Source organism: Trachypithecus francoisi, unplaced genomic scaffold (genome assembly GCF_009764315.1).
Source record: "Trachypithecus francoisi isolate TF-2019V2 unplaced genomic scaffold, Tfra_2.0 Lachesis_group5, whole genome shotgun sequence".
NCBI classification, from domain to species: domain Eukaryota; kingdom Metazoa; phylum Chordata; class Mammalia; order Primates; family Cercopithecidae; genus Trachypithecus; species Trachypithecus francoisi.
The window spans coordinates 128,119,343-128,180,290 of record NW_022681470.1 but is presented as its reverse complement, the minus strand read 5'-3'; the positions used below and the strand labels follow the sequence as shown (position 1 = coordinate 128,180,290).

Genomic DNA, 60,948 nt, shown 5'->3' with positions numbered 1-60,948 from the left:
GACGGGCGGATCACGAGGTCAGGAGATCGAGACCATCCTGGCTAACACGGTGAAACCCCGTCTCTACTAAAATATACAAAAAAAAAAAAAAAAACTAGCCGGGCGAGGTGGCGGGCGCCTGTAGTCCCAGCTACTCGGAGGCTGAGGCAGGAGAATGGCGTAAACCCGGGAGGCGGAGCTTGCAGTGAGCTGAGAACCGGCCACTGCACTCCAGCCCCGGCAACAGAGCGAGACTCCGTCTCAAAAAAAAAAAAAAAAAAAAAGATGAAATATAGGTAGAATTGTTAGATAAAATATAGGATGCTCAGTCAAATTTGAATTTCAAATAAATAATGTATAATCTATTAATTACTATAAATATGTCCCATACAATCTGGAAATTATGAAAGTTCAGAGCAGGAGCTTCAAAGCTAGTCCAAGAAGATAATAAAAGGCTTCCTGGAGGAAGGGACATTTAAACTGAAAGCTAAATTTTACCTTATGTGCCAAGTTCTTATCAATGGCATTTCTAACTAGAATTTATTTCTGCAAAATGCCTTCTGCTCATTACTGGGGTATGGCCTTTGTCTCTCTCTCTCCAAAGTGTTCTTCCCATAATGTGAAGAGGAGAAAGATCTTTTAAATCTTTTTATATAAAAGAATAATTTACAAATTACAGATGCTCCTCAACTTGTGAAAGGGAGAAGTCCCAATAAACCCAAAATAAGTTGAAAATGTCCTTAAGTCGAAAGTGTATTTAATACAACTAACCTACCAAACATCACAGCTTAGCCTAGACTACCTTAGACATGCTCAGAACACTTACATTGCCTACATTTGGGCAAAATCATCTAACACAAAGCCTATTTTATAATAAAGTTTTGAATATCTCATGTAATTTATTTAATTTTACACTAAAAGTGAAAAACAAAATGATTGTATGGTTACTAGAAGCATGGCTTCTACTGATTGCATTTTGCTTTTGCAACATTGTAAATCCAAAAACTCCTCAATCAAACCATTTTAAATCGAGGACTGTCTATAGAATCTAAGCTGAAAACTCCTTCTCCCCATTGGACAGAAAATAGTTGCCACATAACTTCCTGTGTAACATTATTAAGTATCCTTCCAGATTACAGTAGCTCAAGGTTTTAAGATTGTATTACTTTACGTCATACTAGTTGAGGCCACACAAGCTATTAATTGTTAGTGTAATTTTCCAAATGAATTATTTTTGTATATTCTCCAAATAGAGTACTTTTGAGATTTAATAAAAAGAACTGGCCTTATTTTGATATACTGGAAATGCTATCCCAGCTTTGTCCCTGCCTGAGTCTTTTCCATCCTTCTCTGCCTTTCTTCCAGTGCAATCTATGGCTAATGTGCATTACAAGCAAGCCAGATGTTTCTGGGGAAAACAACAAACAAACAAACCCTTGCTACTTGTCAATAAGCAGTACTACAAATATCAGAATATACATCTATATTTTTTAGTGATAGATTATTTGAATCAGTCCATTTATTAGCATTTAAATTTGTTACCATCAAATCAGTTGAGCAAGATGTTAAGGGGGTGAAATAAATTCTTTTGGACAAACTTCGTCATTGTTACTTGTAGAGAAAGATAATTGCTTATTTTTGTAGCAACAATTGTCACAGACAAAAACAAAAAATAATACTTCTCTCAATTCCCTTTTAGTCTGAGTTTCAAGGTCAAGAGATACATCAAGAAAGTGTAACTGCAGAAAATCACATCCCTGACTGGCCCAGCACAAGGCCCAGGCCGTTTCAGGCAGTTCCTCTCTAATGACAGTGCATTCCCAGCGCATTTTAAAATTATTCTTGAGAACTACAATCAAGAAATGGTGGTGGAGGGGAGAACTAGGTCAATCCAGAGTCACATGGAGAAGTGTCTTCAAGACACTTTTTGGAATATCTTGATGGCTCAAAAAGAACCCATTAACTGGTCCCCTCAGCTATGGCACAGCCGTGTACAATGTCCCCCATCCTCCCTCTGGCCAGTGACTGGACTGGAAATAGGCTGCTGACTCAAGCTGAGAAGAGTCCCTTCCCAAGGAATCTGGAAGTGGGGATAGGAGCAGCGAGAGAATGTATCTTTCCATGTGGTTGGAACTGTAAAAAGTAAATATGAAAGCTGTTGCTGCCATCTGCCAGCTGCCATATGGCTTAAATAACTGAGAAACCCAGATGCTGCAGAAAAAAATGAAGTGAGAAACAAAGTAAGCTCTCTCTCTGAGTTCCTGCTGATATTTCCATTTCAGTGTCAGCTCTTTTGATGCCTGACTGCTTGCATTCCTGCCTTAGCTTTGTGAGATGCTCCTATTTTCTTATGTGTCCCATTTTCTACCTAAAATAGTTCAAAGTTGGTTTCTACTCTTGATAAACACCCTGATGAATCCTGAGGGCTAAGCATTGTCCCCACCAATCTCTCTGGTGAGGCAGTTGTTTATCAAGAGTCACCTGTGATGTGCACACTGCTCTCTCCTTAGCAACGTGTTCCACTCTGCATAAAGCAGAGTGGGAAGAACTGGACACAACTGAGTTGAAAGCTAACCATATTACTTATTTGCTGTTTGACCTTAAACAAGTTCCTTAAGCTCACTGAGCCTCTGCTTATTTACATATTCACATCCGCCTTGCAGGATTGATTAAATGAAATAATTTATGTCAAAATTCTAGAACAGGATAAGGCACATAGTAGGTACTCAACATCTGATGGCTGTAGATACAGCATGGAATGGTCACCTATAAACAAACACTCAGAGATTATGGTTCTTGGAGTAGTAACTGTAATGATACTGCCACTTGGTATCCATGGACACATTTAAGGCTGTCTTCCACAGGAAGCAATGAGATAAATATTTAGACAGTTTTCAGTTTTTCTGCTAGTAACATAATTCTGCAGTGAACAACCTTGTAACTAAATCTTCATGCACATTTGTGTGTGTGTGTGTGTGTGTGTGTGTGTGTGTTTTTTTTTTAGCCGGAGTCTCACTCTGTCACCCAGGTTGGAGTGCAGTGGCACAATCTCGGCTCACTGCAACCTCTGCCTCCCAGGTTCAAGTGATTCTCTTGCCTCAGCCTCCCAAGTAGCTGGGACTAGAGGGGCCCACCACCACGCCTGGCTATATTTTTTTTTTTTGTATTTTTGTAGAGATGCGGTTTCACCATGTTGGCCAGGCTGGTCTTGAACTCCTGACCTCACATGATCCACCCATCTTGGCCTCCCAAAGTGCTGGGATTACAGGCATGAGCCACCGCACCTAGTCACATATTTTATTTTCTTAGGATAAACTTCTCTTAAGTCAAAGGTCAGGTACATTATTCTGGCTTTTGATGCCTATTGACAAAATTCCTTCCAAAAAATTGAACCTAGTTACCTCCACAAGCAGTGTATGCCTAACATCAGTGTAGCGGATGGCCAGTTGTCCCGCAAATCCATTCTCCCTTTGTTCCATAACAGCTGAGTTTTAGACGGATACGTAGTTGCCCAGGCTGACATTTCCCAGCTTCCCTTGCCACTAAGTGTAATCACAAAACTTAAGTTCTTACCATTGAACTATGAGATGTGCACACCACTTTCTTAAACTAAATGATGTTTATTTACTTTTTTTTTTTTTTTTTGAGACAGGGTCTCACTCTGTCATCCAGGCTGGAGTGCAGCGGCATGATCATAGCTCACTGCAGCCTCCACCCCCTGGGCTCAAGCAATCATTCTGCCTCAGCCTCCTGAGTAGCTGGAACTATAGGCACACACCATCACACCTGGCTAATTTTTGTATTTTTCATAGTGACAGGGTCTTGCTATGTTGCCCAGGCTGGTGTCAAACTCCTGGCCTCAAGAGATCCTCCAGCCTCAACCTCCCAAAGTGCTGGGATTACAGGCATAAGCCACTATGCCCAGCTGTGATGTTTTTTTTTTTTTTTTTTTGAGACGGAGTCTCGCTCTGTTGCCCGGGCTGGAGTGCAGTGGCCGGATCTCAGCCCACTGCAAGCTCCTCCTCCCGGGTTTACTCCATTCTCCTGGCTCAGCCTCCGGAGTAGCTGGGACTACAGGCGCCCGCCACCTCGCCCGGCTAGTTCTTTTGTATTTTTTAGTAGAGACGGGGTTTCACCGTGTTAGCCAGGATGGTCTCGATCTCCTGACCTTGTGATCCGCCCGTCTCGGCCTCCCAAAGTGCTGCGATTACAGGCTTAAGCCACCGCGCCCGGCCGATGTTTCTTTTTAAAAGGAAATTGCCAGCCCTTCAGGGCCTCTCTTTCTTCCTTCCCACAGATTGGAACTCAAACCCAACTGAGACCATGTAAATGAGGATGACACCTTAGGGAATGGCAAAACGAAAAGACTTAAGGACCTTAGGAACCTGAATGACTGCATGGAACAGAACCCTGCTGAAGCCGGAAGCACTGACCTCTGACCTCTCACCTCTGACATAAGATGTCTCTTTGCTACAGAGTCTGTATCTTAATAGCACAGGGAGGGTCAATACATCTTTTATTAGTTACAGTAAGGCACTTTGGAGTACTAATTAGTTTTATACAATAAGCAGGTTAGGTATGACTTGACATCATCCGTAACAGCCAAAATGATGTATCCTCCACCTACATGTTCCAGTATTTCATGTTAGTATTATTCATACCTGCACAAAGAAAATTTTCCTTCCTTATAAAAGTTCAGTGGTTTCAGTGCTAATCATTCCCTGCTTCCTCTCCACAACAGTTCCTTCAGTGTTAATGCACAGCATCTTCCTGACAGCAAGCTACTGAATTTCAGGTATATCACTGACCTAAGTGGATTTAAGCAAACACTGGGTAGTTCTTTTATTTCTAAGTCTGAACTTGCAGTTGATTATCTGCAAATATTTTGTAGGATTATAGGTAGATTTCCAGAGAGTTAAATTAGTTGTATAATACATCATGGAGACTATAGCCTAATTTTTTTATAGCCTAATTTTTACAAAAGTAACTCCCTTAGTATTACAGCAAGCTTGATGTTAACCGCTTCTCCTGTATGGTCACTTGTGGATGCTTATATTACACTGATGCGCTTTCATTATAATGTTGGCTTACATGTGACAGCCTCTATGTAACCCAGATTACACATGGATGACTCTAGAAATAAAGTGAATATTGAACATTCATGCAAATGATTTCTAAATAGATGTCCAATATATTCCTTGTTATATAAATTAAGTTGCTTTGTGATTAACACCTTCTTTGTTCCCCTTCTGTCAAGGATCATAGAGTTCTCTGCTTTCTATTGTCCAATGTCTGAAAACAGTTGGTTCTATTTACTTTATTTAATTTTATGGCTATTTATTGAGGGAAGGTAAATTCATTATTCTGTTATGGATGAAACAGAAGTCTCTTGGAAACTTTGAATCCTTTTTTTTTTCCCTTGCCCTAATGCAATATAAGAATTATCTTATATTAAATAAATATTCAGGAATAGAGACAGCCCTAAGAACTGGGTCATGACACTAGCCCTCTTCAGTTGCAGTTCATGGATCCTCCACCATGACAGTAACCATGATTCTATCCATTCTCCTCTCTTGTCTGCTGCTACCACCAACTCCTCAGCACTTCCTCTATATATGCATTGCAAGCTTTCTCCTTTCTCATAACTTTGGTACACTGAAGATTTATAGTGGTCTTTCTCTTTTTTTTTTTTTTTTTTTTTGAGATGGAGTCTCGCTCTCTCGCCCAGGCTGGAGTGCAGTGGCGCGAACTCAGTCCACTGCAAGCTCTGCCTCCCAGGTTCATGCCATTCTCCTGCCTCAGCCTCCCGAGTAGCTGGGACTACAGGCGCCCACCACCATGCCTGGTTAATTTTTTTTTGTATTTTTAGTAGAGACAGGGTTTCACTGTGTTAGCCAGGATGGTCTCGATCTCCTGACCTCATGATCCGCCCACCTCAGCCTCCCATAGTGCTGGGATTACAGGCGTGAGCCGCCACGCCCAGCCTATACTGGTCTTTCTCTATGAATCCTTTCAGCTTCAACTTCAGCTCTGTATTGCACATGGGAACTCCTGAAGAGACAATCTGATCCTGTTCCTCTCAGGAGAGAAACTTTTGGATCACGACTTTTTTCTCAGCTATAGCAAGGAAAACAGATAGGGAAAAGAGGTGAGTTGGTCACTATGTGAAGAGTATGGCCAATCAGAGTTCTGCTAGAGGGAGCAAGCAGGTGTGGCAGTTGCTGAGATTTGCCTATAGCAGTTATTTACTTACATGTCTATGTCTCCTAATTTTAAGCTTTTTGAGGTCAGGTGCCATGTTTCAGGTATTCTTTAATGCTTAGTGCCCCGCACATTGCTTGGTACATAGTAGGTTCTCAATACATTTTACTGAATGAATGAATGAATTGATGAATGGCCCCAACTAGACTGTTAGTCCCTTGATTGGCCTCAGAGTAACAGAGATCCTTAAAATGAACAAATTACAAGACTACTTTGGGGATTGTTTTAAGAAATGCTGTTTAAAAAATAATTGAAATGCTAGCCAGTGTTTTTTGATTTTTCTTTAATGATTTTAATTAGTATCCACATCAATTCTTAATCTGTATACAGCAGTTCTGGAGTGACCTGGATAACAATTTGTTTGCTCATACACTCTAAGTACTCCCCAAATAGAATGTATAAAAGTACTAATTTAGATTGGTTTTGTGTAATTTGTGAAGAAATAATATTTTACAGCAGTTCTCTGGGTAACGAAAGTCACTCTGTACAGATAGTAGGTATGTACCTAAATATTTATTCATTTCCCTCTGAGCTAGTGAGTCACTGACCCTGAAGCTGGAATGAGGTTGGTTTGCACCATGGAAAAGTTAATCGTTCCCATGGTAACACAGAGCCTCTTGCCTACCACTTCTTCCCACACCTTTGTTATATTTAAAGCAAGAAATTGTTATTTACTTCATATTTGATATGTTGATATGATTTTCAGGGCACAAATTCCTAATCTCAGCCATTCTTGTGTATAAAATATTGCCATAGTAACAATAAAAAAACTGATTATAAGTAATAACTTATGAACTGAAAAATGATCTGTCAATTCTATAGCATTTTAGAGTTCAAAAAATGTTCCCTCAATTTTGCGACAATTATCAAGATGCTGGGATTAAAAACATATTTAACCAACTAGTGAACTAATGATTCTTACATATTTTGAAAAGACAACTATTAAGTTACTTTATATGTTTAAATTTAAAATATTTTTTGCTTATCAAAAAATAATTTGTTCATTATAGTAAAGTTAGAGAATAAAGACAGGCGAAAAGAACATTTAACAATCCAGTAATCTCCATTTCCCATGATCATTATGTCTTTTCAGTATCTTTTCAGTGTGTGTATACGTGAAGGTGATGTGGCGGTGATATTGGAGAAAGAAAGAAGCCCATCTCCCAATAAATTTTCTTCTGTATTCTGATTTTTTAAAACTTCATATATGCCAGGCGCAGTGGCTCACGCCTATAATCCCAGCACTTTGGGAGGGATTACAGATAATGAGGTCAAGAGATAGAGACTATCCTGGCCAACATGGTGAAACCCTGTCTCTAATGAAAATACAAAAATTAGCTGGGTGTGATGGCATGCGCCTGTAGGTCCAGCTACTTGAGAGGCTGAGGCAGGAGAATCGCTTGAACCTGGGAGGTGGAGGTTGCAGTGCGCTGAGATCACGCCACTGCACTCCAGCCTGGCGACAGAGCAAGACTCCGTCTAAGAAAACAAAACAAAACAACATTCATATATTATGAACATCTTTTCAAATACATTAACTGTAGTGTCATTTTTATTGCTTGTATAGTGTGGATGTTTGGTTGAAGGAATTTACCATACTTTAGTTAACCAGTCCTCTTTTTGTTGGTCATTTTCATTTTTTCAATTTTTCACCAATATCAAACATGTACCAAAAAAAGATAAAGAAAAAAGAGAGAGCAAAGAAGGGAAAGAGGGAGAGAGAAAAGAAAGGAGGGAGGAAGGAAGGACACTGCAACGAACATCTTGTGGCACACATCATTAATTGTTTCCTTAGCATATATCTCCTTAGCTTTATTTTGAAGTGGAATTGCTAGTTAAAAGGTATGTACTTGTCAGACATTTTATCAAAAAGTTCTCCAGAACAGATGTAGTACCTTCTCTAATACTATTATCTTTAAAAATAATCCTTACCGGGAGGCCAAGGTGGGCAGATCACGAGGTCAAGAGATCGAGACCGTGCTGGCCAACATGGTGAAACCCCGTCTCTATTAAAAATATAAAAATTAGCTGAGCATGGTGGTGGGCGCCTGCAGTCCCAGCTACTCGGGAGGCTGAGGCAGGAGAATCGCTTGAATCTGGGAGGCAGAGGTTGCAGTGAGCCAAGATCACACCATTGCACTCCAGCCTGGGCGACAGAGTGAGACGCCGTCTCAAAAAAATAAAAATAAAAATAAATAATAATAATAATCTTTACCAATTAGATAGGCAAAATGGTATTTTAATGTTGCTTTGATTTGCATTTTTTATTATTGATGGAAATGAAAAAAATTATCTTTGCTGACCCTTTTCATTTCTTCTTTTCTGATTTACCAGTGGAAGTCCTTTGCCCATTTTGCTGTTTGGCTATTGATCTTTTCCTTACCGATATGGAATACTTCCTAATTCTTAGTTCCTTTTTTTCCTCTTTCCATTTGGCACTTGTCCTTTTTCTTTTTTTCTTTTTTCTAAGACAGGGTCTCGTTCTCACTCTGTTATCTAGGCTAGAGTGCAATGGCGCAATCATAGTTTACTGCAGCCTCAAACTCCTGGGCTCAAGCAACCATCCCAACTCAGCCTCCTGAGCAGCTAGTACTATAGGCACATGCCATTATGCCTGGCTTTTTTTTTTTTTTTTTTTTTTTTGGAGAGATGGGGGTCTTGCTATATTGCACAGGCTGGTCTCAAACTTCTGTGCCTCAAGTGCTTCTCCCATTTCAGCCTCTCAAAGCTGGGATTACAGGTATGATCCACCATGCTCAGCCTGCCCTTTAATTTTCTGGTGACTTCTAAAGGACAGTTTTTAGTTATTTAACATTTAAAAAATAAATATTTTACTTAATGTTTCATGTCATATAATCCCCCCTCCCAAGACTATAAAAGTTTTTCTTTATATTTTCTTCTAGTAAGGCTATGGTTTCATTTTTATATTAAAATCTTTGAAATCATCCAAATTCATGAAAATCACAATAAATCACTAGAAATTTATTTTGGAACATGGTGTATTTTTTCCCTCCAACACTCGGCCAATGACCCCTTCATTTATTGCGTAGCTTATTTTTTCCTCACTGATTACAAATTTAACATTTTAAAAAAAGAGATGGGGTCTTGCTATGTTACTCAGGCTGAAGTGCAGTGGCTATTCACAGGTGCAATCACAGTGCACTAAAATCTCAAACTCCTGTGCTCAAGTGATCCTCCCATTTCAGCCTCCTGAGTAGCTGAGACTACAGGCTTGTGCTACCATTCCCAGCTTGAATGCCACTTTTATTATCTATCTACGTGGGTCTGAATAACATTGAATTTTAATGTGAAAATATAAACCCATATATCTAACCATTTCCCCTCTGTGTATGTTGCCTGGGACCTCTTCAAGAGCTGTTTTTAATCAGCTATTGTGTGGAGAGTAAATGAGGTTTCATTTCAAATGCCAAAAAGACACTGAATGAACCTCTAGCTCTTTAAAATTAAATCAGAAAGTGTTATAAATATTTTATAACAATGTCATTGCTAATGCAGACTTGTATTGTGAGATATTATAATCTAAGCTTTTTTATTGCTATACATCTGGGCTATGATGGCATATATTTTACGATATTTTGCTTATATTGTGAGATATTATAATCTAAGCTTTTTTATTGCTATACATCTGGGCTATGATGGCATATATTTTATGATCATATTTTGCTCATTAAGCCAATAAAATGTTCCTAACTATGGGTGATATATGCATAAATTATATATTTATTATTATTACTCAGGGGCTAAGTATTATTTACGAATTTAAAATGATCAAGGCCAGGCGCAGTGGCTCACACCTTAATCCCAGCCCTTTGGGAGGCCAAGGCAGGCAGATCACGAGGTCAAGTGTTTGAGAGCAGCCTTACCAACATGATGAAACCTGTCTCTACTAAAAATACAAAAATTAGCCGGGCATGGTGGCGTGCACTTGTAATCCCAGCTACTCAGGAGACTGAGGCAGGAGAATTGTCTGAACCCGGGAAGTGGAGGTTGCAGTGAGCCTAGATTGCACCACTGCACTCCAGCCTGGGGAACAGAGTGAGACTCCATCTCAAAAAAAAAAAAAACAACAACGATCAAACACATTTTGTATACATGAGTACGTGTATGTGACCAGTTTGTACCTCAATCTTAAAGCCGTATGTATTGGTTCACGTTTTTCCAATATAATCAATATAATTACACCAAAAAAATAGAAATCGATTTTGTTATCCTTTAAATTTAAGCTGCCAATACATAGAAAAGCATCTGGTTAGATTTCAGTTGTGCTTAAGTTGTTCCTTTCTCCCAAGTACATGAAAATCACAAAGATACATATTTCTGTTCTAAATATAAACACTAACCCTAATTTCAGCTTTAATAAAGATGATAGGTTTGATGGTGAATGCCATCATGGTAAACTGGTATTTATTCAGGAACAGTGACTTTCTCAATCACTTTGCCTGTAATTTAGCCACATGTCACTTGCCATTAAATGCTCCTGAAAATACTACAATTGGTCACTTAATCAATGTACTAGCTCATTGTGGTAAATGTTGGCCTTAACCCATTTATGCTGGAGGTTGCAAATTTTTTTTTGTGAAAAGTCAGACGATGACCTTGAGCATAGGATATAAATAACTCCCATAAGCTTAGCGTTCCAATAATGGAACATTAGGCATAAATGGGTTTTAACCAAAACAATGACTTAGGTCAATTTACATAACCACGCTTATAAAGGTGCATCTGCAGAATTTTATATTAGGTCATTTCAAAGATATATGTAACCCACCTTTCTTCCCATATATACATTCCAATAAGACACTTCAGGCTTTTGGTGCATTTGATAGATGTTAAAAATACTTGCTGTCAAAAAACAGCATTAAATCCTGTGTGATCCTGACTGAAAAAAGAGCTACAATGTGGTTACCAAGAAAATGGTCTGTGAGTTACTTGGGCAGAATCTCTAAAGCCGTTCTTTTCCCAGTGCTCATTTACAGTGAAGAAAACAAACCAGGTGGCAGGGAAATTTAGCTTGAAAAGAGGCTTATTTTCCCCTCCCGAGAGACAAATTTGATTTTATCTCTTGGCTCATACTGTAAAGTGTGGCTGTTCTCCAAATTAGCTCTTGAGGATGATTTTTAAAAAATGTTCCTCACTTCCTTCCCCTTAATCATGCCTTCTACAGTATATTGAGAATATCTACTCTTCATCTCTTCAAGTCTCTCACAGATCATTTCTCATTTCGCCTTCTTCTAACTTCCTGTTCTGTCACAAAAAAATTTTGATCAATTATCTCTACTTTTCTTGTAAAATCCCAACTTTATGTGCTAGGCTTCATGCCACCACTATTTTTATAAATGTGCTTATCACATGATAAGCATCATGCCACCATAAAGGGTATCTCTATTTTTCTTACTTTCTGTCTGTCTTTTTTTCTTTTGGAGTCTGGCTCTGCCGCCCAGGCTGGAGTGCAGTGGTGGATCTCGGCTCATCGCAAGCTCTGCCTCCTGGGTTCACGCCATTCTCCTGCCTCAGCCTCCCGAGTAGCTGGGACTACAGGCGCCCGCCACCACACTCGGCTAATTTTTTGTACTTTTTGTAGAGACAGGGTTTCACCGTGTTAGTCAGGATGATCTCTATCTCCTGACCTCGTGATCCGCCCACCTCAGCCTCCCGAAGTGCTGGGATTACAGGCATGAGCCACTGCGCCCGGCCCACAAAAGATATCTCTTACTTTATAAATGAAAAAGACTGAGCTTAGAAACATTCAGTAGCTTTTTCTTGCTCACCAGGCTAGTAAAAGTTGAAGAGGAATAGGAACATGTGACTTAATCCCAGGTATAGAAGGCCCAGGGCCTACACTTACTTTCGATACCAACAATGCAGGGGCAGTATAACATAAATATGAAGAAGAGTTGTTCTGGAGCCTGACCGCATGAGCTTCAATCCTGGCTTTGTCACCTAAGAGTTAATCTAAATTTTTTGTGTTTCAGTGTCATCATCTGTAAAATATAAACCATTTATTGAACAACTACTCATTGGTTCCCAATCATTCCACCTCAGAGTCGTTCTCTGATCTGCTGTCTTGCTTTTGTTTAATTTGTCACATTTTATGCTGATGATCACCAAGGGCTTAGATGTCTAAAAATGAAGTCTTAAATCACTCTATTAGGCAAAGCCCCTCAATCAGTTGGAATATTAACTGTAAGCAGGGAAACTTGGATGGGTAGTCATACATACTAGCTATGGCCTTATAAGCTGTAGTGAGAATGAGTAATCCACATATATCGTTGGAATGTCTGAAGACTGAAAAATTACCTACTCCTCCTCCCCGCCTTTTTTTCCTAAAAGGCAAGGTCTTGCTCTGATGCCCAGGCTGGAGTGCAATGACCTGATGATTGCTCACTGCAGCCTTGAACTCCTGGGCTCAATCAATCCTCCCACCTCAGCCTCCTGAGTAGCTAGGACTACAGGTGCATGCCACCATGCCTGACTAAATTTTTTTTTTTTTTAACTTTTTATTAGAGACAGGGTCTTGAAATGCTGCCTAGGCTGGTCTTAAACTCCCGGCCTTAAGAGAGCCTCCTACCTCTTTTTTTCTTTTTAAAATAAGAACTATCACTGTTTTCTTTTCCTTCCTTTTTTTTTTTTTTTTTTTTCCGTAGCATCTATTGCCACCCTGGCCCCAACAGTTATTTATAGAGTGCATTGGTAGTAATTATACTTACAATTTAGTACATGGAGTGCAGGACCATGAGGAACTATAGCTAGATAAGACTGTGCCAGAATTAGAAGAATAGACATTTTACTTTCAGATATCATGACTAAAAGAATATTAAACCCAAGATGCTCCTTCCATCAGCTGGATGTGCCTTTGGGCTTAGAAAGATGGCAAGTATAGCAGTTGTACTGGAATGGCTGGATCGAATAGGTTGAAGGCATTTTTGTCATTGTACATGTGGGGAAAGGCAACCAAGTAATAAGACACAACAGATATCTCTTAAGGCAGCCACACAGCTCACAGTGACACCTCGCCCCCCCCCCATAGCATAAGGGTGGAACAGTAGCAAAATATCTATACACATAACTTGCAGATGAGTCATGCCTGCGTAACATGGAGGTGGAAATATGACCCAAATTGGGCAAACAGACTTGTTTTCCCAAGAAACTGGAATTTTTATGTGAGATGCAGAGAGGGTGAGTTGTTTACAGCCCACCAGGAAGACAGTTTATGGATTCCTACCAGTGAGTTCCCCAGAGTTTCCCTGGTTATTCAACAGTTCCCAGGATCCCATGAGATACCCCAGTATCCTTCCACTAAAGTCAACTTAACTAGCTGGAGTTGTTGTTTGCAACCAGAACCTTAACTACTACACTCCCCAAATAGCTTTCTCTCATGTTATGCTTTTACGTATTCCTTTCTCTCCACCAAAATAGCAAAATAGAAAAAAAAAAAATTGGGCTTACCAAGAATGCTATATTTTGACTCACTGAGCTTTGGTTGCTTCCCTGCATGAAATTCCCTTCTTCTTCTTCCTGAAACCTTGTTCAAGGATACTTCCACTATGATACTTACCATTGTCAACCCATACTTACTTGCTTTGATTTGGAAGGTCTTCCACTGTGCCCTTAGGGCCTGTCATATCAAAATCATGGCACTTACCATACTGTACTGTGTAGTCTTTGGTTTACTTGCCTGTCTCCCCCATTAGATGGCAAGCTCCTTGACAGTAGGGGCAACTTCCCATCTGACTTTATTTCTCCAGTTCTTTATTACAGTACCTAGTGCCCAGGAGACTCAGTAAGTAAACAGATAAATAAGTAAACAGTTTCTGCTTCAATATGAGAGCATGATTAAGCTTACCCGCTGGAGGAATGTGAGGAAAACAGCCAATGTAAAACAGCCACACCCTTTCTAGAGCTGATGAAAGCCAAGTGGTCCCAAATGTGGAAGTCCAGCGAAAAATCAGCAGAGCCACCTACCCAACCCACAGCTGACTTAGAAGATAATTCCAGAGGAGCTGTCCAACTAATGCAGAGACTCCTAAGAAAAAAGGTACAGTTATTGTTTTAACCTACTGCCCTTTGGGTGGCTTCTTAGGCAGCATTTTTGTGGCAATGAATAACTGGTACAGTATCTGTGGGTTACATTTTACCTGAGGATCACCAACTTGAGAGCTTTGTTTGCTAAAAAAAAAAAGGTTTTAAATCCAAGGATTGCTTTTACAAATCCCACTGTGAATGTGAAGAATGGATATATTTATAAATCAGTAGAAATAATATTTCTCACTATTTACTAATGTTTTAAGATTAGTAGAAGACATTTTTAAAAAGAATAATTTAAAATTTAAAAAAATTTAAGGGAAAATCAAAAGTAAAACCACCAATAACTTCTTTATTTTAGCACACACGTTTGCATTTCTATTGAGCCTTTCTCCATGTACGTATTTTCACGTTGTTCTCATAACAATGTTGCATTTTAATATTAGAGGAAAATTACCATATTCATATATAATCTTCATAAGTCTTTTCATGCCTACGTAAGTTATTCAAATAGATTTACTGTAATTAATCATTGTTTCAATTGTTTTTAAAAGTTAAATTAATTTTTTTCTATTAGCAACAATATAGCAAAGTTTTTCTTCTTTCGGTATTACTTTTTCAGGCAATAAACACTGTCTTTCTTGTTTATTGCCATATCCCCTCATAACCCCAGTAACTAGCAAAGTATATGGTAGACACCGATAAACATTTCTTGAATGAAAGCAATGCATGAATGAGTAAATGGAATTTACAGAAGTAGGCTTTCTAGTTCCATCTGCTTCAAATGCTTTTTAAAGAAAATTAACAGGACTGAATTAGATTCAACATTCACACCATTTGAAAGAAAAACGGCATTACAATTTAAACTTATCATCTATAGATAAAGAAATTTGTTATTCACCTCAAAATCTGAGTTAGTTGCATGGGAATGTATCAGCTTTAACTGAATAGACCAAAAAAAAGAGTTCTAAGTTTTTTGTTCATGAACTGCTTGTACAAATATCACTGGATATATACCATTTATTCCCAGTTCTCATTCTCTTCTACAACACCTGACACTTTGGCCTATTTGTTACTCTTTCTCAAACTTGGTTGGTTGTGTATCTGTTTTTGTGACAGTGAATTTACACCACTTCTCTTGCTGTTTCTTTGACTCCTCCTTTGCCCTTGCCTGTGGTCATTCTCTAAAGATTTCCTTAGTCTTCTGCTCTTCTCCCTCTGCAATCACTGTTTATAATCACTCACCTAAAATTTGGCTTCAACTTGTCCTTTCTGTGAAACATGCTCAGATCTGTATATCTAATCCTGATCACTCCATCTGTGTCTTTTCAATCTCATCCTCCTCCATTTACTTGAGCTTCATTTTGTTTGTATTTTCAATTTACCTCTCTTCTCTGGCTCCTTTCCCTTGAGCTACACAGGCCTTTGCAATTCCTCCTTGACCCTGTTTCTTCCTTAAGGTGCTTTCTCATTGCTCCCTTTTCCTTTACCACGAAACTTTTTGAAAAAGTACTCTCTGCTGCCTGGTTCCAGTTCTCCCCCTCATTCCTCTTCAGTTCTTTGCATGTTGACTTCCGATCTCTCTTCCTGAACTTTTACTTCAGCAACACTATCTTTGATCCCCTTCCAACAGTGCCTCTGTGTGGCATCTCACACTCTTGCAACTCTCTCCCCACAACTTCCTTTACATAATGCTTCTTGGTTTCTATCAAATCTTTCCTCAAATACTTTCTTCTTTTTGCTTTCTGTCTTTGAACATTTTTCAAAAAATTCTACCATCCTTAAAGATCTTCATCCAGTTTCAAAGTTAACAAATATTTACTGAGTGCCAAGAACTATCCCGGCTCTGGGGATGCAGAAATAAACCAGACCCTCACTGGCTCTGTGTACTTACAGTCTGGCTTAAACAAACCCTACTATAGAGGGACTTGTTACATAGCCCTACTATCTGATCCCACATCTCCACTGTCCAGCTCTCACAGGATACATCCATTTGGATGGCTATTTCTCTCCATCCAAATCTACCTCTTCCTAGCTATCACTGTCCCCACCTCCATTATTATTTAGGCATGGTCCTCCTATCTCACGGTAGATGCAGTCAGAAGCTAAATCCTGTAAATTCTCTTTCCAAATGCCTCTAATCTGTCTCTTCTATGTTATTATCACCAAACTTTCTTTGTTCAGGTCTACATCATTACTGTGTTTTTACAATAGCTTAATAATTAATGTTCTTGTCTCTGTGCATTCCAGACCATCTTCTATGTGAACTCAAACTAATCTTTTTAAACATTATTGTTTATGCCATCCCCTTCTCAAAAATGTTCACTAACTCTTTCCACTGCTTACAAAATGATCTCCAGACTTCTTAAAAGGATGTTGGAAAGGCTTGAGACTTTGCAGTCAGAAAGCTTGGGTTGCATTTCCAGTCTGCCACTTATTCATTCTGTGACCTTGAATAATCTCCCTGGGCTTCAATTTTCCCATCCATCAACTGGGATTAATGACTAGTTATAAAGACCAAATACGTGTGAAAGTACTTTATATTTTTAAAGTCCTATAATGAATATAACCTTTTTTCCTTTTTTTTTTTTTTTTTAAATTTAGAGATAGTTTCCAAATTACAAATAGCTTCAGCTTTGGAGTTAAATAACAACCTGGTTTGAAATTTCAGCTCCACTACTTATTATCTGTGAGACTTTGAACAAATTAGTAAAACTCTCTGAGACTGTTTTCCCCCCGTGTCAAAACACCTATTTTGCATGGCTATAGGGAAATTACATGAAATAGCAAATATGAAAACTTTTGGCCCAGTGTGTAATTCATATCAGGCACTGATCTGTTTTCTTTTTGCCCTAACCTACTTTTCTTGCATTATATACCACTATACCTCTTTACAAACCCTATTAATAGAGCCACTCTAGACTACTTTATTTTCCCAAGTCATACAATATACTTTTGTGTTTTTTCTTCAGTTACGTGCTCTTTCCTTCTCTATCAAAATTGTACTCAATCTTCAAGCCACAGTTAAAATATTCAGTCCTCCATAAAACCCTTTGTACTTCACAACTAGTGTGTTGATCACTTCTTCCCATGCACATTCTTAGCCTGTGTGTTTTATCACAGTATTTATTTCAATCTGGTTTATATTATTCTTCTCCCACCAGATTATAGGGTCTTCAAGAACAAGGTGGGAGTTATATTCATCTTTATTTCTCCTACATCATAGTCAGGACACTAGACAGTTATTGAATGAATGTAGAAATTAGATATTGTCTTCTCTTTCCTCTTTCTATAGGACACCACGTCTATACATGCCTGCCCAAACACATGCAAAAGTAAGCACGTCTTCTCTAAACAGCTCCCTTTCAACTCCACTATTTTTGACAGTGACACTTCCCTAACCGTAGTCTGAAGCTAAACTTTTTTTTTTTTTTCCTTTTCTTGAGACAGGGTCTCACTCTGTCACCTAGGCTGAAGTGTAGTAGCATGATCATGGCTCACTGCAGCCTCAACCTCCTGGGCTCAAGTAACCCTCCCACCTCAGCCTCCCAAGTAGCTAGGCTCACAGGTGTGCACTACCGCACCTAGACAACATGAAAAAATAATGTTTCATATATATGCACTCTCTCTGAAACTCTTAAAGCTTAATAAGGAGATGTACTCTTTGTCCTCAAAAGCCTATTTATAATACAGACACATATAGTATACTATAAATAACTATTTAAATATGGGCTACAGATTAGCATATTTTATGACATATCACACTGGTATTTATATTCAATTAAATTTCTCTCAGCCACATATGTAATAAACTAGTTACATGGTTTATTACTAGTTGGACTGACCAAGCCTGATAAAGATGATAATAGACACTAACATTATATAACACTTCATACTATAAAAAGTACTTTCACACAAGTCTCATTTGATTTTGAATCCTGTGTGTTACATAATATTTCTATAACTGAATTGAAGAAAATGAGGCTTGGAGAGTGACTTGTCTAAGTAAAAAATAGTTGGGACTGGTACCTACAACTCTTTACTACACATTCAATTCTGCTTATGCTACCACAGAAGCCTGTAGCAATAAACTATTACTGAAATAATGTGTGCTCTACTCATCTATTTAGCATAAGTCTATAAAGAACACAAATGTTACATGAAAAAGCAAAGTTATTATAGTTTTTTCAGGAGAGACAAGATATGGGTCAGTGACACTGTGGTAACTCAGGACATTTTTTGCCAGCTAGCTTTTTCAGATTGATAAACTTGATAAGGTCAAGATAAATTTAGGCACTAAAATAAATCTTTAAATCAACAGTAAACTGACAAAAAAAAAAAAAACCCACCACTTCATAAAGATTTTCTTTTCTTTTTTTTTTTTTTTGAGACAGTCTTGCTCTGTCGCCCAGGATGGAGTGTAGTGGTACAATCTCGGCTTACTACAACCTTTGCCTCCAGGGTTCAAGCAATTCTCCTGCCTCAGCCTCCCAAGTAACTGGGATTACAGGTGCCCACCACCACACCCAGCTAGTTTTTATATTTTTAGAAGAGGTGGGGTTTCACCATGTTGGCCAGGCTGGTCTCGAACTTCTAAGCTTAAGTGATCCGCCTACCTTGGCCTCTCAAAAGTGCTGGTATTACAAGCATGAGCCACTATGCCCGGCCTGAAGAAAATTTAATTAAAATACTGTTTTTAATCAAAGAAATTTTGTTTTGACTAAATTTAGTAGCACTGAAAAACAAGTGTCCACACTTCAGAAATTAAAGAACCAGTAAGTGGTCCTGGAGAAAATGCTAAATGAAAAAATAGTGTAATAAACTGTAATGTCTTCTTGAGAGCAGCATATAGGGCTCAGACAGAACGTTTTAAGAAAACATTGTCAACAAGCCAGGTGTCATCCTATCAAGAGTAATGAATCTGATGAACCAAAGTGACAAAATGGATTTAAACGGTGTCTTGTTTTTAGAAATTCCAACATCCCACTATTTATATAGCCTCTTCTTCCATACGACAGTATGACAAACTTAGTTTTTTGACCTTTTTTTTTTTAAAAAACGTTTTTTGAGACAAAGAATCTTTCTGTCACCCAGGCTGGAAATGCAGTAGCACAATCGCAGCTCACTGCAGCCTTGACCCCCTGGGCTCAATCGATTCTCCCACCTCACCCTCCAGAGTAGCCAGGACTACGGTGCCTGCCACCAAGCCTGGTGAAAAAAAAAAAAAAAGCCTGTAAGAGTGTCATACTGTCATATGGGAGAAGGGGCTATACTATAAACAGTGGGATGTTGGAATACACACACACACACACACACACACACACACTTGTAGGGACGGGTCTCATGTTGCCCAGGGGGGTCTTGAACTCCTGGGCTCATGTGATCCCCCAGCCTCAGCCTCCCAAAGTGTTGGGTTTATAGGTGTGATGAGCCACAGCGCCCGGCTGACACACTTTTTTAAATGCAATTTCTGTTTAGATCTTGACACCTGTTGATATTACTAGTCACTATGGAAAGAAGCAAACAGTTGTTTAAGATGTTCTAACATTTTTTTTTTTTGCCCTGTAGAAGCCAACATGGAATACACCATGAAAACTGTCTAAATAGGAACCTTCTAATATGGTTCATTGTAAGCCATGCATTTCCACTACGTTGGAACTGACTACTTTCCTACTTATCCATTAGGCGACTTAGTCTCCTCTAGGCAGGTAACTTTTCTGAGTGTTTCATTTTCCATGAAGTAAAAAAAAAAAAAAAAAGGTGGAGGACTTCAGAGAGCTTTTACCCGAATAAGGTCTATTAGACATGTTCAAAAGCTTTCTCTCCAGACGACGCAGAAACAGGCACACGGGGTTCTGCTTTCCCCACCTCCCACTCCCAAGCCCAGGCCCCATTCTTCTCACTTTCAATCCTCATTTGGGCTCCTAAAGGAATAGCAAAGAGAGTTCTTTTATCAATACCAGCGCTCCTCTGTCCCCAAATCCGGCTAGGGAAGGGTTCGGAGGCCTCAGCTGGTGGAGAGAGGGTAGAGACGATCCTTCCTCTCCCATCTACCCAGCCACCACCCCTTCCCAGATCTAGCGTCCGGGCCCTTGACCAAGCGCGTGCTTGGAGCTCTCCGGTACAGTGAGGCGCGCGCTTGCCCGCCTAGGGCCCCTGTGAAGGAATGGGATCCCGAGGTGCTTGCCAGGACCGCAGCAAGCGGAAGCTGCTGGCAGCGGGAACGGGCGGCTCCCGTCGGCGTGGGTGGGGGAAGGGCGGCAGCCACACCCGGAAGTTGGTCCGGGAGGGAGGGGGAAATCCAAGGGAACGAGGCTTCCGGCGGCGCAAAGGGTGTCGGGAGCGGCTTCCTGCAAATCTTCCCTGGCCTCTGGAGGGACCACCGTTGCCGCCGCTTCGGTTTCCACGATCTGCGTTCGGGTTAGGCGGCCACCGTGGCAGCTACTGCGACTCCCACTGTGCCTGGCTCTGTCCATATTAGTTCCTAGGCGGCCGTCGCCGTTCCAGCAGCGGCAGCGGCGGACATGTTGTGAGGCGGCGGCGCGGGTGTCTGAAGGATGGTTTGGCCGAGGCGGCGGCAACGGCTGCTGGCGGCGGCGGCAGCGGCAGCGGGGCCTCGGGCTCTATAGAGCCGAGCCCGCTGGGTACCCGCCCGGTACCGCGGCGAGGCCAGTGCCCCTGGATCTTGCCTCTGCTTTGACGCCGTTGGGGACCAGTTAGGCGACAGTGCCCGTCCCTCTGAGGAGACCCGAAGGTGGTTCCCCAGCCGCTCAAATTTCCGGACCACCGCGCTTTCCTCTCAGCCTGGGCTGTGCTCTCTCTAGAATCCTCAGGCCCCCACTTTCTTCCCAAACTCATCTTAAATCTCTCACACGCGAGCGTTCCCAGCCCTCAAGCCAGCTCCTCTTCCGTTCATTTTCTGCACCCTCTTCGCGAAGCACCCCCCGGGATCACTCTCCGAGGGCAGCTTTTTGAGAGATCTCCGTGGAGTAGTGGACCAGAGCCGGGGAGTTTTTAAAATCCGGGACGCGAGAAACAGGAAGGTACTATGGCTTCCTCGTCTGGCAACGATGATGATCTCACTATCCCCAGAGCTGCTATCAATAAAATGATCAAAGAGACTCTTCCTAATGTCCGGGTGGCCAACGATGCTCGAGAGCTGGTGGTGAACTGCTGCACTGAATTCATTCACCTTATATCTTCTGAAGCCAATGAGATTTGTAACAAATCGGAAAAGAAGACCATCTCACCAGAGCATGTCATACAAGGTAAGTCATATGTGGGAACTGGTTTGAATGAGGGTCTAGGGGAGCAGTCTGCTAATCGCATGACCCTTTCATGTCAAAGCTTTCATTCCTCTTCACTGGTAAGTAACTTAATGAAAAAGCCAGACTGGCATGTAGGCAGCCCGTGCTTTAAAAACAATCCCTTTGTAGCATTCTTGCAGTACTTTTCATCTAGCGAATACACGTAAGGAGTGCAAACATTTAGGTCAACGTCCCCAAAACATAAAGAAAAAGAGTGATCTCACTTTACAGCCAGGTAAGCCGAAGCAACAAGAATTGCTTGCCTGAAGTTGAACTTAGATAATAATTAAGGAACGCAGAAGTTCTCCCTTGGAAAGTTAAAAATTCAGAGGAACTTCAAGCATGGGTGGAGACAGAGCACCCCTTCCCCACCTGACCTTTCACCAATGTAGAGGAAAAGATTTATTTTGTGAACACATAAGTTAAAAAATTCTTAACATACAATGTGTTCAACGTTGTCAAGTTTATCGTTGTTGAATAAAAGGAGGTATGTTTTCTGCTCTAAAAATGGTTTGATGGTACGTTCATGAATGAGTTACGAAAGCACTCCTGTTCCATTCTGTAAGAAAAGGGTGAACTTTAAATTTTCGTTTTTTTCTTTTTGTTTGCCTTTATGTCGTTTGCTTTGTTCTATTCTGTGGAGATAAGTTTTAAAATCTTTGATTGAAAATTTATGCAAGTTTTTTTTTTTTAACGGAAAATTTTCCCGTCCTTTCGTGCTGTCATTCCTGTTTGGATGTATACACTTAGGCTTTTATTGAACAGCACTTCTGAAAGCTTCAACAGTTTCTTTTATCCTGAAAAGGATGTGGTCCCGTAGTAGGGATTTAGGGGACTGTATTCTGATGGTTTCAGAGAGGAGAAACATATTTACTAGTCATAATGTTTCGGGAATGTACCTTTTGCGATATTTTTACACGTACTCTTGTGAAAGAGTTGTTCTCAATTTGAAGTGAGAACTTGCCTTTCGTAATAATCTAATTAAAAGTATTGATTGCTTGTGAAACCAGGGAAAAAATGGTTAATTTTAATCATTTTGGTAGGCAGGTGGTTGTCTGTCACTTGATTTTTGTACTTTAACTTTTCAAAATGTGACTTTCCTGTTGTACTGAAGTAGAGAACACATCTGCTTATGTTGACCATATCCAATATTTTACTGTCAGTATTGACAAAAGGATTAAATGATTGATTTTTAATCCTTTATGACGTCTTGAAAGTAGTTTTAAAATATATCCTGCCATTTCAGTACATAAGGAGAAAAATCCCTAGGAAAAAGCATATTTGATTCTTAAAACTAGTACTAGTTTTTTTTTTCTACTTGTTTGATATGCTGAATACTCTAGCAAGTAAAATGAAAGCCAAGTTGTCTGTTTTTTCTCTTGTGTATTTATTTTTACATTGTATGTGTGATTGCTGTCATAAGTCTTTCACAAGATTATCCAGCACAGATAGCTGTAATTTCTTTTTACAACTCATAAAAAGGAAAAAGAACTTTTTATCAACATTGCCTTTCTAATGAAAATTGCAAAAGATTTGAACAGGGTCTGCCTAAATATTTGTTTACACTACAGAAGTGGGTATCGTTCCAAAAACCTAATAACACATTACAGTCTGTCTTCTTGGGGAGAGTTAATTCTTTTCTAGGATATATTTAGATTTCTGATTGACATGATGGAATAGAAGTGCAGCTGTAGCAAGCAGTATGCTAAATAATTCAACTTTGGAATATGCTAAATTCAGTTTAATGTGTGAGTCAGAAAGCTATAGTGAAAAAGCATTTCTATTGTGTAATGAAGATGATTTGTTTTTGAAAATCATGTATTGACATGTTATAGTCTTAAAATTTTACCTTTTTTTTATTGTATTATGCTATTGGTAGGTGGATAAGAATCTACATTTTTGCCCAAGAATTCTCCCTAATTGGGGTTGTAGACTTTATACATTTGTGATCTCATATTGCGTAATTATTCCCAAGAAGTTTTGTTTTCAGAGGTTAAATTTTTAAAGAAATTCTTAAAGTTTATATGTTTTAGGTGTTTGAAGTGTGTTCCTATACACTAATCGTAATAGATAGGACATTTTTTTACTTTTCTGTCAGCATTGATTAGGAATGTAGAATATATCCAAGTGGAATAAATAATGTACATTTTAAAGTGGTATGATTCTCACATGTTGAAGTTTGGGTTTTTAGTGATAAGTTTAATGAACTAGACTTTGTTTTAGGACATTTCACTTGTTCATTTCCCACCTTGCTTTATCTTGTCTGAACAAATTAAGCATTCTGAGATAGTTCTGTAAAATGTAAGTTAAAGTTGAACCAATTTGATCACCAGTAAATCTATGAAATAACTTAGTTAAAAAAAATTTTTTTTTCTGTTTTGCTTATTTTGAGTTTAAGAAAGTAGACTTGGTATTGAAGATCATAGATATGTGAATAGAGGGAGTTCTAAGCTGTAAAAGGTGTTCCTATTTTATTGCAGTTTTTTGTGAACACGTAATCTTGAATGAGTTCTAACATGTTCTGTTACCTTATAGAAAGAATTGACATTGAGAGTCAGCTTAAGTTCTGCACTGAGAATTCTTTAACCTTAGGCAAATCTTTTAACTAAGGTTTTCTTATTTATGTATAACTAATACTTGATTTCAGGTATTACTTGTAATTTTTGAGAATTAGTCAAGGGTTGAGAACCTTACATGAAATATCTCCCCTCACATTTATGAGAATTGTAACTGAAAGTAGTAAAAGTTTGAGAGTATCTGAGAATTTGCATCTTCAGCCACTGAGTTGCTCCAAGCTGTCTTATGTTGAAGGAGTTTTTAAAAAATTCCTGTCCTTCTCACACTGGTACCTTTGTAAGATAACATGAAAATGGATCACTGGAAAAGATGAGGAAAAGACCAACACTCAACTTTTTACTATTAGATTCAATAGACATAAAATTATTTTGTCAAATTGCAATGAAGGTACTTAAATGCATTGAATTTCCATAGTTAACTAAGGTTAACCATTAGGAGCTGTTCCGGCATAAGTCCATGGACCACACTTTGAGAACCTTTGCTTTAAAGCCTAAACCACAGTCTGTGTTGGAAAGTGGACGTGAGTAGTAAATAATCATTCATACAGATATTTTTTCCGAAGGGACACATCTAATTTGCACTTCAAAATTTATCACATAATCAAATGCTTTTCAAGTTAGGATTTTATTAATACTTTTCTTAAAATTAATGTATCTTTTGTTTCTGTTTTCCTTCTGCCACCCTACAATTACTTATTGAATACTATCAAGTATTTGGCATTGTGCTAGATACTACTAAGGATATTAAGATAAATGATACTCAATTCCTTCCCTGCCATTAGTCTCTCATTGTTGTCCAAGATTTCCAGTAGTGATACCATGGAGGACATGGTTCTTAAGGGTCTTCAGAAACCTTTGCCAGGCTAATGAGCCAAGAAGTCACTTTGGCCTACATCCTCTTAATGTATTTTATGTGAAATACATTAGTCCCTTCCTTCCCACAAGCAAAAGAAAATGGAGAAATTAGAAAATGCTGATTAATATAGTGTTTAAAAGGTACTGTATATCACATAATTTAAAAAATGAAAAACATGTTTTATGCATATGAAGTATAAAGTGATTCACATAAATTCATGTTATGACAGAACCTTTCAGGAGTACATCACTTTGTAAAATAAGATAAGCCTATATGAAGATTATTGTTGCTTGGAAGAAATTTTTACGTTTTTTTTGTTTTTTGAATAGCTGTCTTGTTAACATCTGTCTCTTAAGCCGAAAAATGTGCTAAGTATTTTTTCCCCTAATATACACCGTGGACTTTTCTGGTTGTAGTTTTAAGATACACGGCATAGGGTGACAGATAGTGATGTGTGTTAGTTTTACCCACAAATTTTTTAAAAAAATTTTTCTGTTTTAGAAAGATGAGATCCTTAGAAATAGAGCCATCAATAGTCCATAAGGTCCCTTTGTACAAATTAGAAAAAGGCACTCCTTCCTTAAAAAGCATTCCTGCTGTCTGCCAGAAAAAGTATCACAGTCAACATACAAATTTATGATATTTACAATAAGAATGGCCTTCTAGTATGTTGTGTACTGAACAACCTACATAACCATAAGTAGTGGCCCTGCTTGGGAGCCATTTCCTTTATCCTTTAATATTCTCTCTGTGTAAAATGGAAATGATAACTAATACATGATAGCAAATGATGTAAAATATCTCCCTATTTAGAAGGTATTATGTCCGGTTATTGATATCTGTTAGCCAAATGTGTTTAAAATTAAAGTCAATGCAATTTTGAAATTAAATTTATGGCTGCTCCTTTTCAACCATTTTATTAAGAGTATAGTTTTTACATATGGCAATTCTTTGAATAAAATTAAATATTAACCTTGGACCTACTTGCCAGTTTCTTGAAAGCAGTGTTCTCAGCCTTAAATGTTTTTAAAGGTAGTTATATATTTAAAAAATTTTTTTAATCCAAGCCCTCCATGGTTAAAAAAATAGCTTGGATTGGATTTTCTTTTTTTTTTTTTTTTTTTTGAGACAGAGTCACGCTGTCAGGCTGGAGTGCAGTGGTGTCATCTCGGCTCACTACAAACTCTGCCTCCCGGGTTCAAGCGATCCTCATGCCTTAGCCTCCTGAGTAGCTGGGATTACAGGTGTGTGCCACCACGCCTGTCTCACTTTTGTATTTTTTGTCGAGACAATGTGTCGCCATGTGGGCCAGGCTGGCCTCTAACTCCTGACTTCAAATAATCCCCGCACCTTGGCCTTCCAAAGTACGGGGATTACAGGCATGAGCCACCATGGCCGGCTGGTTTGAATTTCCTTAATGTCTGGTGTAGTAATTTATGGTATTTTGAAGGGTTGTCTCTTGATTGTGTTGATTTGTTAATTTTATAAATGTAATATTTTATAAATATACTTGTCCAGCTTGAATTTAAATATGATATTGTATAGCTATACCTTCATTTTTAGCTGTACACTTATGAGGGTACTCTTTTACATTTAAAATAAGATAAAAAATAAAAAATAAAGATGAGAAATACATAGTCTGAGTTTGGTTAAGTGATTCTTATGTGCTAGACACTGTTAAATGCCTTGTATTAATTACCTGTTGATTCCCACAACCCTAAAGCTAATAAGAATATGATATTTATTGTTTTATTTTTAATTAAGAGGCAGGGTCTTGCTCTCTCACCCAGGTTGGAGTGCAATGCCACAGTCGTAGTTCACTGTGGCCTCAAACTCCTGAACACAAACTCTTCCTGCCTCAGCCTCCCGAGTAGCTGGGACTACAGGCACTCGCCACCATGCCCAGTTAATTTTTTGTATTTTTAGTAGAGATGGGGTTTCACCATGTTAGCCAGGATGGTCTCAATTTCCTGACCTAATGATCTGCCCGCCTCGGCCTCCCAAAGTGCTGGGATTATAAGCGTGAGCCACTGTGCCCGGCCATGTTGGCGAATTTGATATACAGAACTTAGAATAATGCCTTTCTGAAGTTTTTAGGAGGTCAGGGGAGGTGAGTTAACTTAATTATAGGACAGTACTATGCTTTTTGACATCAGATTATTTCTAAAGAAGGCTGATGAAAACAGCTTAACATTTGAAATAATTAAAGTTGTAAATCATTCAAAATGTCTTAAAAACCACAGTTTGCATGGGCATGTAGATTTGTAAAGGTATATTTGACATTGTCCCAGAAGAGCAAATTTCTGAAGTTAGAAGTGAGAGCATATATACTAAAAGGAGTGTGGTTCAGTAATGCCTGAAAGACTTGAAGAACTGATGACCTAAATTGATTTACTGTGTTTTTCACCACCTATGTTTCATCATTGGTTCACAATACAAAATATGCCTTTGGGGCATTAGTCAATATACCAAAATTATAAGATATAATTTTAAATACTGTGAGCCAAGAGGAAATTTTATGCCTTATCTTTTCTGGATTACAGAAGGTATTTAGATATTTAGAGTGTGTGATTTTTTTTTTTTTTTTTTTTTTTTTTTTTTTTTTGAGACAGGGTCTTGCTCTATCATCCAGGCTGGAGTACAGTAAAGTCATGGCTCATGACATCATCCATCTCCTGAACTCAAGCAATCCTCTCACCTCAACCTCCTAAGCTGGAACCATAGGCACGAGCCACCACACTCGACTAATTTTTTTTTTGTTTTTTTTTTGTAGAGAGGAGGTCTTGCCATGTTGCCAGGTGATCTTGAACTTCTGGCCTAAAGGGATCCTCCCACCTTAGCCTCCCAAAGTGCTGAAATTACAGGCATGAGCTACCATGCCCAGCCCACTTTTTTTTTCCTTATAAAATTTCCTTTCTAAATATGAAAAGGGGAGAAAAATTTTTTATTAATGCTTCTTGTGTCCTTATAGTCTTCTTAATCTCAGTTTTTTTTGCCACATCGTTTAAATATGTTTTTATTTTTCCTGTTAAGTTTTATTTTCAAGAGAAACCTGTTGGCTGACTCTAAGTGCTGAATTTCATGACTTTCATTTCCACCAGTATTTTTTAAACTTGGCAGTTTGAGTATCTGCTAAAAATAGCTTCCTGTTGGTGTATTGGACAAAAGAAAAACTTCTCTTCTTTTATTCTGTCCTACCAGAACTTAGTAGAGAATGTGTTACCAGCCTACTTTTTCTAAGTCAAATGACACAAAATGTTTTTTCTTACTAAAACCATATGTTCTTATAATGGACTTTTTTTTTCCTCCTCGCTTACAGGAAATGCTTTGGTCTTTTAAAAATTAGTCAGAATGAAAAGTGAAGGTATGTGCCTTGGTTCTTCAAGTTTTAACTGATTTGCCACCTAATATTTAGCAGATTGATAAAATATTTGTCTTGGCTGCCCAGACAATTGTTGTACAACTATAAAATAGGTAAAATTATTAGAAAATAGCAAAACATTCCCCTCCCCCAAAGAAAAGCCCACAAAAACTTTATGTTCCACAGGTTGGGGAAAAGCTGTGTTTTATCACCCTTTCACATTTTAATATTTTCATTTCTCTAGCACTAGAAAGTTTGGGATTTGGCTCCTACATCAGTGAAGTAAAAGAAGTCTTGCAAGAGTGTAAAACAGTCGCATTAAAAAGAAGAAAGGCCAGTTCTCGTTTGGAAAACCTTGGCATTCCTGAAGAAGAGTTATTGAGACAGCAGCAAGAGTTATTTGCAAAAGTAAGTAATTTGTTTAAATTATTTTCCTCTGAATCCTACCCTGATTGCTACCTGAAATTGCTTCCTAAATTAACAGACATACCCAGAGGATTCCCTTTTTCTAGGTAGTTAATTATAGAATCTAGTGTTCAGAGCTGACCAATTTGACTATGGTTTATGTGAATGTAAGTATTTGCAGCAATCTGTTTTCTAAAGAGAACAACTCCAAATACCTATTGAAATTTCACTTTGATTTTTTTTTCAGACAGAATGACCATTTTAAGGCCTGAAAAGTATACATAAATGTTCTTAAGATTTAAAATGATGAGCTGATGAGAAAATTCTATATCAAATTTTATGATGCATGACATATAAGCAAAATCTGATTAATATCAACTGTGTAGTTAAATTAGGTATTTAATGTATACCTTTGAAGCATTTTAATCTTAAAAAGATATTTTAAAGCTAGTAGAGCAAAGGGAGAAAATGTTTTCTTCCGTGCTTGTTATAATTCTAATATCTAGACTCTGAAGGATTAGAACCAAATACTAATATTCCTGTGTTTCAAAAAGAAAAGGGAGAGGAATTGGTGGCAAGGCTGTTTTTTCTCTTCTAAGTTCTGGCCTCTCATTTGAAATTATAAGGCAGCTTTGGATTGAATAGAAGAGAAGTTGTAGTAACCATTAGAATTGGGAAGTATTGTTTTAGGTAAACTCTTCCAGATTAGTCCTGTAGCTGATCTCTCTGCAGCCATAACAATCAGTTTGGTTTACATCAAGCTGCATTTGAGTCTTAAGTATGGTTAGTCACTAGACACCAAGTACCATTTAAACTTAAGGTAAAAAGAAAACCTTACATTTATTGAGTTCTAGCCACGTGTCAATCACATTGCCAAGTAATTTACTTGCATTATCTCATTTAATCCTCACAGCCTATCATAGGCACTAAAGAGGAAAAGCCTTTGAAGCAGGCGTGAGTACATGCAATGTTATAATCCATATGAATATAAGGTACGAAAGAAGAAGTGTTGGTGTTTTAAAAACATTAATGGCATTTATTGATTTATGCTATTGCAGACCTTGGTGACAGAAGATGCTCTCCTGGATACTTTAAATACATAAAAACTTGGTAGAGTTTTTATGAAATATAAATTTTATTGTATTCATTTACATATTAAAAAATAGACTCAGAGGTGGAACAACTTGCTTGAAATTATTTGTCATTTGTTCTACAGTTACTTAGTGAAGTCCTTAACTATTTACCAAGCATCGTGCTAGGTGCTAGGCTTACAAGAGTGAACAAGGAGACAGCGTTCCTGTCATTATAGAGCTTAGTCTACTGGGGAAGATTGAGTGGGAAAGATCGACTTAAATAAAACGGTAGGTTCAGAAAGTTAGGAAGTGTTGGAGTCTGTATTTAAACTTAAGTATTTTGGCCCAAAAGCCTCTACTGTTTCTACAATACCATGCTGATGCTCTAGCCTCCGTTTTATCTGCTTAAACTTATTGTGGGGCTTTTAAATAGAATATGTATTATCCTTGTTAGCGCAAAATATAAAGAAATAATTGACTGCCTGCTATATCTGTCTTCACCTCTCTATCCCAATTATCTGTTTTTTATTCCTCTTTTTTATCTCCCTTGTTTCTTACCCTGGCTTATGTATGAAGATCTCTAGTATTTCTTTGCTTTTGTGAGGATGACCAGCGGAGAGGTAAAATTATAGCAGTTGCCTAGTACTTCTTCCCTACAGCACTGAAGCTCTAAATGTGAAAGAATGGATAAGTAAATATATCTTTTTTGTCACTTTCAGTTTGTTTCATCTTTTAGACTTTAAATATTAACATAATGACAGCCTCATTTGAAGCTAGCAGCAAATATTTGGAAGGAGGGAACCTTTAATACATCAAGATTAAAGTCAACTTTAAATTATAAATGAGTCATTTTAATATGTGGGAATGAGTATCTTAAAACATAATGAAAACCTCCAAAAGAAAAGTGAATTAGGAAATATATGCCTGCTTACCTGTCTTTCACACCCCAATTTTAGAAGAAAAATACTTGGGATGGATTGAGTAGGGGGCAAGATAGGAAAAAAAATATTAGAGTAAATATCACTGAAAAACGTTCAATTTGTGGAAATGAATACAAGTGAAATTTTATCAATCAACTTTTTTTTTTTTTTTTTTTTTTAAAGAGAGGATCTCACCATGTTGCCCAGGCTGGAGTACAGTGGCTATTGACAGGCTCTATCAGGCACACTTCAGCCTAGAACTCCTGGGCTCAAGGGATCCTTCTACCTCAGCCTCACGAGTAGCTGGGACTATAGATGTGTACTAGTGAGTCCAATTCAACAGTTAGTTTTAAAGGCATAGAAATGCTGTTATGTTCAGAGAAAAGTATCAGAGCTGATACAGGGGCATGGTATCTAGAAGTCAATTAAATTTGAAATGTAACTAGTACACAGCTTTGCAGACCATTGAATAAACTACCAAATCAAACACCTTTGCAGTAAAACCTTTGTAGAGACTTGAAATTATTTGAATTTTTTCCATGTCACAAAATTACACCAATTTGTAATTGATTAGACCACAAAATATAGGTATGCTTAAGTTGGTTAAATTTATGTATTTGATTTGCCCTGCAATTTTCTTATGAACGCTTAGATTTTTTTTTTTTTTTTGAGATGGAATCTTGCTCTGTTGCCCAGGCTGGAGTGCAGTGGTACTGTCTCGGCTCATTGCAACCTCCACCTCCCAGGTTCAAGCGATTCTCCTGCCTCAGCTTCCCAAGTAACTGGGATTACAGGCATGCGCCACCATGCTCGGCTAATTTTTGTATTTTTAATAGAAACAGGGTTGCACTCTACTGGCCAGGTTAGTCTCGAACTCCCAACCTCAGGCGATCTGCCCACCTTGGCCTCCCACAGTGCTGGGATTGCAGGCATGAGCCACCGCACCCAGCCTTAAAATGTTTTTAGTGAAGCTCTGTTAGTTGGTTTTGAACTCTGGGTATTCCTGCCATAAAAGTAAATATGCTAATGTGTTAGAATCAACTATTTTTCCTATTTCTTTACAAAAATGGATGACAGTTATCATTAGGGAGAATGGCTGGTTTCTAATTTCCTAAGCAAAATAAAGTTTTTGTTTACTGTAAAAATTGTCTTAGCCTTGTTTTTTCTAATATCTATAGTCTTTTCCTTACTTATTTTTTCCTCTTTGCCTTTAACCATATATAGGTCTTCTGCATTTCCTTGTATCCCCCAAACCCTTTCATCTTTTGCTATAATGATCTGTGTCACCCACCAAGCAAGGTGTGGCACCTTCCTGTAGTCCCAGTTACTCAGGAGATCGAAGCAGGATAATCCCTTAAGGCTAGGAGTTCAAGATTGCAATGCATAACAACTATGCCTGTAAATAGCCACTGAATTTTAGTCTGGACAACATAGCGAGACCCTGTCTCTAAAATAAATAAATAAATAAATAATGATCAGTGCTACCATTTTTTGAAAACGTACAATCACTTATTCCTCAAATTTAACTTCTTTCCTACCACAGAGACATTTAATCACCAAATTCAGTAATTTTTTTTCCTTTGAATTCTTACTCATCTGGTTTTTTAAAAATAACATTTGATGTAGACCTCTTCCTTTATTAGTCTCTGATACTATGGTTATGTGGGTAGCTTTCCCCCAAGGTAATAGCTTTTCTTCTTCCACTTCACTACTGCCACCTACATCAGCACCACCCCACTCCTGCCTTTCAGTCAACAAATTTCAAGTCAGAATTAACATGTCCCTACTGTCTGCAAGACATATGTGGTACTGTAGATATACAAAAATGAAGAATATATCATTCTTCTTAAGAAACTTAGTATCTAGTAGGGGAGGTATAATGCAGACACATTAACAGCTGTTATGAGACTGAGTACTTGGATGAGGAAGATAACTATAATATGAAGCTGGGCTGGGCGCAGTGGCTCAAGCCTGTAATCTCAGCACTTTGGGAGGCTGAGGTGGGCGGATCACGAGGTCAGGAGCTCGAGATCATCCTGGCTAACACAATGAAACCCCATCTCTACTAAAAATACAAAAAAATTGGCCGAGCGTGGTAGCGGGCTCCTGTAATCCCAGCTACTTGGGAGGCTGAGGCAGGAGAATGGCGTGAACCCAGGAGGCGGAGCTTGCAGTGAGCCAAGACCGTTCCAGTGCACTCCAGCCTGGGTAACAGAGCGAGACTCCATCTCAAAAAAAAAAAAAACAAATGAGGCCGACCACTTATGAGAAAGAGATTCTGACTGGGCATAGTGGCTCACACCTGTAATCCTAGCACTTTGGGAGGCCCAGGTGGGAGAATCACTTGAGCCCAGGAGTTCGAGACCAGCCTGAGCAATATAGTGAGACCCTATCTCTACAAAAATAGAAAGAGAGAAGAAGGAAAGAGAAAGAAAGAGATCTCAAGTATGGAAACATTACATCAATTTTTGGGGGTGCAGGAGTATGCCAACTTGTAAGCAGTTAGCTTAGCTCCAGAACTACCTTTCTGTGCTCTGCTTTGTGACTGGACCTAGTACTCTGTAAGCCACATGTTTCTTTGCTAGCTGACTCTCTATTAGGCTCTGTTGCCAGTATGGGGCTCTCATGGGAGATTGCATGGATGGAGGAAGAGAAAGGGTTTTCCCCTTTTACTTTCTCTTGTCTTTCAGTTCCTTTGAACAAGCCAGCAACACTTCATCCTGGTTGCATCAGTTTTCCTGTAGCAGAGACTGAATCCTGTTTGTATTTTCTCTAATATACAACCCGCCTGAACCCGCATTCCATCCCCCCATTCTGGCGGTGTGGATCGCAACCCTTGGGGCCCTCGTCTAAGCACAGATATATTAGTATTAGCTTATCTATGCCCATTCTTCCGAGGTCTGAGTTTCAGTTCCATGAAGTGGTTTCTTTAAGCTTCAAAATTTTAAAAATTCCAGCATTTTCCTCTATTCCCCCAGTTTTAGGGTTGGTGGCTGCTTCCTGTAGCTACTTTCATGACATCTTAATGTTCTCTTCCTGCCTTTTCAGCTGCCTAAAAACAACTTTATACTTGTTTAACAATTCTTTATATTAGTTTTTTTCCATTCCAGTAACTCGTGTGACTTCTTTCTCTTGATTATACACTGACTGATACCAGGAGGAGAAAACAGTATTTCAGTTTGACTTGAAGGAAGGGTAAAATTTCAGTAAGTGGCAGGAAATTTCACATAGGATGAATGTCAGCATGAGTAAAGGTAGCAAAGATAAGGAAGTATGGTGTATATTTGGGAAACATTTTGTATTCTAGGCTTTTTTGAAGCACAAAGTACGTGTTACAAAAAAAGACTATAGAGAAGTGGGGGAAGACACTAATTTGGAGGACCTTGAACTCTAGGCTAGGAAGTTTGGATTTGATTGATAATAATTTTTTTTTTTTTAAATGAAATAATGACCTGATTAGAATTTATATCTAGAAATGTTTGGATAATAAAGTCATGACAGATTATTCAGAAGAGTGAGGATTGTATATGGTAAAATCTTAAATGTTACTGGTTATGCTGGGCATCACTGTTTTCTTGTAGCATGTTCATTCAGAAAATACTGAAGGCCTTTGTGTTAGGAATGTAACAAAGAATATGGAAACAATCTCTGTTCTCAAGTTTGGTGGAAAAAAAAGATATAAACTTAGATACTTCTAGAACAACGTGGATGGATATGGGAATGCATAGGGAATTATGGTATATGAAATAAAGCATAAAATATGGCCTGGAAAGGCCAAGAAAGACTAACTGATTTGCATTTCAAATGATGACTAGGAATTACCTATGCATAAAGGGGAGGGTATGAGCTGGACTTAAAGAACAATTCCCAGAACAGACAGAAAAGGAGAAAAGGATTGTTTTGGCAGAGTCTAATGGGAAATTGTAAGACATTTTTAAGAACAGGTTCGTTTTTTCCCTTCTTGGTGTGGTTTTTCTGCAAACAGAAAATTAAACTGTGAACGAGCCTTAGCTGTTTCATATGCAATTCATATGTATGCATCTTGGTTTCTAAAATCCTGTGGTTGTTTTTAATAGAGGATATATCAGATGAATGGATTTTAAGTAGTATCTTTTTACTAGTGTGTATACGGAAAGGATATGTATATTTGTATGTGTATGTGTATATATGCAAATGTGTGTGCTTACAGAGAGGGAATGAGGGACACAGATAGACAGGCATATCGTAGGTTAGGGAATTGTAATAGAAACTCAGAAAGAAATATTAGCTCAGTAGCTACTGCATGCATGTACAGTACTTCTTTCATGTGAGGTAGACGTACTATACTAGAGAACTTTTAAACCATATAAATTTTAGATTGAAAAATGTTTATATCAAAATTTAATTTGAGAGTACAGAAGAGTCAAGTGAAATGAAAGGAACAGAAAAGTACAGGGAAAGAGCTAGAGGGAATATTGTGGGTTTTTGTCAACTTTTTCAGCTTCTTCAATTGAACCAAAGGTCATAAATTACGTGAAATAAAAGAGGGCCATTTATAAGAGACCCAAGTTTGAGAAATTTCTTAGACCTGTGTAGTTAGAAAAAAGCAATCTCTAATTATATTTACCTATAGATTTTATGTTCTCCAGGTGTGTGACAATTACATAGTAGTTGGACAATATCCGCGTATGATAATAACTGTCTGAAATTGGCCTAATCTACATTTAATGAAAGTGTATATATTATAGGTTTTTAAACAATTGTTATTACCATTTTTTGTTATGTTTTGGGTGTTTAGGCTAGACAGCAACAAGCAGAATTGGCCCAACAGGAATGGCTTCAAATGCAGCAAGCTGCCCAACAAGCCCAGCTTGCTGCTGCCTCAGCCAGTGCATCTAATCAGGCGGGATCTTCTCAGGATGAAGAAGATGATGATGATATCTGAAATTCACCAGCTGAGTTTCTGTTTCTTCTATAAATGTTTTTCCCTGCACAACAAAAACAGTGAAAGAAATGCTTATCTGTAATTTTGTATGCATCTTGGTGGACTTGTCATTGGTATTCTAGGGATGTCTGCTATTAAGTTTCATCTATTGTGTGCTATACATGTAAAAACTGTCTCTTTGAACTATTGAAAATTTAAGGTTCAGTATAATATCAATTTTGAATTTTTAATGGTGTTTATGAAATTTTAGATAGCAGCAAGTCCTTCGTTTGATCAATAAACAGTGTTACAGAAAACTTCAAGTTTATAAAAATACAGTGAAATTTCTACAAAGCTCTAAATCTGCATTTGCATTTCCTCTGCCCTTTTAACTAAACTAAAACTTGTGAATTTTAAATTATTAAGGGGGGGTGCTGTGTGAATCAGTAGACATTGGATTGGGTTGGTGAAAGAGTTCAGTTCTGTAGTATCTGAATTTGTCTTTTAAAATGAGAACATATATAGGCAATAAATATATATGCTCAGATCAATATACTTGTTTAGAAAAACTTCAAGACATTAAAAAACTAGGAAGGAGTATGTTTAATAGTAGTTGTATAAATTTGGTGGTTATGTTTTTTTATTTTGTTTTTGTTTTGTGTAGAGGTAAAAACTATAGTTTTATTACAACATAATTCATTTTGAGCTCCACTATGACATTTCAAGGACTGCCCAGTTTGGAAGTCTGTCATGATTTTTACTCTTTCGCTCTAATTCAGTAATTGTTGATAGTATTACTTACCTAGTCCATCCATACTCATATTATTCAAATATATAGGTGGGACTTTTGAAACAATTGCATTGATTCCCTTGGTTTAACTGAGGTTCATGAATATTCAAACCTTTGCTGGGGGAAAGAAATGAAAGTTAATGAGCATGCTTGCTATTAGAGAGGGATTTTTAATTTAACTTGTAGTTATAGTTTACTTATTGTTTTTAGAATTACTTTTACATTTTCCCGACTAGATGGCCTAGAGTCCAACATTACCTTTTGAGATGACATTATTGTCTCCATCATAATTGAGTGATAGCTTTAAAACAAAGATTAGTTTTGCTTAAGAAGTTATGTTACAACTGATCAGCCCTATATGAATTAACTGATCAGCCCTATATGAAACGTAAGTTGTGTTATAACTGATCAGCCCTATATGGAACATAAATAGTTTCTACCTGCTTATTAAAAGAGAGAAGCTTTAATTTGGTTCTAAAAAATGAAGTATGGTAGTGATTATAGGAATCCAGGATGTTGAAGAAATGGCATAGTATCTATATTTTGGAAACAGAAAGGAAAAATCACTTAAGATAGTATTAAGTAATTAAATTCCTATGTCAGTTGCCAAATCTTTTAAAGTTGTGTATTCACCAAGCCCAAAAATAGATCGTGGCTCCCAGGATTTCAATTTTAATTGGAGAGCTAAGTAAGTAAAGTTTTATAACTATTAGGTTTCTTAATGATCATATTTTGCAGTTTTAGTAAAAGGGAAATATTGTTATACATTTATTAAATATACTTCCCCCATGAAGTGAAAAGGTTAATTTTGCTGAATGTTTTAAGTTGAAGTTACTTCATGGATGTCATACCCATGAAGTGCATTTGGATGAGATAGAAGAAATTGTTTTTTAAAAAGTTTAAGTACCAAAGGTAGTCTAGTCTAGAACAATAATAAGTTAATACGTGTTGGCTTTTCTAATTTGTACTGTAACATCCTTATACTTTCTATTTTAAGTATATCTGTTTCTTAAGTAAACAACTTAGATATTTTCCACACCTTTTTTTTTTCTGATGCAGAGTTCAGGTTAATTAATATTTTACTGCATCTGATAATGTATTATACGTTTGAAGCCTAGTGACTTTTCATTTTGACATTCTTGTGATTTCATATGCTGTATTCTTCAAGCAATAAAATTGTGATGTGTTTTATAAATGGTTTTTATATTTAATGCTCTATAGAGAGATTTCTATTATTACAATTTTTACTAGTTTCAAGAATCTTAGGCCCAGAAGACATTTTGGTCATTTGGTATGTAGTACCTGCCTTTTGTTTTCGTTTACTGTTATTTCGAAAAATGTGGTTTTACTTGTGTTTTTGTAATTTACAGTCCTAAGATCGAGGCATAACAAAGATACTTATGCAATATTTTATTTTTAGATTTTTTTTTTAAGCATTTGCGAGTCACTGTTATGTTTTGCCACTTAAAATTTTTAAAATCTCTTGAAGAGAGAAACAAAATCTTTAGCATTCTTGAGAAATAAAGTTATTGTTCAGTAAGTATTTTTCCATCCCCTTGAATATATGTTATATATCTTTTTCGGCAGATTATCAGATTAATAAGTGTTTAAAAGGCATCAGTTTTTAAAACTGCATATACCACACACACACACAGAACAAACAGTACACAAATAAAGATTTTCACAAATTAAGCAAACTCATATACCAGTCTTCAGATCAAAACACAGAGCATTATGTGTACCCCAGAAACCCTCCTCTTGCCCTGTCTTAACACTGTCTTCTTTCTTGCTGAAAGTTACTATCCTGAATTCTAAAATCATAGATTAGTTTTGCCTGTTTTCTATTTTATGTAAATGCAATCATACGTAATAGACTTTTTTTCGTTCATCGTTTTTGTGAATATTTTAGTTTCTTGTTGCCACTGTAACAAATTACCACAAACTTAGTGACTTAAAACAACACAAATTTATTATTTTATAGTCCTGGAGATCAGAAGTCCAAAAGTCAGTTTCATTAGGCCTAAATCAAAGTATCAGCAGGGTTGGTTGGCTCTTTCTTGAGGTTGTGAGGGAGAATGTTTTCTTCCCTTTTTTGGCTTCCAGTGATGGCCTGTATTTATGGGCTTGTGACCCCTTCTTCTCTATGATCAAAGCTTGCTTTTGTCATTATATCATCTTCTGTAGTCAGATCTTTCCCTGCCTCTACGTTTAGGGCTCACCTGCATAAAGCAGGGATAATCCCCCTATCTCAAGATCCTTAGGCCGGGCGCAGTGGCTCAAGCCTGTAATCTCAGCACTTTGGGAGGCTGAGGTGGGCGGATCACGAGGTCAGGAGATCAAGATCATCCTGGCTAACACGGTGAAACCCCGTCTCTACTAAAAATACAAAAACTAGCCGGGCGAGGTGGCGGGCGCCTGTAGTCCCAGCTACTCGGGAGGCTGAGGCAGGAGAATGGCGTGAACCCGGGAGGCGGAGCTTGCAGTGAGCTGAGATCCGGCCACTGCACTCCAGCCCCGGCGACAGAGTGAGACTCTGCCTCAAAAAAAAAAAAAAAAAAAAAGATCCTTAATTTAATCACATCTGCAAAATCTCTTTTGCTGTATAAGTGACATTCACAGGTTCCAGGGATTCATATGCTGGCTATCTTTGGAGGCCGTTATTCAACCTGCCAAAGTGAGATCCATCCTTGTTGTTGCATGTATTTGTAGCTCATTCATTCTCATTGCTGTATAGTCTTGCATTTATTTATCCATTTTTCATTACATCCAAAAGTTATTCATTCTTCCATTGATAGTCATTTGAGGATTTTTCAGTTCTGAGCTATTATGAATAGTACTGTGGAGAACATTCTTATACATGTCTTTTGGTGAGTATATACATTTCCATTGAATATAAACCTAAGAATGGAATTGCTAGGTTGTATGGTGTGCATATTTTCAGTTTTAGTATTTACTGTCAAACAATTTTTCCAAAATGACTGTAAAGACACCATTTTAATGTGTAGCATAATAATGAATTACCCTAATGATCTTAGTGGGTTGAATTTCTCAGAACACCTAAATTGTACCAAATGAGTTATATTGCAGCAGGTATGTTGTTATTTAATTTCGTATAAGAGGAAAATAAGAGCAAAAGTAATTGCCCTTATTAACTAACACATTAGTATTACATACTCATTAGGTTATCGCTCCTTAGAAAAAATGCAAATTTTAAGTAGTTATAAGTGGTATGTTGAATTAGTATGTTGTGAGAAAATCTGTGATATAATTTTTTAATTGAATTTTAAATTTTGGGTTATAACATTAAAATGCATGATATTTCTTTTTTTTTTTTTTTTTTGGGACGGAGTCTCGCTGTGTCGCCCAGGCTGGATTGCAGTGGCGCGATCTCGGCTCACTGCAAGCTCCGCCTCCCGGGTTCCCGTCATTCTCCTGCCTCAGCCTCCGAGTAGCTGGGACTACAGGCGCCCGCCACCGCGCCCGGCTAGTTTTTTTTTTGTATTTTTAGTAGAGACGGGGTTTCACGGTGTTAGCCAGGCTGGTCTCGATCTCCTGACCTCGTGATCCGCCCACCTCGGCCTCCCAAAGTGCTGGGATTACAGGCTTAAGCCACCGCGCCCGGCCAATATTTCTTTATATAGGTTTCTAAATTATGTTTCTCCAACTCACCTATGTCCAAATGGCCATCGGGAAGAATTATCCAATTCAGATGGCATAGGCACTGACTTCCACTTTCTTCACTTGTATTTTTTTGTTGCTGTCTTCTTTTTTTCCTCTGTCCCCAGCAGTTTGACCGCAAGTCGTACCCCACCTCCTCTGTTTTTCACCATGCCCCAGGATATAAAGTGTTATGGTTAGGATCGGCCAGGGTGAAGACAATGATAACATAAGTAGCCTCCTTTCAAACTGAAGGTATTACCACTGGTTCTTATCCTATTTCCTCAAAATACATGAGAAGGGAAAGTAAGGAATAAGAGGAAGAAACTTTTTTTTTTTTTTTTTTTAAGAAACAAGGTCTCACTATGTTTCTTTTTTCTTTCTTGCTTGCTTTTTTTTGAGACAGAGTCTCGCTCTCGCCCAGGCTGGAGTGCAGTGGCATGATCTCGGCTCACTGCAAGCTCCACCTCTTGGGTTCACGCCATTCTCCTGCCTCAGCCTCCCGAGTAGCTGGGTCTCCAGGCGCCCGCCAGGACGCCTGGCTAATTTTTTTGTATTTTTTTAGTAGAGACGGGGGGGTTTCACCGTGTTAGCCAGGATGGTCTTGATCTCCTGACCTCGTGATCCGCCCGCCTTGGCCTCCCAAAGTGCTGAGATTACAGGCATGAGCCACCACCCCTGGCCTATGTTTCTTAACATAGATTGCAGTTGCTAGATTCCAGTATCTATTCACAGGCATAATCATAATGCACCATAGCCTCAAACTCCTGGGCTCAAGCAATCCAAAAGGAGGAAACTTTTAACTTATGATCAGTTTCTACCATAAATCAAACAACTTAGAAAAACCTTAGAATAGGGTTTCTCAAACCAAGCATTGTTAGTATTTGGGGTTGGTTAAGTCTTTGTTGTGGGAGCCTATCCTGTACATTGTAGGATTTCTAGCAGCATAATTGGCTTATACCCAGTTGATATCATTAGCACCACTCCCCACCCTACTTCCAGTTGTGACGACCCAAAAATGTGTCCAGACATTGCCAAATGTCTCTGGATGTTGCAGTGATAGGAGTCAAAATTGCCCCCTGTTGAAAACCACCAACTTAGATCATCTAGGTTTTACTTTTAGGATAAGACACTTTAGGGAAAGGCTGTGAAACTGAACATCTGTTAGAAGCAACACACAGTATCACTGCAAAAAGACTAAAAGAAATAGGTGATTTGGAAAGAAGAGGCCCAGGATTAAAATGTGTTCCCAAGAAAGTCAAATCTTATAGGAGACTCTTGACTTCACATCTGCTGATCCCTTCACCCGATAGGACCTAGAGCAGCTATTATAAATCTCTCTACCTGCTTGTTGCTTTTCTACCTCATTGTTAGCCACACCCAGTTTGAAACAGATGAGGTATGCTATCTCATAACTAGTACATCTTTTAATAAGCATTTTTATTGTGATTAAATATGCATATCATAAAATTTGCCACTTTAACCAGTTTTAAGTGTTCAATTCTGTGGCATTAAGTATATTCACACTATTGTGCAACCACCACCACCATCCATCTACAGAACTCTTCGTCTTCCCAAACTGAAATTCTGTATTCATTAAACAATAACCCCCCATTACCTCCTCTCTCCTAGGCCTCTGGTAACCACCTTTCAGTCTCTATGAATTGACTACTCTAGATATCTAAATAGATTCATTCTTATTTCATTTACCATAATGTCTTCAAGGTTCATTCATGTTGTAGCATGTATTAGAATTTCTTTTCTCTTAAAGGCCGAATATGCCATAGTATGTATATATCATATCTTGTTTATCCATTCATCCATTGATGGACACTGGGTTGCTTCTGTTCATTGGCTATTGGGAATAATGCTTCTGTGAACATAGGTATACAAATAGCTGTTTGAGTCCTAATAGGCTTGTTATTTTTGAGTGCACAGATCTGTATATTCGCAATTGAAATAGGGAAAGTCTTTATATACATATAAAAATAATTTATAATACAATAAGTCCTCAATGTTGTTGATAGGTTCTTGGAAACTGCGAGTTTAAGAAAAACAACATACAATGAAACCAATTTTACCATAGGTGAATTGATATAAATAAGAGTTAGCCGGGCGCGGTGGCTGAAGCCTGTAATCCCAGCACTTTGGGAGGCCGAGACGGGCGGATCACAAGGTCAGGAGATCGAGACCATCCTGGCTAATACGGTGAAACCCCGTCTCTACTAAAGAATACAAAAAACTAGCCGGGCGACGAGGCGGGCGCCTGTAGTCCCAGCTACTTGGGAGGCGGAGGCAGGAGAATGGCGTGAACCTGGGAGGCGGAGCTTGCAGTGAGCTGAGATCCGGCCACCGCACTCCAGCCTGGGCGACAGAGCCAGACTCCGTCTCAAAAAAAAAAAAAAAAAAAAAAAGAATTAAGTCCCTATGGCATATATTTCTGGTCACAAAAACATTACCAAATTTCTAATAAAGACCCAAAACACTTCTAAAATTAAACATTGAGATTAATGTGAACTTTATATACATTTAAAAAGGATAAAAACAAGTAAGAATTGGCCAGACATAGTGACTTACGCCTGTAATCTCAACACTGGGAGGTCGAGGTGGGCAGATGGCTTGACCTCAGGAGTTCGGAACCAGCCTAGGTAATATGGTGAAACTCCATCTCTACAAAAAAATACAAAAATTAGCCAGAGGTGGTGGCTTGCACCTGTAGTCCCAGCAACTCGGGAGCCTGATGTGGGAGGATCCCTTGAGCCTGGGAGGTCGAGTCTGTAGTGAGCCATGATCATGCTACTGCACTCCAGTCTGGGCAACACAGCAAAATCCTATCTCAAAAAAATATATATGTATTATCCAGCCCTAAATGTTTATGGGGTTGTTATTGATAGACCCTGCATTAAACAATCCCACAGTTGGTGCTGTAGTGAGCTGTGATGGTACCACTGCATTCCATCCTGGGTGACAGAATGAGACCCTGTCTCAAAAAAAAAGTAAAAATTATTTACCCAATATTTGGCAAATCAGTGAGTAACAGTGGTTGTAGTGGTAGTGGGTTAAATCAAGGAATAACTGTTTGGGAAGTGAAAATTGTAAGGAGCACCTCCTACCACCATGCAGTTCAAAAACAAAAAATAAGAAAGTGAGTTGGCTGAGTGCTTTCATGCTGCATCATTTATTGTGCATTCGTATGATCATATACTTTACAAATTTTTGTTTTACAATAATTTGTATTCATTCGTTTTTCAGTCTGCTTAGTTCAGTGTCTTGAGTAGCTAGAGCCTATCCCAGCAACTCAGGAAGCAAGGTGGGAGCCAACCCTGGACAGGATGCCTTTTCATCACAGGTTGTACTCTCACAGCACACACACTGGTACTGGGACCATTTAGCTGTACCAGTTCACCTAACATGTACATCTTTGGAAGTGAGAAGAAACCAGAGTACCCAGAGAAAACTCATGCAGATATGTGAAGGACATGCAAAATTCACACAGACAGTGGCCCTGGTTTGTAAATAATTGTTTTTCATCAACATTATAATGAAATTACAGGCGGGGCGTGGTGGCTTACGCCTGTAATCCCAGCACTTTGGGAGGCTGAGGCGGGTGGATCACGAGGTCAGGAGATCGAGACCATCCTGGCCAACATGGTGAAACCTCGTCTCTGCTAAAATACAAAAAATTAGCCAGGCTTGGTGGTGTGCGCCTGTAGTCCCAGCTACTTAGGAGGCTGGGGCAGGGGATTTGCTTGAACCGGGAAGGTGGAAGTTGCAATGAGCCGAGGTCACACCACTGCACTCCAGCCTGACAACAGAGCAGGACTTCGTGTCAAAAAACAAAAAAAGAAATTACATTAGTTGAGGACCTGCTGTATGTGATATGAACAGTGAGGATCAACTTTTTTTGTAATAGTTTTTTTACATATGTTATTTCATTTGTTTATTTCCTCTGTGAGGGTAAGTATTGATAGTCTAGTCATAGACTGGTAACACAGGCACACCATTAAAAACAATAGACATATAGTATACAGTATTTTGTTTTACTTAATGAAATTCCATATTTTATGTATGATGTATTGAGTATGAAGAATAGTACATACTGTTTCCTTTTAATTGTATGTTTCTTGCCTTTTTATATTTTATGTGAAAAGCACTTGTCACTAACATAGAAAGTAGTATAGAGGTGGAAGAGGGAGACTTGCCAGAATAACTTTTTAATGTGAATCAGAGATTTTTATTAGGAATTGGGAGTGGAAGGAAAGAGATAGTATTAGAAAGTATGTGTGCAGCGAAGGATGGAGAAACAGTCCTTGTTAAGGCATCTAAGGATCCTCCAATTACTGGGGAAAACATACCAGGCTCAAAATGGTCTGATTATGCAAATACCTTCTAATACATTTGTTTCTTTTGTTGTGCCTATAAAAGATGCCATTAACTTCATATTTATGTCACTAATAAACTTCTAAAATCCATGTAGTAGGGTGGTTAAGCTATGAAGAACAATGGTATTTATTTCTGAAACACTTATTTGGTATATTACATAGGCTAGAGTATATTTTCTAAGCCAAATAGTGTTAGCTTTTCATGTGCAGTTGCCTTACACATATACTAGTAGCCCTTACAAAATTTGGTGTGTCTTTATTATAAACATGTGGTAAGTCAGGAAACTAAGATTCCAAGAAATTAAGTATAGTTGGCCCTCTGTGTCTTGGAGTTCCACATCCATAGATTTGACCAACCATGGGTTGATGGATTGAAAACATTTGGGGAAAAAACAATAATAACCCAACAATGAAATAGTATAAATTTAAAAAATAATATAAAAATATTTATATATTATTTACATCATATTAGATATAATCTAGAGACAATTAGCATTCTTGGGTTTTGGATTTTGGTATCCTTGGGGGTATCCTGGAACCAATCCCTGGTGGATACCAAGGGATGACTATAATATAATATCTAACAAGTGAAGGATTTGAACCCCAATATAAGTAATTATGAAAACTATTTTTCTTCCACTAGAACTTTTTTCCCCAAAAATATTCTGGAAATACTGGAACAGACACTAAAATAAATGACCTTTATTTGAAGATCTTTCAAAAAAATTATAAGCCTGCCCAAGGATAGCAAAATTGTGTGCTTTTGCAAGGTAATTGTAGAACTCATTCTAAGGAAGCAAGAGGTAATGTCTGGTACTATTTTCAGCTCCCTTTTTCTGTGCTGTTGTCTAAATGATTCACTCAGTGTTATGCAGAATATGAGAAGTTATTTTATAAAGTTGATTTGTGGTGTAGACTTTATATAGGTCTTTTCTTTTGGTCAAAATACTAAAGAAAGCTTATAGAAAAAGTGACCTGGTGTCAGGTTTTTAGTTTCATCCTTACCCAAATGTTGCAGAATTTTGGAATCTTTTGGAGTAAACTTTCTCTTAAAAACAAGCCCATCCCCTTTAGTACAGTGGTGAGTAAAAATAAAATAAAACCAAGGCCAAATTGCATTTTTTTAATTGCAAGGTCCCTGTTTTCCGTATCCCAGTAACAAACTTACTGTTGTACAAATAGGAAATAACATCTAGTAGCTACTTTAGCAATGGACGTGGCAAAATAAATAAATTAGTAGCTATGGCTCATTATTTAGGATTGAAATGAGCCGTAGCTACTATAAATGAAATTGAGGACCATGTTCATAATTTGAAATTAAGGATCATGAGCTCATTGGTACTGACGAGTTAGCAGCTATCAATATATAAGGATAACCCTTGGAGAAATAACTTTTAGGAATTATTTCACACAGAATTCTAGTCATGCTGCCTTGGAGGTTAGGCAACTACAATTCCTCACTTTGTAGCTTTATTGATTCTCTTCTGAAGCTTGCAGGAGCCTCCTAACTTGCCTTGCTGCCAGTCCTTCCTTGTCCCAATCTGTCCTTCACATTGCCACCAGTGTTATTTTTCTGAAATATAAAAGCGAAAATGAGGCTTCTCTGCTCCTTGGTGATCATAGTATAAAGTCCAAACTCTTAAGCATTACATAAAAAGTATGTTTCGCAGCACACCTCAACTTTGTTTTCTGTAATCTCTTAATCATAATGAAATCTGGGCCAAATAATGCTATCACTTTAACTACCTTTGTGTATGCTTCCTCCCAACTCTGGAGTAACCTTTTCCCATCTTTACCTGGCAAACTTCAGACCATACCTCAAGACCCACCTTAAATTCCCACCTTAAATTTTAGCTCCTATATGAAGTTTTCTCTGATGCTTTTGTGTGTAATCACTCTTTCTTTGATTGTCTACATGTGTGATAGATATTTCTATTTTTTAATTCTTCCTAGCATATTATAATTTATTTGTTGACAAATCTATTTCTATTATAGTGGGAGCTTCTAGAGGACAGGGACCATGTAATTATCCTCTCAGTATCCTAGCAACTGACACAGTAAAGGTTTTTGCACTTGAAATTACAAGTATCTGCTTGTGGTTAGCCCTCCGTTCACCTGATACTCCATACCATTTGTTCCTAGAACTACTATACAATATATAATAGGAACTTGGTAAATATTTGATGGTGATAATGGAAAAGAAGAAAAAATTGCATTTCATATGCTGTGTTTAAGAAGAAAGGTCTAGACCAGGCATGGTGGCTTACATATGTAATCCCAGTGCTTTGGAAGGCTGAGGCAGGAGGATCACTTGAGCCCAGAAGCTTCAGGCTGCAGTGAGCTATGATTGTACCACACTCTAAAGTAGATAACAGAGACCCTGTCTCTAAAAAAAGAAAAGAAAGGTGCATGAACAAACCATTTAAGAAAAACTCAGGAATACAGTATTTCAATATTGAAAAGGTTGAAATTATCAGAAGAAATTTATTTTTTTTGGCATAGCATTCTCTAGTTCCAGAAATAAAAGATAACAAGATGTTTTCCACATGGTTAGTTAGCGAAACAGAAGCACCTTAAGATATTTCAAGCAGGCCAGGCGCAATGGCTCACGCCTGTAATCCCAGCACTTTGGGAGGCTGAGACAGGCGGATCATCTGAGGTCAGGAGTTCGAGACCAGCCTGGCTAACATGGTGAAACCCTGTTTCTACTAAAAATACAAAAATTAGCCGGGCTTGGTGGTGGGTGCCTGTAATCCCAGCTACTCAGGAGGCTGAGGCAGGAGAATCACTTGAACCCAGGAGGCGGAGGTTGCGGTGAGCTGAGATTGTGCCATTGCACTTCAGCTTGGGCAACAAGAACAAAACTCTGTCTCAAAAAAAAAAAAAGATACTTCAAGCAAAAAGTGATTTAATATAGGGATTAGGTAACAAAATTACAAGAAGAACTGGAGGAGCAAAAAAGGTAAGGCAGGCAGTATTGCCCAGATATGAGGAATTGTGAGAACTCCTTTGATCATCTGTAACTTTCAGTCATGCCAGAACCTTTTTTTTTTTTTTTTTTTTTGAGACAGCGTCTCACTCTGTTACTTAGGCTGGAGTGCAGTGGCTTGATCATAGCTCACTGCAGTCTCTTCTTCCCCAGTAGCTGGGACTACGGGTGTGCACCACCATGCCTGGCTATTTTTTTTAAGTAGAGATAGGCTCTCACTATGTTGCCCAGGCTGGTCTCGAACCCCTGGGCTCAAGCGATCCTCCCATCTTGGCCTCCCAAATTGTTGGGATTATAGGCATGACCCTATAAGGGTCCAAGCACCCAGACAGAGCCTTTTCACTGCATAAGAAATCACCTTGGCCAGGCATAGTGGCTTACGCCTATAATCCCAGCACTTTGGGGGGCCAAGGCAGATGGATTGCTCGAGCCCAGGAGTTCGAGACCAGCCTGGGCAACATGGCAAAATCCCGTCTCTACAAAAAATACAAAAAGTAGTTGGTGTTGTGGCATGTGCCTGTAGTTACATGCTACTTGGGAGGCTGAGGTAGAAGAATCGCTTGAGCCCAGGAGTTTGAGGCTGCAGTAAGCTGAGATCATGCCACTGCACTCCATCCTGGGTGACAGAGCAAGACCCTGTCTCAAAAAAACCCTCAAAATTTAGCAGCTTAAAACAACAATCATTATCTCTTACGATTCTGATAATTGAATGAGCTCAGCTGAGCAGTTCTTCATATGATATATGATTTAATTTGAGGGATTAATTAAAAGGTCCAAGATGGCTAACTTGTATGACTGTTAGTTGGTACTATCAGGTGGGATCTCAGCTGGAGTGGTCAGTTGCAGCATCCTGATTTTCCTCCATGTAGCTTGAGCTTTCTTTAGCTTAGTAGGATTCTAAGAATGAACATCTCAAGAGTGTTCCCAGGGGGAAGGAAGTAGAAACTGCTAGTCCTCCTAAGTGCTGGGCTCAGAAGTCCCAAAACAGCCCCTCCATCACATTCTATTGGTCAGAACAATTGCAGGGCCAGTCCAGATTCAAGGGGGAGAAGATACAAGCATATAGAATGGGGATAAATGTTGGAAACCGTCTTTGAAGACTAGCTACCACACCTGTCTGCACAGGTTCTTCCCTGCTCTGAAATACTCTTTTCCTGGCAAACCTTTATTCATACTGCAAGATGCAGCTTATAATTCAGTACCCATGTAGAGCTCTCTCTGTCATCTCCAGATTGCAGTCAGTAGTCTTTTCCTCTTATAGTCTGTGCCTGCTGTATATATTTCTATTTTTATGTCCATCATTCCTTATTTATTTGCTTAGATATTTTTCTGTCAGAGTGTCCAGGGAAAAGTAACCATGTTGTCACCAACTCTGTCTCTAGTAACTGCAACAGTGAAGGTATTTGCAATTGAACTTGTAAGTATCTGCTTCTGGTCAGTACTAATTTCACCTAGAGTACCATACCATCTGTTCCTAGAGCTTCACCCTAAGGCCATTTAAAACACAAAAGATAGTGAATATTCAGTGGGGATAATGGAAAAGGAGAAAAAAATGTATATCAAATACTCTGTTTAGGAAGAAAGGACCATATATGAAACATTTAATTAAAAATTTCAGGAAAATTGATATTTTAGTCTTGAAAGGTTTAAACTTACCTGGAAAAATAATTCTTCCAGCATAGCACATTTTCTGATTCTAGGAATGCCAGATAAAATATTATGCCATATAATTGATGAGAAAAGTGGAAGTCACCTGTGATATTTTAAGTAAGGAGGGATTTAATGGACAAAAGTAGATGATGAAATTGTTAGAAGGGCTGGTGGAGCAAAAAGAGGTGGTGTTGCCCAGAAATGAGGAAGTATAGTAAGCTACTTCTTCCTCTGGAGCCAGTAGTCATCTGCAGAATTTGACTCATACGACAACCCATGCTACACGATGACTTTAACAGAGTTGTGCTCCTCTGTCCCCCATGCAGCCAGTGCTGCCACTACAAGGATCCAATGTCCAGCTGCTACCCAGGTTCTACAGGAGCCTACTCTTATGATAGTTGGGTACCATAGTCTGCTGGTACCACCACTACCTGAGCCAGAAGATTGTTTCCATGTTGTTTAGCTTTTCAATCTTTTGCAAATGCCTACAGTTGACAGAACCCTAACGGGAACCCTGTGAGGCAGAGCAAGATGACTGAATGTTCCTCACCAATCATCCTCCCCACAGGGACACCAAATTGAACAACTATCCACACAAAAAAAGCACCTTCATAAGAACCAAAAATCAGGTCAGTGATCACAACACCTGGCTTCACCTTTTTATTACTTAAAGGCACTTAAGAGGGTAGGAAAGATTCCCTTGTGTCCCACGATGTGTCTAGAAATGTCATCTGGGAGCTAGCGCCTGGAATGGTGGCCTCAAGACTCCTCCTGGTGTCCTGTCCTACTGTGGCTGACCAAACAAAGTCCTCTTTATTCTTTCATCTCCTCTCAAGCAGAAGGAAGGGGTCTCCCGGAGCTGTGCTGCCTTGGGTTAGGGGAGGGGTGGTGCAAGTATTCCCTTGGCTGCTCAGCTGGCATGTCACTGAGTTGCATGCTCTTGAAGTTCACTGACTCTAAGCCCAGTACAGCATGAAGACTTGCCCAAGAATTGCAGCCCTTGTGGCCTAGACTGAGTTGTCAACCCCTCCTCTATCGCCTGTCAGCACCACATGGCGTGGAGAGAGAGTATGTGTGCTGTAGAGGGGACAGCACAATGATTACGGGACTTTGCACTGAATGAGTTGCAGAGTCACGTCACAGCAGAAAGCAACACTGGGCACAATTCAGCTAGTGTCCACAGAGGGAGCATTTACATGAACCCCAGTCTGAAGGGAATTGCCCACCACAGGGGTTGGAACCTGTGTTCTGGCAAGCCTTGCCACTGCAAGCTAAAGGGCTCTGGGATTCTAAATAAACTTGAAAGGCAGCTTAGGCCACAAGGACTGCAGTTCCTGGGTGAGTCCTCATGCTGTACTGGACTTGGAGCCAGTAGGCTTGGTGGTATGCAACCCAGTGAGACACCAGCTGGGCAGCAAAGGGAATGCTTGCACCATCCCTTCCCCAACCCAAGGCAATGCAGCTCTAGGCTTCTTTCTTCTGCTTGAGAGGAGAGGAAAGAATAAAGAGGACTTGGTCTTGCAACCCGGATACCACCTCAGCCACAGAATAGGACATAAGGCAGATTCCTGAAGACCCCATTTTAAGCCCTAACTCCTAGATGACATTTCTAGACACACCATGAACCAGAAAGGAACCCTCTGCCTTGAAGGGAAAGGCCGAGTTCTGACAGGATTCATCACCTGCCGACTAAGGAGCCCTTGGGCTGTGAAAAGTAAGCAGCGGATACCCAGGCAATAGTCACCATAGGCCTCAAATGAGACTCAGAGACATGCTGACCTTATATGTTAGCCAGCACATTCTCAGCTGTGGTGGCTACAGGGAAGAATTCCTGCTTGAAAAAAGGAGGTGGGAGAGTAAAGAGGACTGCCTTGCAGCTTTAGGTACCAGCTTGGCCAAAGTGGGGTAGAGCACCAAGTGGGCTCTTGGGTTCCCCGATTCCAGGCTTTGACTTGTGGAAGGCATTTCTGGACCTGCCCTGGACCAGAGGTGAGTCCACTGCCCTGAAGGGAGAGTCCCAGGCCTGGCAGCATTCACCACAAGTTGACTGAAGAGCCCTTGGGTCTTGAATGAACATTGGAGGTAGACAGGCAGTACTTCCTGTGGGTCTGGGGCAGTGGTGGCCATGGAAAGAGACTCCTCTGGTTGTACAAAGAGGGAAGAGAGAAGAACTTTGTCTTGTGGCTTGGATGCCAGTTCAGCTGCAGTAGCATAAAACACCAGGTAGATTCCTAAGAGTTCAAAATCCAGGTCTTGGTTCTCAGATGGCATCTCTGAACCTGCCCAGGACTTGGGGTGGGGGGTGGGGAGAGAACTTGCTGCCCCGAAGGGAAGGTTACAAGCCTGACTTTGCCATCTGCTGATGGTAGAGCCCCAGGGCCTTGAACAAACATAGGTGCTAGCTAGGCAGTAGTTATCGTGGGCCTTGGGCAAGGACCAGTGCTGTGCTGGCTGCAGGTCTGACCCAGCACAGTCCCAGTGGTGGTAGTCACAGGGGTGCTTGTGTCACCCCTCCCCTGGCTCCACGCAGCTCAGCATAGAGAGAAACTACATTGGTTTGGGAGAAACTAAGGGAAGAGAACAAGAGTCTTTGCGTGGTAATCCAGATAATTCTGGAACTTATCTAAGACCACCACGTTACTGGGCTTGGCGTGCCCCTTAATGCAAATATGGCTGCGGTGACCAAAGACTTAGATCGTAACACCCAAGTTCCTTCAAATACCTGGAAAACCTTCTCCAGAAGAAAGTTTGAAAGCTAGGGCCTGAAATCGGGGTACAAACAAATCTGTGAAGACTATAATAAACTCTTCAATGCCCAGACACTGACCTCCACAAGCATCAAGACCCTCCAAGAAAACATGCCCTCACCAAACAAACAAAATAAAGCACCAGTGACCAATCACAGAGAGACAGAGATAATGTGATCTTTCAGACAGACAATTCAAAATAGCTGTTTTGAGGAAACGCAACAAAATTTAAGATAACGCAGAGAAACAATTCAGAATTCTATCAGATAAACTAAACAAAGAGGTTGAAACAAAAAGAAGCAGAAATTCTGGAGTTGAAAAATGTGATTGATATATTGAAGAATGTATCAGCCTTAATAGCAGAATTTATCAAGCAAAAGAATTAGTAAGCCTGAAGACAAGCTATGCACAGAGGAGACAAAAGGAAACAATAAGAAAGAATGAAGCACACCTGCAAGATCTAGATTTGCCCTCAAAAGGACAAATTTAAGAATTATTGGCTCTTGACTACCTTAAGACATTTAAAAATGAAACTCCTAATGGTCAGAGATAAAGTAAGAATCATAAAAGCAGCCGGAGAAAAGAAACAAATATTAATAACACACAGCTCAGCTCTAGTATGTCTCCAGCAGACTTTTTAGTGGAAACTTAACAGCCCGGGAGAGAGTGGCATGACGTATTTAAAGTGCTGAAGGAAAAAAAATCTTTTAGCCTAGAATAGGCTAAAATGTCCAGCAAAAATGTCCTTCAAACGCAAAGGGAAGAAAAGACATTCCTGGCCGGCGTGGTGGCTCATGCCTGTAATCACAGGATTTTGGGAGGCCGAAGCAGGCAGGTTACCTGAAGTCAGGAGTTCAAGACCAGTCTGGCCAAGATGGCGAAACCCCATCTCCACTAGAAATACAAAAATTAGCTGGGCATGGTGGTGCGTACCTGTAGTCCCAGCTACTCAGGTGGCTGAGGCAGCAGAATTGCTTGAACCCTGGAGGTGGAGGCTTCAGTGAACCAAGATCATGCCACTGTACTCCAGCCTAGGCAACAGAGTGAGACTCTGTCTCAAAAAAAAAAAAAAAAAAAAAAATCCCAGACAAAAACTGAGGGATTACATCAACATCAACACCTACAAAAAATACCAAAGAGAATTTCTCAATCTGAAATAAAATGACATTAATGAACAATTAAAAAAAATCTGAAGGTACAAAACTCACTGGTAATAGTAGTACACAGACAAACACAGAATATAATAACACTGTAAACTGTGGTATTTAAATTGCCCGTATGTTAAGTAGAAAGACAAAAAGATGAACCAGTAAAAAATAATAACTTTTCAAGACATAGATAGTACAATAACATAAATAGAAACAATAAAAAGTTAAAAATTGGGGTACAGAGTTAAAGTTATCAGTTTTCTCTTTGTTTATGAAATCAGTGTTAATTGGTCATCAGTTTAAAATAATGGATTATCAGACATTATTTGCAAGCCTCATGGTAACCTCAAATTTTAAAATATGGAAAAGACACAAAAAATGAAATTGAAACAACCACTGAAGAAAATCACCTTCACTAAAAGGAAAACAAGAAGGAAGAAAAGAAGGAAGACCAGAAAACAAATAACAAAATGGTAGGACTATGACCTTACTTATCAATAGTAATATTGAATGTAAATGGATGAAACCCTCCAATCAAAAGACATAGAGTAACTTAATGGATTAAAAAAAAAAAGACCAGGCTGGGTACTGTGACTCACACCTATAATCCCAGCACTTTGAGAGGCCGAGGCTAGAGAATCACTGGAGTGCAGGAGTTTGAGACTAGCCTGGACAACATAATGACACCTCCTCTCTATAAAAGTTAAAATTAGCTGGGCATGGTGGCACATGCCTGTGGTCCCAGCTACTTGGAGCATGGGAAGTCAAGGCTGCAGTGAGCTGTGATCACACCACTGCACTCCAGTCTAGGGAACAGAGCAAGCTCCTGTCTCAAGAACCAACCCCCGCCTGCCCCTCCCCCAACACACACACAAGCAAACAAGACCCAATAATCTTTTATTTACAAGAAGGACATAGAATGAAAATAAGGACTCACATAGACTGAAAATAAAGACACCATAGGCTGAAAATACAAAGAGACACATAGAGTGAAAATAAAGGGATGGGAAAAGATTTTTCATGCAAATAGAAGCCAAAAAGCAGAGCAGTAGCTATACCTCCATGAGACACAATAGATTTCCAGACACAAACTATAAAAGGAGACAAAGAGGTCATTATATAATGATAAAAGGGTTGATTCGGCAAGAGGATATAACAATTATAAATATATATGCACCCAACACTGGAGCAGCTAGGTATATAAAGCCAATATTATTAGAGCTGAAAGAGAGATAGACCCCAATAAAATGATACCTGGACATGTCAACACCCCCGCTTTCAGGACTGGACGGATCATCTGACAGAAAATCAACAAAGAATTATTGGACTTAACCTGCACTATAGACCTTATGGACCTAATAGATATTTACAGAACATTTCATCCAGTGCCTGCCAAATACATTCTTCTCCTCAGAAGATGGATCATTCTTAAGATACATCATATGTTAGGTCACAAAAAAAGTCCCAAGAAATTCAAAAAAATTGAAATAATATCAAGCATCTTCTCTGATCACAATGGAATAAAACTAGAAATCAATAACGAGAAATTTTGGAAATGGTTATACAAACACACGGAAATTAAACAACAGTGGCCACTATGACCAACTATATGCCAATAACTTGGAAAACCTAGAAGAAATGGATAAACTCCTAGACATATATAACCTACCAAGATTGAACCATAAAGAAAGTCAAAACCTGGACAGACCAATAACAAGTAATGAAACCAAAGCTGTAATAAAAAGTCTCCCAGCAAAGAAAAACATGGGACCCAATGGCTTCATTGCCAAATTCTGCAAACATTTGAAGAACTAATACCAATCCTACTCAAACTATTCTGAAAAATAGAAGAGGAAATACATCCAAATTCATTCTAAAGGCCAATATTACTGTTACCAAAACCAGATAAAGACACTTCAAAAAAAGGAAACTACAAGCGAATATCTCTGATGACCGTTGATGCAAAAATCCTCAACAAAATACAAGCAAACTGAGTTAAACAAAACACTAAAAAGATCATGCATCATAAGCAAGTGGGGTTTATCCCAGGGATGCAAAGATATTTCAACATATGCAGATCAATCAATGTGATACATCATGTCAACGGGATGGACAAAATCCATATAGGAGAAAATCAATCTAATTTAAAAATGGGCAAAAGATTTGAGTAGACATTTCTCAAAAGACATACAAATAGCAAACAGGCATATGAAAAGGTGCTCGACATCACTGATCATCAGAGGAATGCAAATCAAAACTCAATAAGATGTCATCTCACCAGTTAAAATGGCCTTTTTCCAAGAGTCAGGCATAACAAATGCTGGCGAGGATGTGGAGAAAAGGGACCCCTTGTACAATGTTGGTGAGAATGTAAATTAGTAAAACCATTTTGAAGAACAGTTTGGAGATTCTTCAAAAAACTAAAAATGGAACTTCCATAGGATCCAGCAATCCCATTGCTGTGTATATACCCAAAAGAAAGGAAGTCAGTATATCAAAGACATTTCTGCACTCTCATGTTTATTGCAGGACTGTTCACAGTAGCCAAGATTTGGAAGCAACCAAAGTGCCCATCAGCAGATGAATGGATAAAGAATATGGTATATATACAAAATAGAGTAGTATTCAGCCACAAAAAACAATGACATCCTGTCATTTGTAGCAACATGGTTGGAACTGGTAGTCACTATGTTAAGTGAAATAAGCCAGTTGGAGAAAGACAGAGTTTACATATTCTCACTTATTTGTGGGAGCTAAAAATTAAAACAATTGAACTCACAGAGATTGAGAGTAGAATAATGACTGCCAAAGACTGGAGAGGGTACTGGGAGAGGGGGTGGGGAAGTGGGTATGGTTAATGGATACAAAAATATAGTTAGATAGAATGAATAAGATCTAGTATTTGATAGCCCAACAGGGTGACTGCAGTCAACAATAATTGTACATTTAAAAACAAGAGTGTAATTGTATTGTTTGTGACACAAAAGATAAATGCTTGAGATGATGGATACCCATTTACTCTGATGTGATTATTACATATTGTATGCCTGTATTAAAATATCTCATGTACCCCATAAATGTATACACCTGCTATATACCTGCAAACATTAAAAACAAACCAAAATAAAAACAGGAACCCTGCTGGCAAGGGAGTCTAAGGAAATTTCTATGTTGCCTAGCCCCTGCAATACAGTAAAAGGATAGGCAGAGATGATGCTGAACACATCACAATATCTGGAACATAGCATTATAAATATAGTTTATGAAAGAAATATACAGACAAATTTGTCTCTAATGCTTTTAAATATTTCACACAATAATAAGATCTTCGGCAACTTTCGGCCGGGCGCGGTGGCTCAAGCCTGTAATCCCAGTACTTTGGGAGGCCGAGACGGGTGGATCACGAGGTCAGGAGATCGAGACCATCCTGGCTAACACGGTGAAACCCCGTCTCTACTAAAAAATACAAAAAACTAGCTGGGCGAGGTGGCGGGCGCCTGTAGTCCCAGCTACTCGGGAGGCTGAGGCAGGAGAATGGCGTAAACCCAGGAGGCGGAGCTTGCAGTGAGCTGAGATCCGGCCACTGCACTCCAGCCTGGGCGACAGAGCGAGACTCCATCTCCAAAAAAAAAAAAAAAGAGAACTGTTCTGTATCTTGACTGTTGTTACAGTTACATGTCTCTGTGTGTTTATCAAAACTCAGAATTGTACACCAAAAGAGCAAACTTCCCTGTTTGTAAATTATAATTTTTTTTAACAAAGTTAAAAAAAATCTTACTGTTTTCTTAAGTATGAGAAAATAAGCTACTAATACAAACAGTGTAAAACAAAATCAGGTCAGATTGGCCGTCACACAGATTAAACATGGAGAAATAATCCAGTTTATCTACTATCAAAAACAATATAAGTTACTCTATCATTCTACTGTATTATTATTTGAGTCCTTCTCAGAAACCATAAAAGATAATGGCTTTGATTTATAAACTAGCAGTACTCTTACCAGCTAGCAAAGTAATCAAGAGTCCTGTGATTCTGGGATATTTTCTATTTACATGTAATACAGAATATAGAATGTGAATGTGCTTAGAGAAAGATAAGAAGTGAGACAATCCGGGTCTTATGTTAGTTACAGGGAAATACTCTGGCTCCAGTTCTTTAGAACTACACCGAGAGCTACCAAGATTGAGTAGAAGAGATAAAAAAACAATCTGGAGTAAATGAAAAGATCATCAAACTAGTCTCTAATATATAACCATAATTCTAAAAATAATACATACAAAAATCAATCATTCACCTTAATAAAATTATCTTGTAGGCCACTGATAATTTTTCATCATCATACTGTAAACAATAGACACCTTTACTATTTTCAGAGTGGCACTGAATCCTCTGTAAGGTGTGTCATCCACACTGCCAGTTAGATTCTATAGTCTCTATAACCTGGATAATCTTTGGGTATAATGACCCGAAAAATGAATTGGGAGGGCCATCTGTGGGTCTATTTTTAAACAGGTGCTGTCCCACCTTCTTTCTGAAAGCCCCTTCCATAGAGGATCAGTGTGTGCCATTTGTTCGATCAGCTTCTTCCAAAGCATTCATTCTAGATCACTTGCTGCCGCTCTTCATATACCAGCTCTGCTGCACACAGAGACCTGGCATCGATATAACATTTTCTGCTATGTGATCTAAGCCTCGGTCTGGTAAAGTGGTAAAGTCCTGCTGCAACATGGGCTTTGGGTAAGAGTTAATACGCCCATGCTGATAGTGAGAAATTTGTGAAGTAACATGTTCCAAGTAGCCTTGGTTGGGCCTTTAATCTGGGACCTATTAATTCACTCAGAATTTTTAAAAAATTGGTAGAATAGCCACTGTCTTAAATTGATACATTGCCTCCAGGCTAAATTTTAGTTACCCTTTCTCATTCCAAACATTTCTCAAATTTGTCTTTAACTATTTGAGATTGAGAAGTAGTTGCCTCTTTCAACTCTACAAGTAGATCCTCAAATTGGTGTACTCTTGATTCCCTTCGTTGCTTACAAAATGGTCAATTCTTTTTCTCAGCTCATCTCTTTCTTGTAATAGCTTGTAAATGCAGCCAATAGCAAATAACACACAACATTCTGTTTTCCAGCCTTCCCACTATGCTACAAATTTATTAAGTACATGACCTATCTTCCAAGTTATTGTAGATAACAATTTTATTAAATGTTTCACTACTGCATCACATGGATTGCTCTCTGAAACTCTGAAAACAATTTTCTTGCTCCGTGCTGTCTCTCTTAAAAGTTTTATGTTCTTGTTATGGCAGCACCCCACTTTAGATAACCATATCTACCTTAAGTGAGGATGACCTAGATTTTGCTATAGTAACAGCCCTAAATTCTCAGTAGTTCGAAACAATAAAGATTTATTTGTTGCTTATTCCTATGGTCTGAATGTGTCCCCCAAAATTTATTGTTGAAACTTAATTGCCAATTAGATAATATTTAAGAAGTGGAGGCTGGCTCATCCGAAGGTAGTCAGTTATCTCGATTGTTCACAGTCAGTTACAGATCTAGAATTCCTTGTTCTACTCTTTCCCCCTTCTCACTACTGCAGTTGACTAACCTTGAATAAAAAAAAAAAAAAAAAAAACACACACACACACACACAAGATGTGGAGGCTTTTAGGAGTGATTAAGCCGTGAGGGTGGAGCCCTCATGAATAGGATTAGTGACTTTATAAAACAGGTGCAGCGAGCTGTTCACCCCTTCTGCCATGTGACAATGCGTTAAGAGATACCATCTTTGAAGAAGAGAGCAAGCATTCAACAGACAAAAAATCTGCTGGTGCCTTGATCTTGGACTTTCCAGCCTCCAGACCTGTGAGAAATACCTTCCTATTATTTCTAAATTACCCAGTCTCAGGTATTTTGTTATAGTAGCCCAAATAGACTAAGATGCTTATGCAACTTGTTTTCACAATGTGGAGCAGAGCCCCTTAACTACCCCAAATAGACATGTAGCCTATCTCACAGGTGGACTGTGTGATACCTGAGACTCTCAGAGTATACATTGTAAGAGGAAAAACCAAACTGCTTTTTCTCTCTACTGGCACACTTAACAGAGAACACATTTGCGACCAGATGTATGGTGGTATTTCCCCACATCCAATCAAGTCTGCAGCTGACACCAGCTGGATGTCCTTTAATGCAATCCAATTCTGATACTATCTACCTGGAGATAGTGTCAGATTCCACAGGTTAAGGGCTCAGTCCCACAAGACTTCTCCCACTTCAGGCACAAATCGCAAGTAGTGGGGTGTTACCAATACTTCTGACCAAGTGGCTATAAATCATGGCTCCCATTACCACCTTGAAAAAAACTGCATGTTTTTGGAATGGCTTAGGGACTGGGATGAATTTGTCCCACGTCATGCTGGGCAGGCAGGTACTGCTGTCCAAACCAAGTTGCTGAAGTCCACCTAGCTTCTTACCTTGTTCTTGTGTGGTCCTGGCTGTCTGGGTAGGTGTCCTGGGTGGACTCAGTGTTTCTCTGGGTTGTGTCTAAGATGACTGTCTTTGACACGGTGTTCAGGGGACTGGTGGCATAATGAATCCTTCTCTCTCTCTCTCTCTCTCTCTCTCTCTTTTGTTTTTCTTTGAGACAGAGTGTTGCTCTGTCACCTAGGCTGCAGTACAGTGGTGTGATCTCGGGTGACTGCCACCTCTGCCTCCTGGGTTCAAGCGGTTCTCCTGACTCAGCCTCCCAAGTAGCTGGGATTACAGGCACCCGCCACACCTGGCTAATTTTTGTGAGTTTAGTAGAGACAGGGTTTTGCCATGTTAGCCAGACTAGTCTCAAACTCCTGACCTCAGGTGATCCGCCTGCCTCAGCCTCCCAAAGTACTAGGATTATAGGCGTGAGCCACCGCACTTGGCCTGAATTCTCTCTTATGTGAACTGGCCTGAGGCTCCAGTTTTGTACCCTTTACTAATAATTGTAATAATAAATCTATATAAAGTATTTTTCCAACATTTAGAGCTTTATGAACAGAGGAAACAAATAGGTTTCATAATGTTTGCAGAGAAGTACAATACTGTAGCCAATTAAAGATTCAAGCATAAAATATATTTGGATAATGTACTATGGGAGAACTGGGATGGGAATATGACTTGGAAGAGAAAAAGGAATAATCTAAAATTACTTTGTTTCAGAAGGGCTTGTTTGTGTATTTTTTAAATGGATGATGGTTATTTTAGTTAAGGGTCTATTAGCTACTGAAGCAGATAAACCATCAAATCTCAATGGCTTAAGTAGAAATTTCTTTCTCATGTAAAAATGTAATGGCTATCAGGGAGCTGGGTGTTAATGGGAGATTGGAAGGCAGTGGTTGGAGGAAACTGTCTTTGCTTAATGTAGTCAATCAACATCTAGCTGGTAGAAGGGGAAAGAGAGAGAGCAGCATGCAGATCGTTCATGGGTAGTTTTTATGGTCCAGAACAGGAAGTAGCATAAATCACTTTCACTCACATTCTATTGCCCTGAATTCATTCTACACAGCCACACCTAATTTCAAGGGATGCTTTTTATCCATGAAGAAGAGGAAGTGGGTTTGGTAAACAGCTAGCTGATCTGTAATTCTATGGTGGATATAAAAGTTCTAAAATACTTAGATTCATTTTTTGTACACTAAAAAGAGCAAAGTCACAGGTCTACTTTTAAAGTTAGTATCTAAAGTGAAAAGGAAAATATTTTTTGTGAGGGCAGTCTATTGAGATTTGGGTTTGAAACATCTTTAGTTGGAGCAGGCAGGCAGTGGCAATCTGACAGATTTTTATGGTTTATAGTTTGTATGTTACAAGGTTGTTTATACATGAGCTTCAGCTCATAGAACTTCAGGAGAAAGAGAGTTTCAATTT

General features: G+C 38.8%; 2 protein-coding genes across 2 annotated transcripts; one reads left to right on the top strand and one right to left on the bottom strand.

Moving 5' to 3' along the window:
* The first annotated feature begins 19,993 nt into the window (after positions 1-19,993).
* On the top strand, positions 19,994-37,669 carry DR1 (down-regulator of transcription 1). The gene is made up of 3 exons (XM_033196644.1): positions 19,994-21,551; positions 28,628-28,791; positions 35,559-37,669. The coding sequence occupies exons 1-3, from the start codon at positions 21,332-21,334 to the stop codon at positions 35,703-35,705; spliced, it is 531 nt and encodes a 176-aa protein (XP_033052535.1). The 5' UTR covers positions 19,994-21,331; the 3' UTR covers positions 35,706-37,669.
* LOC117074804 lies at positions 20,246-20,795 on the bottom strand. Its single transcript, XM_033196645.1, has one exon. It carries the CDS (start codon positions 20,757-20,759, stop codon positions 20,361-20,363), a length of 399 nt encoding a protein of 132 aa, XP_033052536.1. The 5' UTR covers positions 20,760-20,795; the 3' UTR covers positions 20,246-20,360.
* Positions 37,670-60,948: the final 23,279 nt, after the last annotated feature.

What these genes read in the sequence shown, in the direction of transcription:
- LOC117074804 (XM_033196645.1), bottom strand. Translation starts at nt 20,759, where the DNA reads ATGGACAGAGCCAGGCACAGTGGGAGTCGCAGTAGCTGCCACGGTGGC.
- DR1 (XM_033196644.1), top strand. Translation starts at nt 21,332, where the DNA reads ATGGCTTCCTCGTCTGGCAACGATGATGATCTCACTATCCCCAGAGCT. An exon ending in ACCAGAGCATGTCATACAAG is followed by an intron (nt 21,552 to 28,627) that starts GTAAGTCATATG and finishes TCATTTCTCTAG; the next exon opens with CACTAGAAAGTTTGGGATTT. An exon ending in AGCAAGAGTTATTTGCAAAA is followed by an intron (nt 28,792 to 35,558) that starts GTAAGTAATTTG and finishes TTGGGTGTTTAG; the next exon opens with GCTAGACAGCAACAAGCAGA.